Below are 72,089 nucleotides of genomic sequence, written 5' to 3'. Positions count from 1 at the left end.
AAAGATCACAAAACATTCTTGAGGGTAGCAATAAGCGGACTTCAAAGAACATGGTCTTTAAAAGTCCAAGATCCCCGTGTCCCTTGAACCACTTAAGTGGTTCAAGTTGCCTGGCAAAGACGTTCAATCCCCTGAGAGAGACAGCTGATATGGCTCTAATCAAGGTTGAAACTGTGTGCCAAGATCTGAAAAGTAAGTCTTGAAAAAGTTGTCAAACTCTTTCCCAGTAACAATCCCCTCAATGAACCTCCCCCTAACACGGATGGCACCACCATTGTCAATGCCCCATGTTTGAAGTGCACGCCTTTTACCTATCACAGCCCGTTCCTCATATTAACAACCTCGATTGCTCCTTTCTTCACATATTACCCTAGCTCATTATTATCTAACCAACTTTTCCAAAACCTAATTCCATATCATTACAAATCCATGAAGAAAAGCGGGTGATTCACTAAATAAACTTGGAATAATGGGTAAAGTATTTGGGGGAAAAACGTTTTGATCCTACCTCCTAACATACTCAAAAATAAATTCCAATGGATTAAAGAGTAAATTATTTTAAAATAATTCTTTAAATCTTAAACCAAAAATATCCCCTGAAGTCTTCTTTTTTTAATTTTTTTTTTATTTTAATGGTTTGAAGTCTTCTTGAAACCAAATAATAGTTTAGCTTAATTAGTAAAGAATGTCTGCCTTGAGCATTGTGATCTTTTAAGATCTATCTATATGGGATCAAATTGACAACAGCAACTCGAAAGATCAGATAAGAACCTTAGGGGGCAGTGAGTTTATGTTAATGGGGGAGGAACAACTCAGAAGAGGAGGGGGAGAATGGCTGTACAACTTGAGGAATGTGATCAATGTCACTGAACATGTAGAAATTGTTGAGTTGGTGTATGTTTTGCTGTGTATATTTTAAACAACATTTTTTTTTTTTTTAAGGACAGGGAATTAAATAAAAAATAAAGCCATTAACCAACCAAAAGTAAATACAGGTAAATATTTATGTGATCTTGGGGGAGGGTGGATTCCTAACCATTAACGCAATAAAAGAAAATGAAAAAAAAAATTTTGTTTATATATTTGCCCACACAAAGATGTACATTTCTATACATCATAAATGCTCACGATGGTAAAAGATGAAGGATAAACTGGGAGAAATATATACAACATATAAACCAAAAACCCAAAACCATTGCCATCGAGTCGATTCCGACTCACAGCTACCCTACCCTATAGGACAGAGCAGAACCGGCCCATAGAGTTTCCAAGGAGCACCTGGTGGATTCGAACTGCCAACCCTTTGGTTAGCAGCCGTAGCACTTAACCACTACGATAAGAAAAGGGGTTAAAGGACTGAAAAACAATCTAAAGATACTGATTTGGGGACCCAATTATTTTCTGCTCTGAGTTTTCTGTTGACACCATGCGTTTTCATTGATGGAAGCATGCTGCATCATTGAGTGTGTCTGAATTTTTGGTAGCTAATATGGATTTTTTTTTTTCTTGCCTCCTCCCACAAGCCTACCCTAAGTGTTTAGTGGTACATAAGAAGTACCACTAATTATACCCCAGAGTCCCCACCAGGGTCTATTGGTGCATATCTATAACAAATAAAAATTCTCAAAATTTCTATTTTTCCTACCAAAAATTCAGAGCCCTCATACAATACCCAGTAAAAACAGTAATTTGCGGCACACACCTGTTTCTTCAGTTTCCAGCAGTCATAAAGGCCCCTGCCTTGTGGCAGCATGCACTGTCAGTGGGACAGCAGCTTCCCAATAAACCCCAGAAGCTGAAAAAGTTCATGGCTCCTATATGTACCACTGGGCACAAAAGGGTCAATAACCCTCCAAAACAGGGCACAAATGTGTATACATCACAGGGCAGCGCTGCACAGAGCAAAAAGTGTTTTACAGGAAGACACAGAAAAGAGTAAATAGGCCCAAGCATTTTGTGAGCTAGTAGTACAAAAAGAGCTTTTCTGTTATTTCTCATACATTTTATAAACATTGGAGACGGGAGAGAAGGACATCACGCAGGCCGCAGTTGGGGGAAAAGAGGCTGGGCACCCATCCAAAATCTTCCTCTGATTTTACCCGTGACACATATATATGCATAGAAAAGGCTGCCGTGTACTAAAACATTAAAAGGATTTAATTTTTATCTGTGGATCATGGGATTATGTGGCATGTTTATTTTCTTCTTAATAGTTTTCCTCCTCTCGAAATTTTCTGAAATAAATATATTTTACTTTTATAATCAGCAAAAGCCATTATGAAAGTCTCTAAAATTTTAATTAGTTAAATAAAACACCACCTTCCTTATGTCACTTTCCTGCTTAAAAACCTCCAATGGCTTTCTGGCGGCTCTGTTCACACGCCTTCATAGATTTTCAGCCAGACTCGATGATGCCCAGAATCCTTAACACAGCAGGTGCCCCAGGCCTAACCTGCCTCCCTGATGAGCGCTACCCAAGTCACTGTCCTCCATGCATCTGTACTGTAGGCACACAGGACAGCCCCCCAATGTGCCCTGTTCCTTTACGCTCCAAGGTCTTTGATAACCTTCCTAGGCTTGCAACTCCCCTTCTGTGTCGGCCCCCACATCCCACCTATCTCTGCACAAAGTTCTCCATCTCTCCGTTCAGTCCGGGACACAGCTAACTGCTGCCTCATCCTCGTCCCCAGCCACACTGTGCTCTCATCTCAGATGGATGATTTTTAATTTTCTCTCTCGTCCGTGAGGCTGTGAGTTCTTGGGCAGACACCCCTGCCTGTTCACCCAGCAGCTAGTTCAATGCCCGGCTTACAGAGGCATGGAATAAACGTTTCTTCAACTGAGTTTTCATCTTCACCATTCCACTTATAAATCTCCAATACAGACTCATGATCTGCAGCTTAGCAAACATCTGCCTCAGCATTACCTGCCCATTTCCAATCCCAGTGACTACCTATGCCACGCTTTCCACCTGGAATTTCATGAACCCTAATAATAACCCTTAGGAGTCCCTGGGTGGTACAAACAGTTAAGTGCTTAGCTGCTAACCAACAGGCTGGAGGTTCAAATCCACCCAGAAGTGCCTCGAAAGAAAGGCCTGAAGATCCTCTTCCAAAAAATCAGCCTTTGGAAACCTTATGGAGCACAGCTCTACTGTGACACATATGGGGTCACCATGAGTCGGAACTGACTCGACAGCAACTGGTTTAATGACCTGTAACAACCTCCACCAACACTCTTTCACAGGCAGCCTTCCCTCCTGGACCACACTGTACCCGATCACCCCCATGTGCTCCTCTGTCCTTATTTTCTCTGCCGGACCCTTGTCAGTCTGTAGTTTTGTGGACTCTGTTTGTCCAACATTGTTAAGTACTGTGATACTTATTAAGGAGCCTTGGAGGCGGGAGAAAGACCTGGCGATCTGCTCCCATAAGGACTACAGCCTAGAAAACCCTAGGGGGCAGTTCTTCTCTGTTACATGGGGTCTCTATGAGTCAGAATTGACTCCACAGCACCCAACAAAAACATGCTAATTCTTGCTTACATCCTCCCCCATTAGATTGTAATCTCCTTACAGAAAGAAAATGTGACCGATTACTCGGAATTCCATTTCTCCTGAGTACCTGATACAGTAGTCCTCACAAAGAAATAATGCCAAATCCACTGGCGGCAACATTCCTTTGCTCCAAGAAAGAGTTCCAGCCAGCTGAGATGCAATCGTCTTACTAAGTCAGACAATACACAGCACTGAGCTTCCAAAGCTCCGCGTTCTCCTGAGCATCTCCTTTCTGCCAGTGAGGGGAAGAGGGGAAAAATATCCTGGACCCTTTTCTAGTCATTGGTAGCTGGAGAGGAGCTCTGGTGGCGCAGTGGTTAAGAGACACAGTGAGCTACAGCTGCTCACCAAAAGGTTGGCAGTTCAAATCCACCAGCTGCTCCTTGGAAATCCTATGGGGCAGTTCTTCTCTGTCCTATAGGGTTATATGAGTTGGAATCAACTCAACGGCCATGGGTTTTGTTTTGTTTTGTTTTAGTATTTAGAGAAATGAAAATGTCCAAGTTTTACAACATTATCAATCCCATCAGGAGGACCAACACGAATCCCCAACGAGAGGAGGGCATTGGAGGCAGCGGCTGTGACAGGCGTCTGCATCACTGAGTGTCTGTTTCATCTGTTCGGTGAAAGCACTGCAGAGCAGGGGCTGTGAGGCACCTGTTTAGTTCACCTCACACTTACAAGCTTTTTTTCCTTTAAAGAATTTTCTCATGGACCATCACAAGTGAAAGCCGGGTCAGAAAACATGCTTTCAGGGAGTGGGGAAGTGTTGTTCTGTAAGACAGGCTAGGAAGTCAGATGGAGTAGATTCCCTTGAGAGAAGAGAGTCCCGCTTGGCTGAGCCCTCCGAGGAGAACAAGAAGGTGGGACTGAACAGTGAAAACCTCAACCCACTGGGGGACAGACTTTATAACTGGCATCAGACAGACGCGTGTCCCAGTTGTTGTCTGCTGCATACTGTGGTATGTTTCTTTACCTCATTATGTTTTTCTCTTTCATTATAATTTCAAATAGAAAAAATGAGAATTTCTAGTAAAAAATAAAAAGCATAGATGTATAAGAAAACATTTAATCTCTCTTTTCCCTTTCTCTCTGTTACTACCCTGTCCAATTCAATCATTCTTCTGAACTAAATCTTATCAAACTGCAGTCTATGAATTCTAGAAAAGACCTACTTTCTCAGCACAAATAGCTCCCACTTCTAAAAAGGACCATATCATTCTTGTTCACTTTGAACTCCTAAAGAAACCAGTGGAAAAGAAATCTTAAAACATTTGCACTCGGCCGTTCGGCTGTTTGAACCCATACAGCAGTGCAACAGGAGAGACGCCTGGCAATCTGCTCCCATAGAGATTACAGTCAAGAAAACCCTATGGGGCTCAGTTCTCCTCTGTAACACATGGGGTCACTATGAGTTTGAATTGACTCGATGGCAACAGGTTTGGGGTCTTTCGGTTTTATGCCTGCACTGCAAAGTGGAAAGACTTCTGTATTTAGCGACTTCTCCCTGCCCCTTCTGAAAAGCAGTGGTTGGACAGTGGGGGAGGGACTAGGCTTAATGTCAGCACATCTCGTTTGGGGCCAGGACCCACAGCTTACTAGATGCCTACCTTAGAAAAACTGTTCATCTCTTTATATAGGGCCACTGAGTCAGAATTGACTCAACACCAACGAGGGTTAGTTTTGTTTTTTAATCTGTAAAATGAGCATAAGAATGCCTATTCTATACACATTTTTGGATTATTGAAAAGGCAAAGTAAGAAATTTCTCTTAGAAATAACAAAACAAAATTAAAATACAGGTTAAAATATAGTTTCGGTCTGGAGCTGTGAGTATCTGTCTCAACTACTAAATTTTATTACAGAGCTTCTTAAAAGTCATTATCTTTCCAAATTTCAAAAATACATACAAATTAAGCTTGAATGTGTTAGGAGTGTTCTAGCGGTGGATCTTCCTCATGGGGCTGAAATGGTCTGGATCACCAGCTGGGAATATCTGAGAGCTGACGCGCCTAGGGTTTATGTCCTTTGCTCCCTAGCGGTGAAGGAGGAGCAGACTAAAGCTCCAGCCCTTCAGGCCCAGGCTCACTGTCCCGTGGGTCAGCTGGCACTAGGCTCACCTCTCTCCTCATCAGCTTGAACATCCAGCTAACCCAGGTCCTTGAGTTTTCCCAAACAAGATCCACACAGAGCTCAAAGCCTATGCAAATGCATAACCTCATGGGGATCAATGAGACTTATGTGTAACGCGCTACAAATAACACATCGGCAGAGTTCCACGGGAGTGCGCTAAGCATTCGGTATGCTTCAGTTTCACTAACGGGGCAGACAGGTTCATACAGAAACGGGCCTAATCACAAAGGTATGGCTGCAACCCCAGCTGAATTTCAGGGAGTGGAGTGTTCTTGCAACAGAACTTGAAAAACATCTCAGGAGTAACTAAAGATGCCACCACGCGTCTGTCAGGTTATCATAGCATGGTGGCTTACACGTTGCTTTGACGCTGGAAGCTATTCCACTGGGATTTCAAGTACCAGCAGGGTCACCCTTGGTGGGCAGGTTTCAGTGGAGCTTGCAGACTAAGACAGACTAGGAAGAAAGTCCTGGTGATCTACTTCTGAGATTTAGCCAATGAAAACCTTACGGATCATGACAGAACACTGTCCGACTTGCTTGCTGTAGAGATGTCGTCAGGAGGAATCAATCGCTCCGGGCAGACATCATGGCGAAGTAGAGGGATGGCGAGGGCATGGAGAGCCTCAGGGAGATGGACTCCAACCTGCTGGCAATTGGGAGGCTGACGCAGGACCCGGCAGTGTTTTGTTCGCTATATACAAGGTTGCCATGAGAAGGAGTTGGCTGGACAGCAGCTCACAAGAAGAAGTAAGGCTTATACACGCAGGGAGGCGCGCGGCCAATGCTTATCTAAAAGACGGTGTACTGCTGAGCAAAATATTCTGTTGAAAGTAAAACAGGTATCCCGGTTTTAATTCCAGAGTGTTAAGTCATCCTCATCATCATTGTTTTTTGTTCGAATGACAGGCAGGCAGCTGAAGTTCGGGCTTAAGCCTGTCCAATTAATCCAATAACCTCCGTGCCGCTTATTCTTGGAATCGGCATTAGAAAAGCCCCCACCTGCCCCCAAATCATATAAATTCCATGGTTTCCTATTCATTAAATCCAGGTCAGCCTCTGCTGATATGTCATATTTTGACACGTAGCCACAAGGGATACACGATCAAAATTAAGAGAGGACCTTAGCTAAAATTGGCATGCCCTACTGGAATGAACAATTTATGCCCACACATGGAAAAAAAAAAAAAAACACATCTTCTCCAAATGATGAATATTAAACTGTTAGAAACACAGAGAGATATAATTCATGTATTCATTTTGCATAAGTATTTCCTTTAGCGTTCAACCAAACATATAGAAGAGATATCTGCATCATAGCAGGTACATCGGCTAGTATTATATCAAATTACATACAACCTTTTCCATACTATCACCATCGTATTTACTGAATAAACCTGCAGTGTTAATCAGATCCCTTTTTTCCCTGCTTCCAACCTGCCCCTGGCTTCCCTCTGTGTTAATAATAAACTCCAACCACTTCCTCCAGGGCTCCATGTGATACAGCTCTTTCTGGCTTTTCTGAGCCCATCTTCGCCCACCCCCACGCCATCCCCCAAATCTCCAATCTCCCGGTTCTGCCTCTCCCTCGCTCAGTAAGCCCCTGCCACGCTGGCCTTCTTCCTTTGTTCTTTGTCCCTTGCACAGGCTTGGAAAAAGTCCCTCTTCCCTGCTGTTGCCTTTGTCTGAAATGTTTTCCCCAAGACTGTTGCATAGCTAACTTCTAGGATCTCAGATCGAATGTCACCTCACCAATGGCCTTCCCCAGCCACCTAACGCGTGACGCCGGCCACGTGCAATCACTCTGTCATGTCGCTCACTGTATTTTGTCGGTAGCTCCTATATATTTCAATCTGAGATCTATTGTTCACTGATTATCTGGTCCACAGAAACATAAGCTCCAACAGGAAAGGTATTCTTCCATTCCCTTCCGCTGCAGTGTCTAGAACTGCGCCTGGCACACGGTTTAAAAAAAAACCAAGCCAGTTGCTGTCAAACCGATTCTGACTCACGGCGACTGCACATGGGCTCAGAGAACTGTGCTCCATAGGGTTTTCAATGGCTGTTATCTTTCGGAAGTAGATCACCAGGCCTTTCTTCCGAGGCACCTCTGGGAGAACTCAAACCACCAACCTTTCAGTGAGCAGCTGAGCGCTTAACCATTTGCACCACCCTGGGACTCCCTGGCACACAGTAGGCACACAATAAGTGTTTGCTACATAAATGAATATTGTGCTAGAAGTTGGGTAAAGCAAGTTATAGCCACAGCGACCTGCCCTCTTGGAACTGTCTAACGCTTGAGAAACTAATGGACACAAAATAGCCAAGAAATGCAGAAAATGACTGGAGGAGCCCCCGAGACTGTGGCCCCCGGACACCCTGCTAACTCAGAACTGAAGCCACTGCGGAAGTCCACCTTTCAGCCAAAGTTAAGACAGGCCCACAAAAGAAACAGTAACGCGCATGAGGAAGGTGCTTCCTAGTTCAATCAAGTACAAGAGAACAAATGGGCAACACCTGCCCCAAAGCAAAGCCGAGAGACAGGAAGGGACAGGAAAACTGGACGAGTGGATACAGGGGACCCCGGGGGGAAAGGGAAAGGGGGAGAGTGCTGACACATTGCGAGGACTGCAATCAACGTCACAAAACAATTTGTGTATAAATTTTTAAATGAGAAACTGATTGGCGCCGTAAACTTTCACCTAAAACACAATAAAATTTTTAAAAAATGCAGAAAACACATGTTAATTACTATTAAATAATCAAAGGTAACTGACTATACGCAATATGAATAAGGTATTTAATAAACTAAGTCAGCCTGGAAACACGAGGGCCTGGGCTGGGAAAGCTCACTGAGCTTTCATAAAGAGGCTCTCTACTGACTTTCTAACATTGGGTCCCGTGTGGACCTCCTGGCCGGCACGTCACGGGTGCTCTATAAAAGCCTGCTGAATTTTGAAATATTTAAACTAAGAAAACCCGACAACAATATTTAAGTTTTCCTTGTGAGTATTTTTAAAGACTTCTCTGTAACCCTCATTTTTCTGTCTCTCCAGATTACATCCCGTTTATGTTGATATTAAAACTGTTGTTAGTTGTTGTCAATTCCCATTCGAGGCACCCCACCGTGTGCAGAGTAGAACTGTTCCAGAGAGTTTTCAAGGCTGTGACCTTTCGGAAGCAGGTTGCCAGGCCTGTCTTCCGAGGCACCTCTGGGCGGATTCGAACCACCAACATTTCTTTCAGCAAGGAACCAAGCACTGAAGCAACTGTGCCACCCAGGAACCCGTGACACTAAAAACATGGTAGAAAAAGCATCCACGGATTTCGGTAGACGCAACTCGAAAGAGTTTTTTTAAGTCGGGAGGATCCTCTTTAACCCCACAAGTTTTGGGGAGGTTTTGTAAGTGCAAGTGGACTTCAGCTCCTTCACATTCCTCATGCCCAGAGACCGCGACATTAAAACGGCAGGAAGCCGTAAAATCTCTAAACCAGGTGAGAAATGTGGAAGAAACTCTCAGCTTCTGAGAGAGCTGCCTGCAGAGTGCCAGCAGGCCAGACGTTGCTTTCAGAAGGGTGTCGACCTGGCTTTGAAAAAACCTGTGGTGTCAGCCCCGGCCAGGGAGGGCAGGCGAGACGACGCCACGTGTGACGCGTGTTCCCGTCACCCGGAAAGCATCTTGCCCTGACGGCAAAACTGTGTTTCTGCCGGGTGAGCAGGCCTGTGCAAACCACGAGGCCCTGCCACCCACCAGGAGAGGAGCCGGACAGACTTGGTCTGGGGATATTCAAAACAAACGCTGTGCAGTTATACGCAGAGAATGCAATATTGGGGGAAAAAAAGGATGCAAATAGCTTCACTGCACGTGAAATTTTTCTTTTTAGAGAAAACAAGATAGTTGAAGAAAAAAAACCGCTGCATTTTTAGAAGCATCATGATACAGGAGACTGGAAAATAAAACCTTTTTTTTAACCAGTCCATACAACAAAGAGCAATTGTACTTCCACTACGGGCAGCCACAGAGCTATCCAGCCACAGAGCTATCCAGCCACAGAGCTATCCAGCCGAGGGTGTTTGGTGTTGTCTTCCAGGCTTTTGGTGTTTTTGTATTTTTTGAATAAGAAAGCCTAGATGCCGTTTCTACATTTGCAACTCCTCATGGGGTTCATCCGAGTTTAAATTTGCTGCCACAATTATTTTTTCTGTGTCTGTAATACCGGTAGCCTCAGGAGAGCCTCGTGTGCCCTGGGTTTTCATAATCAGGCGGCTGGCACCTGAGCTTATCTGTCTCTCGTAATTAGATCTCGAGGCGACAGTCTCCTTCCCATCTGGCCACGGGGCTGGGGGTGGGGGAGACCTAGTTAGAAATGGTCACTGTGGGCAGCATCACCTCCTCCCCCTTCCTCTCCCCGCTTACCCTGCACAGAATGGTCAGTTCTCAATGACGCCCCAAAGGCCTGAAGGGCAGACACGGCACCCTCCGTTTCTGCACTCTCAGCACCTCCAGGATCCACTCACCTGCAAGGCAGCTGATGCCCATTCATTTAGGAACAGTAGCAATACTGTCCTGTGATCTGCTGCCATGAAGATGACGGCCTGGGAAGCCCTACGGAGTTGTGCTCTGTCACATGGGGTCACCATGAGTCGGCGTCGACTCAGCGGTAACTCACAACAGCATCTATATATCCCTGGACGGTTCTATGTTTTGAGCGAAATAGCACTTTCTGTTTCATTCGCCATTGTCCACCAAGACTCAACGACGGAGATGGTACAAAGAGAGACACTCGTATGAAAATTCTGCATTTATTCATAATTAATTCCCTTCTCTTTCCTCCATGCCGCCGACCTGTATGAGCTACAGAGGACAATGAGCCTCAGTGTCTTTTTTCAGGAACTCTTTCATTCTCAACACCCAACATGACTTCACCTTCCTGAGCCAATGCAGTAGCCAACCGTTAAAAACTAAAATTCCCCAAGCAATAAAAACAAACACATAATATCTCATTTTGTTCTCCGTGGGTCGGCCTGCTCTGTGCTGGTTCACGGGCCATTGCATCTCTGGCCTGGCATTCAAGTTTGGGTTGACCTTTGAGATTTAGTTCAGAGGTAACTGATATGTTTATATCCTTTCAAAAATAATCTCTAGATATGCCTAAGAGGAAAAAGAAAACAGGACTGTCCATTTCGAGGCCAAGACAACCCTTCCTACACTGGGGTATTCCCCTGTCACCCACTGTCTAGCAGGTCAGACCAGCGCCGCGCAGCGAAGTGGAAGCAAAGAGATTGATTGGAACGAGTTGGGGGAGACGTAAACCAGACGGCAATCTGCTGTGGAAGAAAGAGCCTCGGTCCAGAGGATCATTTTCAATCTTATCAACAAGGTTACTAAGCACTGCCCCAGACCCAACCAGGCACCTTCATGAAATCGGACTGCAGATGCAATGGCCTGAAAGGAGGGAGAAAGAAAGGCAGGAAGAACAAGCCGAGGCCATGGGGAGTGGGGCAGAAGAGGTGGGCCGAAGGCAAATGGCAAGAATTGGCTGTTTTATCTTATAACATGGAGGAATCTGGAGGGCATTATGCTGAGTGAATTTAGTCAGTCGCAAAAGGACAAATATTGTATAAGACCACTATTATAAGAACTCAAGAAAAAGTTTAAACACAGAAGAAAACATTTTTTGATTGTTACAACAGTGCAGAGGGAGGGTAAGGGTTATTCACTAACTAGACAGTAGACAAGTATTATCGTAGGTGAAGGGAAGGACAGCACTCACTACAGGGGAAGTCAGTACAACTGGACTAAACCAAAGCTAAGAAGTTTCCTGAATACAATCAAACACTTTGAGGGACAGAGTATCAGGGGTAGGGGTCTGGGGACCATGGTTTCAGGAGACATCTAGGTCAACTGGCATAACAAAGTTTATTAAGAAAATGCTCTGCATCCTACTTTGGTGAGTGGCATCAGGGGTCTTAAAAGTTAGTGAGCGGCCATTTAAGATGCATCAACTGGTCCCAACCACCTGGAGTAAAGGAGAATGAAGAACACCAAAGACACAAGGAAAGTATGAGCCCAAGAGACAGAAAGGGTCACATAAACCGAGACTTCATCAGCCTGAGATCAGAAGAACTAGATGGTGCCTGGCTACCACCAATCACAGCCCTGACAGGGAACACAACAGAGAGTCCCTGACGGAGCAGGAGAAAAGTGGGGTACAGAACTCAAATTCTAGTAAAAAGACCAGACTTAATGGTCTGACTGAGACTGGAGGAATCCAGGAAAGCATGGCCCCCGGACTCCCTGTCAACCCAGAACTAAAACAATTCCTGAGACCAACTCTTCAGACAAAGACTGGACTGGACTATGGGACATAAAATGATACTCGTGTAGAGTGTGCTTCTTAGCTCAAGTAGATAGAAGAGACTAAATGGGCAGCTTTTGTCCAGAGGTGAGATGGAAGGCAGAGAGGGTCAGGAGCTGGTTGAATGGACACGGGTAATCAAGTGTGGAAAGAAGGAGTGTGCAATTAGGGAGAGCAATTAGGGTCATGTAACAACGTATGTATAAATTTTTGTATGAGAAACTAACTTGAAATGTAAACTTTCATTTAAACTACAACGTTAAACAAAAAGAAAAAAAAAAGAATTGGCTGCTTTCTTTAGTAACATGGTCGGTGGTAGCTGGAGGAGTCTGCGGAGTCACCTCTGAGGAGCAAGCCACCGATGAGCTACGGAGGAGCCGAGTTTACTGCCCACCAGCAACAGTCGTGGATCACGAGCACTTTACCGGAGTCTTGCTCTGCCTCTGGGACCATGGAGAACGGCCAGGCCACTATAGACAAACCTACCTCTTAATAATAATAACAACAGTTACCATTACTGACACCAAGAGTATGCTAAGAACTGCTTTAACTCTTCCCTGTAAGGGTATTATTCTAGGCACCTTAACGCACACACACACACACACACACGCATGCACACATATGTATGATTTTTAATAGGCCCCTGGGTGGCACAAACAGTTTGCAATCGACTACTAACCTAAAGGTTGGTGGTTTGAACCCACCCTGTGGCACCATGGAAGAAAGGCAATCTGCTTCTGTAAAGATTACAGCCAAGAAAACCCCATGAAGCAGTTTTACCTTGCAACACATGGGGTCTGCATGAGTCAAAATCAACAGCAATAGACTTGGTTTGGTTTTTTATGACTTTTCATCTACCTGCAATGCTGCTATGTTGGTATTATTGGCATAATCTCCATTTTGCAGAAAAAGCTACAGAAGATTAAGAGAGGTTAACCAACACAGCTCATAACAATTTCATGGCAGACCCAGGATTAAAATCTACGTACTTCAACTCCAAAGCCCTTTCTCTTTCTTCACTGTACCACACCACCTCAATTCACTCATTTCCCATCAAGGACATGGTTGAGAGAATAACCAGGCTTGAGGGGCCTAAACCTTATAAAGCAAGTCCCATTGGGAGGCAGTGGGCGGTATTACGCATTCAGGCTTTGAGAATGCACATACCCCGTAGGTTCAAACGCCAGCTCTACCACCTACCGACCATGTGACCTACGGCAAGTAACTCAACCCCCAAAGGCAAACCTTTCGTGATCTTTAAAATAAGCATAAAAGAATTAATAATGTATGTAAGGCACACAGCATATAGCCAATAACGATTACCGTAGCTACGTTTATATAGCTCTGATAGCTACAATACCACATAGTACTTGGTGATCCCTGGTGATGCAACAGTTAAGCTCATGGCTGCTAACCAAAAAGGTTGGCAGTTCAAACCCACACAGCAGCTCAGCAGGAGAAAGATGCGGCGATCTGCTCTGGTCAAGATTACAGCCAAGAAAACCCTATGGGGTCGCTATGAGTCGGAATCAACGACAGCACACAACAAAAACATATTAAAAAAAAAAAAAAAAAACCACTGCCATTGAGTCAATTCTGACTCACAGTAACCCTGCAGGACAGAGTAAACTCTGCCCAACTCAGTGCGATGGGTCTGGTTTCTGTTTCGTTTTGTTTTGAGGGGGGGCGTTAAAAATATAGCTCTATGCTTTGCATTATAGCACCCACCAGTCACACGTGGCTATTTTAATTTCAACTAATTAAAACTGAATTAAATTAAACACTCAGGTCCTCGGTCGTGCCAGCCACATTTCAACGGCTCGACAGTCATACGTAACTAGTGGCAACTGCACTGGATGGCACAGATCTGGAACACTTCCATCATCCCAGGAAGCTGCATTGGACAGCGCTGGTGCAGATGCACTGCGGACAAGGAAGTTTTCCCTCAAAACACGCTCAGTGTACTGTATTGAAAACATTAACTTCTTACAATATTTGTTAAACCCATTGCCACTGAGCGGATTCAGACTCATAGCAACCCTATAGGACAGAGCAGAACTGCTGCACAGGGTTTCCAAGGAGCACCTGGTGGATTTAGGGTTTCCAAGGAGCGGCTGGTGGATTCAAACTGCCTACCTTTTGATTAGCAGCCTGAGCTCTTAACCACTGTGCCACCAGGGCTCCATAATATTTGTTATTACTGAATTAATTTGAATAAAGACACCAGCGTCCAGTCTCCATCTGTGTGACCTCAAATCCCATCATTTAGACAGTCTTGTTTCTCGGCTCCTTCTTCAGCACTGACAACACAGGAACATAATCATTGATTCACTTCTTTGGTCCCCTGACAACTTAGTAGGTGCTGAGGCTTTACTTAGAAACCTCAAAGTATTATTGAGCATCTGCCAGGTGCCGTTTAACAGGGGCACAATATAGACTCTGCCTTTATAACCCTTACCATTCTTTACTTCTAGAATAAACCCTACACATCCTAAAAAACACACACACAAAATTTGAAAGTTAAAAATTACTTTCAAAAAAAAATCCACAGTATATGTATATCCTTTTCTTTAATCCAGTTAGAGCGATTAAAATCTTGAGTTAAAAAAGAAAAAATCAACTTTAACGCTCTATGTCGAGGTTTATCAATGCAATAATGCTTAAGTTCTTCATTCCATCATTCATGCATTGATGAAATTCTCTGAAGGGGTAAAACATGTCTTTTGTGATGAATTGAGCCGCAAAGCTCTTTTCCCTGTCCTCTGGTTTCTGGCTTATATTAACTAGAATCCTAAGACAGCCTTTAAGATAATATTTATTTGCAGAAACAAAGAGTGGTTCAAAGCACTTAGAAGCACATGCATGCGTTGAGGGGAACACTCGAGGGAATGCAAATATTTTATCATGTCGTACATATTATTACCATTGTACCTGCATGTCTCCATATCCAACCCACTCTCAATATTTCATGTCGAGCTGTACCCCCGACCAAAGCCACTCTGGTGGCACACCTGCATATTACCCACCATAATCACACCAGTAAATATTGCGTTTTACCCTTTGTCAGAACTGTCTAAGACACCATAAACATGACATATTGTAAGAAGGAATGCATGTCTGTTGCCTGCAAGTTAACAAAGATAAGGCCATGACAAATACCATAAGCTATAAATAAAGACATCTACCATTGTACTGCATTTATTTATCTCTGGGTTGAACAAACGTTAATTATAGAGAATTTGAAAATGGGACTTGTTAATGTCATTTTTAATTTAGCATGTTACAGCGTAAAGGTTCTCCATTGTGTTAATTTACACCTGTTATCACAAGCTTCATTATTAGGTTTATAGCGGAGCAGCTCTCTGTGACTCTGAAATTTGCTTAAAATGGCAGAGACAATTACTAATTAGAAGGGCATGTTTACTTTAATTATATTTATTTCCTACTGTAGTTTTATATGTAATGTATTATGGAAGTGTATGATTTAATTAGTCAGACCCATTTATCTCTAGCAATTTCTCAATTGAGTATTGCTTTAGAAATAAAACAGATTCTTTCAGTGTTTCATAAATTCCTTAGATGATATTTCTACATAGAGACACTTACACAGAGGATCATTCACTCATGATCCCAGAGCATTTTCCTATCTCTCTTTCAAATACTGCAATAATTATCAATAACAAGAGTTAAATTCTAAGAATTTTTAACACAAAGTTTAAGGTATAAGTATACAAAATTTAGGAATTTATAAACTCAAAATAAAAAATATCTCTATTCAAAATTAACACAGGTTTTTATTTATTGATATTGAGACTCAAACTTGTAAATTCTATATAAAAATCTATTTTAAATATATAAAAACAAATTCCTTTTTTTTAAATAAAAAGTTCATGTCTTCACTCTCTATTCAGTCATTTATCTAGCACCCAAAGTACAACTGACCTTTTTTTTCCCCTCCAAATACTGGGGCACAGTGATCACCAGTGCAATAATGGATTCAGACAAAGATCATTAACCAAAACCAAACCCATTGCCACTGAGTGGATTCCGACTCACAGCAACCCTATTGGACAAAGTAGAACTGCCCCAGGAGCGGCTGGTGGATTCAAACTGTCAGCCTTTTGGTTAGCAGCCAAACGTTTAACCACTGCACCACCAGGGCTCCAAAGATCATTAATAGATGTTAAAACTTCTAGGAAGGATTGTTGGAGAATGGGATATTTATCTTGTCTCAAAAGATCACAAACGGAATAAAATACCTTTACAATGGAGAGATCCGGTAGACACTTCTTTAACCAACTGACCATCAGCATGAAAGGGACGGACTGCTTACTAGATAAAATGATTATATCAAGGTTAAACTTCCCCAGTATTTTAACGGTATTAGATTATGTAAGAGAATTATGTAAGAAAACTAATCTTTAGGAGCTACGCCTGCAGTGCTCAGGGGCAGGTTATCATGACCCACAACAATCTCTCAAAGGTTCATAAAACAGAGAGCAACAGTGTAGCAAGATGGTTGGCGAATCGGGGTGAATCGATTTCCAGGGTTCACTGCACCATTTCTTCAACTTTTCTATAAGCTTAAAAAAAATTTTTTTAAATCAAAGTTGGAACAAAAAATAAGTAATCCAGTGGGTGGGGTGGGAAGCCAAATTAGGAGACTCTTCCTACAACTTGTTACGTACAGATTTTCAAGAAACCCTCCTGTACTACTGTAAATCTAAACTATGTTTGCACTAAATATTAAACCCACTAAAATGGCAGTTATACTTGCAAATGGCCTCACAGTTGTTTCAAAATATTTACTTACAATGTTCTCATGCAGCACATTCTAACAGCCTTACATTTCAGTCCCCAGAAAGAAATCAGGCCCTAGACCAGCCATTTCCTCACCAAGATACACGCACCACCCGATCAGCCCGGAGGAGTCCCTGAGTGATGCGAATGGTTAAGCCCTCGGTTACTGACTGAAAGTTAGAAAGAGTTCACCCAGAGGCACCTCGGAAGAAAGTCCCGGCAATCTACTTCAGAAAAATCAGCCATTGAAAACCCTCTGGAGCACAGTTCTACTCTGACACACGTGGCGTCACCACGAGTCAAGGCTGACTTGATGACAACTCCTTTACCAGCCTGGATGAGCGATCCAGTCCATGTCTTTTAGAAGAGATCCATAGAGTGTTTAATTTTAAAATGCTTACTGTGACTTCCATGGCACAATTATTCTATACTTGCAAAAACACATTTTTTTTAAAAGAAAAGCGAGCTTCAGTCAACTCTGTCCCTATGTGATATTCTTGAATGGATTCTGCTGGACCAATAGAAATTCCTGAGAACCCTCAAGCGCAGAGCATGCCACCCTCCTCCCCAGCGGTCCTGGGTTTGTATTTCCCCGCTGCTTTCACCAATGCAGAGCAGCTGGACTGCGCTCGCTAATTTACCTACAGAAGCTGATGCTGACAGTCTCTTCTGGGGGGATGCCCACTGCAGTTTGACGGATGTGGATTAGCAGTCATCGAGAGGACGGTCCCACTGAAGGACAGCCTGCACACCTAGTGCCTTGTCTCTCTAACCCTCCCGCTACCCAGACCAGAGCTGCGCCGCGTGCTCTCTATTACGCCTCTGTGTTGGACACCCAGGTTTCCTGTAACTTGTGTCATTTTTAAGAATGCTGGGAAAGCTTTTGTTTTTAAATTAGATTTCTATTTTCTCTCCAGGACACAGCCTTATTCTTCCAACGCCAGCAGTCATCCTGATAGTCTTATTTAAATAAGGTCATCTTGATGGTTAGGGTCGCTATCCAGCTAGTTTGTTTGGCATCCATCCACTCCCAGCCTAGCCCTGGATTTTAACCTGCAGGGGGGAAAAAAGAACAGTTGCCGTCGAGCTGATTCCGACTCATACACCTCCATGTGTGTCAGAATACACTGTGCTCCACAGGGCTTTCAATGGCTGAGTTGTCAGAAGTCGATCACCAGGTCTTTCTTCTGAGGCTCCTCTGGGTAGACTCGAACTGCCAACCTTTCAGTGAGCAGTTGAGTATGTTAACATTTGCGCCACCTAGGGACCCCAACCTGCAGGGTAGACAACGTTTAACTAAGGAAGTACAAAGCTGTTTCAAAAAGATCTGGAAAATCCAAGCTGAGCCCATTCAATGCCCTCTCAGGAAGACAGACGGGACTGCTAATTAATACCAGGGAAGCCTGACCTGAGCATCAGATCCACAGGTCAATCTGTAGCCCAGCCGTTTTCAACTACAGTCCCCCAACAGTACCACACCTGCCGTGTTCCAACACTGAAAATAGATCTATCTGCAGAAAATGAGAGCATACCATGAGGCAAGCTTGTTATGAGAAACGAGAGAGGCTGATATTGAACCTGATATTGAACAAGTAGCATCTTTCTACTCTCCCTGACCAATCAGCAAAACACTGAAAACAAACATGTCTCACATTTCTTATCCACTGTTTATTTAGAGTCAAAATCAAAAGCCAGGGAGCTTTCCAGAGCAAGATTATTTGTATGTGTCTGCCTGCGTGTGCACCTCTAATTTTATGTATGTGCAACATACACCATACGAGTGTGTTTCAAGAGAGGAAAACAAGGATAAGAAAAGGTTGTCTAAAGCAGGGTTTAAGTTTCAGCAAAATGTAACTATCACCTTAGAAACCAGGAACCAGAGTAATTAGATTACAATCTATCCAACACTGTGGGAGAGATTTGATCAATTAGAGCCAAGATCAGTTACATTATTTGGTTTACCTAAGTAATGGACCCTTAACTGCAATCAATACTTCTCCAGGCAGCCAGACCTCAAGATCTGAGATACATTCAACAAAAAAAGGCAAATGGATTTTCAGATGGCCTTAGAATTTTTATTCACAGACGGAGGAAAGGGATTGGAGAGGGTGGGGAAAATAACGAAACCACAGACTTCTAAGCTTGCTGTCTGGACTCTTCACTTCCCACCCTCATCTGTGCGCTGTTTCCACGGTTTCTGTGTTACGTTTCAGGTTGCTCTGTTGTTGTTATTGTTGTTGTTTTGGGGGGCGGGCAGTTCCCATATGAATTAATTTTTTTTTTCCAAAGGGCCTTAATCCAGGGGTGAGCACTGACATCATTCGACTTCTTTTTAAAGTTTCAATTCATAGGGGAAAGAATGTAAGATTAAGATTTCTATTTGTACATCTTTCTAAACACACAAACTTAAATTGGGAGGTCATGAAAAAGAACGGCAGAAGCAGCTCCAGATCGATCTTCTCCCTCGTTCCCACATCACGGATTTACAGAAGGACGGTGGCGGGGGGAGCGGATTTAGACACAGTTTGTTTTGAGACTGCCTAGAGCTGACCTTGGAGTCCCTGGGAGGTGTAAGTGGTCAACACCTTTGGCTGCTGACCAAAAGGTTGGAGGTTCGAGTCCACCCAGAGGCACCTCGAAAGAAAGACCTGATGATCTACTTCTGCAAAATCATCCATTGAAAACCCTGTGGCGCACAGTTCTACTTTGACACACCGTGAGTTGGAATGGACCTGATGGCAACCGGTTTGGTTTAAGAGCTGATCTTATCTGCCTTCTAGGACTTCCCTCGCTTAGAATGGATCCTTGTTAACATCAAACATTCAGATACTCAGACTGCCCCAACTCCCCCCCCTCCTCCTCCCACTCCAGGGCTGGCTCTAGAGACTGTCATTCAACTTGGTAGGTCAATTTATCAATTCAAACAGTTTAAAGCCTAAAAATAACGTATATATACATCTAGGTGGAACGCCCCCCAAGGCGCTTTTTCTGAACTCATTCACTATCCTACTAAATTAAGTTTCTTGGAGGGGCAGGCCTAGGATGGGACACCCTGCCAACATCTCCGTCAGCAGCCTCCATGTGCGTTTGCTCAGGCACGCACACCTGTGACACGCAAGACTCTTATCAGTGATTTGTTTAACACACTTGTAATAATTAGAAAGTCAAGCAACTAATTCCCGCCTTCCTCAAGAGTAGGGCTCCGGCTGAAAGGTATTGGAAGTGTGACAAGAGGGGACGTGGAGGAGGGAAATTCATACTCAGAGTTTATTCCACAGAGCTGTTCAGTCTCTGTGGTGATGACAAAGAGAAGCTGAGGTCATCCAAAACAACAGGTAATCAAAAAGCCATTTATATTTACCATTTATCATCAGTTATCTTCCTCTTGGCAGCAGCTGAAAAGTTATGTTTTACTTAAAAGTCAGCCTGATGACTCTGTTTACACAGCACCTGACCTGTGTTGGGTGGCAGCGCGCTAGCCACCTAGGAATTTCAAAGTTTGCTGATTAACAGTAACTGAGAGTTGATGAAAGTGATCTTCCGAGTCACTTTATTCTGGTCCTCTAAAGTGAGATGTGCTCGCTGCCAACCATGTGGATGCATGAGAGGGTATTACACTGGAAACTGGAGTCGAGGCTGCCAATTCAAATCATTTTCCCCCAAAATGGACGATATGCTTATTGAGCGCCATCTTCTCATCTACGAAGTAGGGATAATAATGTGTAATTTGAAGAGCTCTTCAAAAAAAAAGTTGCTGTGGGGTCGACGCTGACTCATGGCAACCCCATGTGTGGCACATTAGAAATGTGCTCCACAGGGTTTCCAACGGCTGATTTTTTCTGAAGTAGATCGCCAGGTCTTTCTTCTGAAGCACCTCTGAGAGGACTCGAACAGCCAACCTTTCAGTTATTGGTCGAGCACGTTAACCATCCGCACCACCCAGGGATGCCCAGCTGTTTTAGGGCCACAAGAAAAAAACGTAGCGGAAACACCTAGAATAGTCCTTGACACATGCTAGGTGCTTAGCCTATTATGATTGTTTTCAGAAACAGTATTCTAGAGAAGAGCTTCCCTTTGAGTGTCTAGCACGTTTCTGGCCAATTTATCTGCTGTTTCAGCAAGAAGCAGCCACATGCTGAGAAGAGAAAGAGAACTCCTGTGCAGCTCCTGAGGGTGGCCTTCCACTCAACTCCTTATGCATGCCAACACGGAATCCCGCCTAAAGATCCTGCTTTCTCATCCTCTTGACAGCATTAAAGGATTAACTAGGATTTGGGGCTCCCTGAAAGGGCCTGAATGATGTTTATGTATAAAATGAAGAGCTTGAATTTCAAGCACAGAAGCCTACGGCTGTCACCTGGGTTTATTCTGACCACCTCTGTGTCTAGATGGTGAATCACCTCCTCAAAACCAAGCACCCCACTTTCCAGTGGCTGCAGGTCTTTGTCCTGGGCAAGGTTCCTTACTCCTAGGCATTACTTCTTCCATTCCTTTTAACAGGGTCAGTCTCACCCCGAGAGCTGGAGAGGACCCAGTAAGTCATTAACATGGTCTCCACATCTGCGGAACCCCAGGCCATGGAGTGAGGAGACCTGAACCTTAGACCCATCACGTTAGCCACTGTCATGGATTGAAATGTGTCCCCAAAAAATATCTGTCAACTTGGGTGACTGTCCACCATTCTGTCATCTGATATGATTTTCCTATGTGTTGTAAATCCTATCTCTATGATGTTGATGAGATGGGATTAGTGACAGTTACATAAACTCAACCTACAAGATTAATCTGCAACTTCAGGCAATCTCCCTTGAGATATAAAAGAGAGAAGGGAGCAGAGAGACCGGGAGACCTCATACCAGCAAGAAAGCAGTGCCGGGAGCAGAGCGCATCCATTGGACCCGGGATCCCTGTGCCCAAGAAGCTCCTAGTCCAGGTGAAGACTGAAGACAAGGACTTTCCTCCAGAGCCAGCAGAGAAAGGCTTCCCCTGGAGCTGACACCCTAAATTCAGACTTCTAGCCTCCTAGACTGTGAGAGAATAAACTTCTGTTTGTTGAAGCCATCCACTTGTGGTGTTTCTGTTATAGCAACGCTAGATAATTAAGACAGCCACCAACCACACCGCAGCATGTAGGCAACTTACATCCTCTGAGACGCTGTCCTCTCATCCAGCAAATGAGCAAGTTGGGCTAGATGATCACCAAGGACCTTTCCAATTCTAACCTTACCGAAAGGTCAGTGGTTTGAATCCACCGAATGGCCATGCTGGAGAAAGACGTGGCAATCTGTTTCCATAAAGATTACAACCTAGAAAACCCTATGCGGCAGTTCTACTCTGTCACATGGGGTCGCTATGAGTTGGAATCAACTTGATGGCACCCAACAACAACACCCTCTGCCTAATAGTCATCCAATCTCTGCTTAACCATCTCCTAGAAACGAGAGCTCACCACCTCACAAGGTAGCCCATCCAGCTTTAGGACAAGTGGAAGTCAGCACCTCACTAAGTAGCACACCCCAGGTGAGAATCAGACATACTCCTGGGCTCAAGCAGTTTACAATCTAAAAGGTGTCATCTGACCTGAGCATAGTGAAACTGATGTCCTTGTTTTTCATTCTGATCATGTTGATGTAGGTTAACACTGCCGTGGCTGGTGTTATTGTTTTGTTGTTTGCTTGTTTCATTTTGGTTTTCCTGGTTATATCATAATGTTGGAGCCCTGGTGGCGCAGTGGTTAAAAGCTCGGCTGCTAACCAAAAGGTCGGCAGTTCGAATCCACCAGCCGTTCCTTGGAAACCTATGGGGCAGTTCTATAGGGTTGCTATGGGTCGGAATCAACGAGGTTTTGTTTTTTGTATCATAAAGCTGGCTAATACTGAGTCTGCAACGAACTAAACCCTTAACTCATTTTTACATGAATTGCAGTGAAGTCACATTGTAACCCAATACTTCTGTTGTGTATGTTGGGTTGTAAGTGCAGGACTTTGTATTTATTACTAACCGCAACATCATCTTGTTGGCCTGGGGCCAGAAATTTTGTAATTCTTATCCTGTCATCCAGAGGCCCATCTCTTCCTCTCACCTCTGCGTCATCCAGAGATTGGATTATGTATCATTAACTCTAATAAAAAGCCTTAGATGGCAGCTGGGCCAGTGCAGAGCCCCTATTGACACCCTCCCTCCAGGTCCTCGGTCTCCAGCCCTGACTGCATATGACAGTCACCTAGGGGCTTTTTAAAAATACCTGTGCTAGGCCCAACCTCAGAGATTCTGATTAAATTTGGGATGGTGCGGGGGGAGAGGAGCTAAGTCATTAGTAAGAACTTCCCACATGATTCTAAAGAGCAGCCAGGCTGAGAATCAATGTTCTGTTGTCTAGGCCAGGGGTTGGCAAACTTTTTCTATAAAGATCAGATCGCAAATATTTTAGGCTTTGAGTGCCATGTGGCTTCTGCACCACTACCCCACTCTGCTGCTGTAGCATGAAAATAACCATAGACAATATGTAAATGGATGGGCTTGACCGTGCGCCAATAAAACTTTATTTATAAGAACAGACTGTGGGCTGTATTTGGCCCGAGGACCGTAGTCTGCTGATTAGTCCATTCATCAGTCCAGTTTTAAAATGTTTGCTGCACCAGATACAGACTCACCTAACTGTATTATCACCCAGCTGGCATTACTCCATCTTGTCCATGTGACAGACTCTTAAGCGGCTTCTTAAAATCAATAGTCTCTCTCTGGCATTGCCTTCATGGATCAAAGAATCCCATCCAGACGAGGAACAAACTTGCTCTTAGAGAATCCATTTTGTCTCCCAGTAATCACTGCTTCCTTTTCGGATGTTCACAAACATCCGCTTAATGTTATTTCTAAAATTGCATCAGAAACTGACTTAAGCTCACCCATCCATAGTTTCTAAATGATGCCCTCCCCCCTTGGAAACTGGCACATGTTCGCTGAAATCATGTACAATATTCTGGCATCCTATTCTCCTGAAGTCACATAATATTCTGCAAAGGGATTCTACAATCACACCTGCTAGTTCCTGCAGGCCCAGGAGCCCTAAATGCTATTTTTGGCAGCTTTTGTTCTCTCTTCTACCTTGGGGCTTTAATTTCTCCTAACCATATTTATTCTACTCTTTCCAATTCAAAGGTCATTCTTCCTGATAAGGATGATAAATCAAACCAGGAATCAGGCCGTTCTGTTTTCCCCACGTCATCTCCTTACACTCCACCATTGGTTCTAAATAAGACTATAGATTCTTTTTTCCCTCCTTTTTGGGCTCCTACTATAATTGTTTTACCACCCCTATATTCAAGTGTCTTAGTTATCTAGTGTTGCTATAACAGAAATACCACAAGAGGAGGGCTTTAACAAACAGAAATTTATTTTCTCACAGTTTAGGAGGCTGGAAGTCTGAATTCAGGGTGCCAGCTCTAGGGGAAGGCTTTCTCTCCCTGTTGGCTCTGGAGGAAGGTCTTTGTTCTTTATCTTCTGCCTCCTGGTTCCCTGGAGATCTCCGTGTGTCTTGGCATCTATTTTACCCCATCTCTGCTCCCTGGCTTGCTTGTTTAATCTGTTTTATATCTCAAAGAGATTGACTCAAAATACACTCTACACTAATCCTGTCTCATTAACACAACAAAGACAATCCATTCCCAAATGGGATTATAACCACAGGCATAGAGGTTAGGATTTACAAGCTATATTTCTGGGGGACACAATTCAATCCATAACAACAGGTGACTATATGTTCTGGCTTACTTGGAACAGTCTGTGTCATGGATTGAATTGTGTCCCCCAAAAATATCTGTCAACTTGGCTAGGCTATGACTCCCAGTATTGTGTGATTGTCGACCATTTTGTTATCTGATGGAATTTTCCTATGTGTTGTAAATCCTATCTCTATAATGTTAATGTGATGGGATTAGGGGCAGTTATGTTAATGAGGCAGGACTCAATCTACAAGATTAGGTTGTGTTTTAAGTCAATCTCTTTCAAGATATAAAAGAGAGAAGCCAGCAGAGGGACATGGGGACCTCATACCACCAAGAAAGTAGCGCCAGGAGCAGAGTGTGTCCTTTGGGCCTGAAGTTCCTGTGCAGAGAAGCTCCTAGACCAGGGGAAGACTGATGACAAGGACCTTCCCCCAGAGCTGACACAGAGAGAAAGCCTTCCCCTGGAGCTGGCACCCCAAATTCAGACTTGTAGCCTCCTCGACTGTGAGAGAATAAATTTCTCTTTGTTAAAGCCATCCACTTATGGTATTTGTGTTACAGCAGCACTAAATAACTAAGACAGTCTTGTATACGTTTGCTGCCCTGAGGTGAATGTTAACAGAGCCCCTTCACTCTGAAAAGTATCCAGTTTGAACAGCTGGTTTCACAGATAAAGCTGGAGAAATGGAGGTAGATAGTGTTCCATAGATTTGATACGTTCTCAGGGCTCTCACACACTCCAGAAAAAGAAGAATATCTCGACTGAAGTCTCTAAGCACAACGGGCTCATTTCCTGGATCTGTCACATACTGGTGTGCCATTAGAATGACTTACTTCACCTCTTTAACTCTCAGTTCCCCTCTACAGAATTCTTCTGCTTAATGAATAATAATGCGTAATTAAAGCACTTAGCACAGTACATGCACCTATTGCTATCGAGTTGATTCCGACTCATAGTGACCCTACAGGACACAGGAGAACTGCCCATAGGGTTTCCAAGGAGTGGCTGGTGGATTCGAACTGCTGACCTTTTGGTTAGCAGCCGAGCTTTTAACCACTGCGCCACCAGGGCTCCTACAGTACACATCAATAGTAAATGCTCAATAAATGTGACCTGTTATTATTACTAGTATTATTATCAATGTCCTCAATTCCCTCAATCCCCTCCACAGCTTCTTAGCATACGTAACTCTCCAGGGGCGCGGTTCATCCTTCTCCTTCTATTGGTGCACGTTCTTTTTTTTTTACCCATCTCTTGCTACTACTTTAAACTGAACTCTGTTGTTGCTGTTAGGTGCCATCAAGTCAATTCTCGACTCGCAGTGACCCAGTGTGACAGAGTATAACTGCCCTAAAGGGTTTTCTAGGCTGTGATCTTTATGGGAGCAGACTCTCGGGTCTTTCTCCTGCACAGCCACTGGGTGGGTTTGAGCAAACAACCTTTCGGTTAGCAGCCAAGCTCTTCACTGTTGAACCACCAGCGCTCCTTACCGCCCCACAATCCTATAAAATCTCCCTCATCTTGTTGAAGAAATCTGCATCTTCACTAAAAAGCTAGAATACTCAGAACCTTCCCCTTTGGCAAAGAAGCAACTTGCATTTATAACCTACGTAATTTGTGAGTTGCTTTGGCAGGAATGCAAACATATAATCCATGAATCTCTCAGCATCTATATTTCCTGGAATCAAGATAAACTACTTTCCTTCATCGTTCCCTCGGGAAAACACCCTGAAAACTTGAGAGATTTCTCTTCTCAAACAGCTCCAGTAAATCACACTAGCTAGAAAATAAAACGACTACGTTCACTTTCTCAGAAAAGGACTGACCTAAGGCATATTCAAATAGGGCATCAGAAAGGAGACCTCACAGCACAAAACGAGTGCTAGTTGGGGTTTAAGTGTCAACTACAAAAATAGCAGCCATTTATTGAGTGGCTACTATACGCCAAGAAATGACAAACTAAGCACTGTGTAAAGCGAGCACATGTATTCTCTCACCGATTCTGCTGGAAACGGAGGCTCAGCAGAACTAAGGAAATTGCCCGAGATACATAACTGGCGATCGGCAGGGACGGGATTTGCCACAGGTCTTCTGTAACCCAAGTTCACACTCTTTCAGATATGCCACACTGTTTCTTATGCAGAAGACCCAAGTCTATTTTTAAACACAGTTACACAGTAAAAAGCCTCCATTTATTAAGATACAGATAAACCCCAAAACCAAACCCACTGCCATCGAGTCAATTCCAACTCATAGTGGCCCAACAGGACAGAGTAGAACTGCCCCATGGGGTTTCCAAGGAGCGCCTGGTGGATTCGAACTGCCAACCTTTTGGTTAGCAGCTGAGCTCTTAACCACTGCGCCACCAGGGCTCTGCAAACACTCCACAAATAACATTTCACTGAGCTCTAGGGACAGTTTTTTCAATGTATTTATTTACTTATTTTTATTTTATTTTGTTTAATTTAAATAAACCTGTTATTTTATAATAGCTTTATATTCACAGAAAGATTGCAAAGTTGTACAGGCACAGACAGTCCCTTGTACAGCCCTCACCCAGTTCACCCTTCTGTTAACATCGTACATCACCACAGTACCTTGTTCACAGCTAAGAACCAATATTGGAACACCGTTAACTAAAGTCCACACTTCACTGGAATTTCACTACTTCTTCCCTTAAGATCCTTTTTCTCTTCCCAGATCTCATCACGTCACATTTAGTCAACATGGCCCCTTAGCCCCGTCTGGTGACAGTGTTGGGCTCTTCTTTGAGTTTTATAACCCTAACAGTTTTGGGGAGTACCAGTCAGGCACTCTGTGGAATGCTCCTCAGTTTGGGTTCATCTGATGTTTTTCTCATGATTAGGCTGAGATGATGGGCTTTGCAGAGAGAGACCACAGAAGTGAAATGCCATTCCTATCACATCACAGCAAGTCAACACACTATCAACGTGACTTATCACTGTTGATGTTAACCTAATTACCTGACCGAGAAAGGTTACTTTCTCCCCCTCGCCATACTCTACTCTTTGGAAGTAAGCAAAAAAAGGCTGCCCACAATGAACTCAAATACTCGTAAAAAGACCAGACTCAATGGTCTGACAGAGACTGGAGGAACCCCCGAAGCTATGGCCTCTGGATGCACTGTTAACCCAGAACTGAAACCATTCCCGAAGCCCACTCTTCAGACAAAGATTAGACAGGACTATAAAACACGTAATACACGGGAGGAGTTCAATCAGATACACGAGACCAAATGGGCGGCTCCTGCCCAGAGGCAGGATGAGAAGACAGGAAGGGACAGGAACTGGTCAAATGGACACAGGGAACCTGGAGTGGACAGGGAGGTGTGCTGTCACATTGTGGGGACTGCAACTAATATCACAAAACAATATGTGTATAAATTTTTGTATGAGAAATTAACTTGAGCTGTAAACTTTCACCTAAAGCACAATAAAAACAAAAATAAAAAATGCTGCCCACCCTCAAGGGACAGGGAGCTAAGCTTCACCTCCTTGAGGGAGGGAGTATCTACATAAATATATTTATTAAAATATTTTATAGTTATTAATACAAATGCTGTTGTTGTTAGGTGCCATGGAGTCAGCTCCCGGCTCACGGTGACCCCAGGCACAATGGCGCAATCACACTGCCTGGTCCTACGCCATCCCCATGATTGGCTGTGGCTAGGACCACTGTGACCCCTAGGTTTTCACTGGCTGATTTTCAGAGGTAGATCTCCACGTCTTTCTTCCTAGTCCTTCCTTGTCTGGGAGCTCGGCTGAAACCTGATCACCGGATGAGCATCACAGCAACACTCAAGCCTCCACAGACAGACGAGCTGGTGGCTACGCAGAGGTACACATTGGCTGGGAATCGAACCTAGGTCTCCAACATGGAAAGCAAGAATTCTCCAATGAGCCACCAATGCCTCAGTACAAATACACTGGATTAAAAACATAAATTTTTAGCATATTATTGATGATAGATTTTAATGAAGCTAAGCTGGAATAACTTTTAAAAAAATAATACAACATGCCAACTAATAAGGTACTATATGTCCCTGCCTGCCTTGTTTTTAGTGACCCTGTAGTGGCTCTCATGGCTCACTTTTCCTTATTATTATGTCTCAGAATTATGGGGGTAGGGTGTGTAAGATGTACATTCTGCAAGGTAACATAAAAGTAAACTAACTGGCTAGAATAGAAAGTGGGAGATCCATTCCGTTCTAGAAGAGGTTTAACAAACAATTAGAGGCCAGGAAAAAAAAAAAATGTTGCCGTTGAGTCAATTCCAACTCATAGCGACCCTATAGGACATAGTAGAACTGCCCCGTAGGGTTTCCAAGGAGCGGCTGGTGGATTCAAACTGCCCACCTTTTGGTTAGCAGTCGAGCTCTTAACCACTGCGCCACCAGGGCTCCCACCAGAGGCCAGATGAGGGAGAAGAATTATCCCGTGCTAGAAGAGCCACCATATGTGCATATGTTTATATGGGCAAATACCACACTGGAAGTTTCAAATGAGGTGCCAAGTTACAATAGAGATAAAATTCAGGTTTCAGACTTTTCAAAGGGAATACGTCATAACTTATTTCATAACTCCTTCCACTCTTCACTCCGTCCAGGTCGGAACAAAAAAAAAGGAGGTCGAGAGAGAATTTTGTACTTTTTTGAGGAAAAAACAAAAAAGCTGTGTTGCAATTACCCCTACCACTGCTAGCGGGGTTGCAGGCAGGATGATGGGGTTGGGATGTCTACCCGCATTTCCAGTCTAGCGAGAGAAGCTTCCAAGCAGAACAGCCCTTGGGGTGGGTCCCCTAGAATGTGGGAGGAATACCAGACCGGCAACTGTCACATGCCTAGAGAGTGGGAGACGAGCTAAAACTGCATTAGGAAAGTACCTGCACCCCATCCCCCCTTCCGAAGTGGAACAAAACCAAAAAGAACCAAACCCGTTGTCGTCAAGTCAATTCCGATTCCTAGCAACCCTACAGGACAGAGTAGAACTGCCCCATGGGGTTTCCAAGGAGCAGCTCGTGGATTTGAGCCACTGACCTTCTGGTTAGCAGCTGAGCTCTTAACCACTGTGCCACCAGAGCTCCTTTGAACACAGAAAAACAGACAGGGTTCTATAAGAGCAAGTGCTGATTTCAATGCGGCCTTTAGGAGACTGGGCTTTGTGGTCAGGTGGGAGAACTGAACTGAAACTCTTGGACAACACGGGGGTGCCTGGAAGGGAGGTGGAAAGGTCTCAGGACCCAGCACCCCATGAATACTAGCAGAAGCAAAACCAAATGTTCTCTGACGGAAAGCTTCCATGCTTTAGCCCCTAAGGTATTATTTACAGAATAAACTCAATCAAACATGAGCTGACAACCAATGTTTACAAAATACACAAGGAAATAAAACACCAAGAGTGAGAGCAAAACAAACGACAAACAGCAGGTTTAGATTACCGTAAGCCAGACGCACTCCTGTCCCGCCCATCGCAACTCACAGTGACCGCACAGGACAGAGAGAACTGCCCCAAAGGGTTTCTAAGGCTGCGATCTTCATGAAAGCAGACTGCCACATCTGTCTCCCACAGATTGCTAGTGGGTTCAAACCACCAACCTTTCGGTGAGCAGCTGAGTGCTTAATCTCTGCACCACTAGGGATCCTTTAGATTGCCATGGTTCTCAGATATTTCCATTATCAGATACAGAATACAGTTTAACTACATGTGAAATATAAAAGAAGTAAAAGATAGAAAATAAATAAATAAGCAAGTAACTATCAAAATGATCAAAAAAACCAAACCATACCCATTGCCGTCAAGTGGATTCCAACTCATAGCAACCCTACAGGACAGAGTAGAACTGCCCTACAGGATTTCCAAAGAGCAGCTGGTGGATTCGAACTGCTAGCCTTTTGGTTAGCAGCTGAGCACTTAACCACTGCACCATCAAAATGACCAGGCAGATTTAAAAAGAGCCAAATGTAACTTATAAAAATTAAAAACTAAAAAAAAAAAAAAATTAAAAACTATAATTACTAAAATAAAAAACTCACTAACAAGATTATACAGCATATTAGCAAAACCGGAAAGAAAATTAATAAACTGGGGGGAGAGCTAAAGAAATAACCTAAAAGGCAATACAGAGCGACAACGTAACGAAAAATATAAAAAAGATGTTAACCAAGATGGAGCATACAACGAGAAGGTCTAAAGCACATCTCATCAGAGTCCTAGAAGAAAGGAATAGGAAGAATGGAGGAAACGAACATTTAAGGAGATAATAATTAAGGATTTTCCATAAATTCACAGATAATCAGGGTAAATAAAAAGTAACCTAACCTAGACATAATGTAGCAGAAATGGAAAACACCAAAGATAAAGAGATGCTAAACAGCACCTCGACCAGAAAACACAAAGCCAGCTTATGACCGCACCAGTCAAGTAATTCTCTCTACCTCTTACAATTAAGTTCTTTCTTCAATTCCTTTCCCCTACAAGACACAGTGTATACTGGACTGCTAACCTAAAGGCTGGCAGTTTGAACACACCCAGCGGTAGGTACCTCAGAAGAAAAGGCCTGGCTGTCTGCTTTCATTAAGATGGTTGTTGTTGTTGTCAGGTGCTGTCGAGCCAATTTCAACTCATACCAATCCCATGTCACAGAGCAGAACTGTCCCAGAGGGTTTTCTAGGCTGTAATCTTTACAGGGACAGGAGCCCTAGCGATAACAGTGGTTAAGCGCTCAGCTGCTAACCAATAGGTCAGCGGTTCGAACCCATCAGCTTTTCCACAGGAGAAAGATGTGGTGGCCTGCTTCCGTAAATATTACAGCCTTGGAAATCCTATAGGGCAGTTCTATTCTGTCCTGTAGGGTCGCCATGAGTCAGAATTGACTCAACAGCACTGGGTTTTTTGGAATCTTTTCAGGAGCAGACTGCCACCCGCAGAGCCGCTGGGTGGGTTCTGAGTGGGTCCGAAGCGCCAACCTTTTGGTTAGCAGCCGAGCACCACCAGGGCTCCTTCTATACAGCAGTTCTTCTCTGTAACACGTGGGGTCGCCATAAGTCAGAACTGATTAGAGAGCAGCTAGCAACAACCCAATGAGATAGAGCTAAAGTGGGGGGTAGGGGACGTCACACACACCTGCTCCCCCACAGACAGGCTGGATGCTTACAGCCACGCCTCAGAGGGGGGCCAAAAGCCTTCCCTTTGAATGAGTGAAGTTTCTACAGTTTTCATTAACACATTCATAGAACTGACTGCACATCCTAACAGCTACTAAACTGAGACTGTGTGTTTTCAATGGAACACAACTGTCCAGTGTAGAAAGCGAGGGCCTGTGAGCAGCCTTCCTAAACAAAAAGTTTGTGGAAAATTCCTATTACGTATATATTGCAAGCTGTAGAAGAAACCAAGAATATCACCCACCATTTACTTTTCCAGGGTCAGAAACCACACTCGGCGTAATAAACTTGGCTTCTGCAAATACAAAAAGATATCATTGTGCAGTGCTAATTTTGATGCCTACGCTAATCTCCACCCCCCATTTCTAATGTGCAAAGTATTAATCTGCCAAGTCGTCACGAAAAGCATCTACACTGTGCTCGCTTGTATAAATCCTATAGATGCGTTATGATTAGACACTCTCCTTATACATCAGCCAGCCAGAAAAGAGGATGATATAATGAATAACACCCAAGGGAAGGAAAATCCCTTTTTCAGGCGGTTTAAGTCATGCCCATAATGTGCACACAGCATTTTGCATTTACCATAAAGGGCTTCAATTAGTTCATAGACAAGTTAACCTCCTAACTCCCAGAAAATATAATTCATGCACATTTTATACCCTGCAGCATTCTACTAGCTATTAGCCATCATTTACAAGTGTTATTTGTCTATAAAAATGACACTAAATTTTTGAAAAATGAGACTGCTCTGCCTGCTTCTGGCTGTGTTTTAAGAATGGCACCAAGGCAAAAGGCTTGAAGTCACCAAAGGAGCAATTAGTCAAAGAAGTCATAAATATTTTTTAAAAAGATATAAACGATTGCTTGTCCAGATAGCAAAATGTCTAAAGGCTCATACATGATAAGGGTGAACGTAAAAGGGTACACTTCATTATTAATTGTTAATAAGGTTAATCAAATTCAGTGCTCCTTCTTCATGCATGCATTTAAACAGAGTAGGATATGCATATTTATGGAAAACAGCCCAAAAGATCATTATCTCTAAAAGAAAATCCAGCAAAGTAGGCATAAAATGCAGTTGTTCTCCTCTTCCAACATAAACTGTTTTGCTTAAAACACAAATATTTAGTTTAATTAAAACTATTAAGCTAAATAATATTTCCCACAATTGACAGCCATGACTAAAACATGAATTCCAGGATTCATGTTACAATAATTCGGGGTGGGGGGGGGCAAGACAGCCACATAGTCAGAACCCTTCAATTTTCCTTTTTCTGGGATCTTATCCACCTATCCTAGAGTATTTTTGTTCTTCCACTCAAAAATCTATTCTCAAAAGATAGATGAGAATCTTTTTAAAACAAAATTAGATAAGCAGAAGCTCATCAATTGGCATTATCTTCAAGTGGCTTGGTCTTTTCTGTCAATTATCTGCTTAAAATTAAGTGTAAAAGAGTTTCCAAAAAAAGAAGATATAAAATTAACTTCATTTCATAATAAGTTCTCCAATCACACCAGCAGACAGCTGACATTATTACAGCTCACACTTATAAATCAGTCATTACATACACTAGTTAAGCCAGAAAAGAAATGAAGAAGGCAATTTACATTGTGGTGTCATTCCCAGGAAGCACATTTGTAGTCAATGTTGCTAAACAGGAGTTCACTTGTGATTAAAATAAAAGACCCCCCAGAAGTCTGGGGGGTAGTGATTTCTCAGGAGAAGAAGAAAGTCTATGCAACTTGTCTTACCAGCTAAAAAAAAAAAAAAAAAGCCAGCAAGACATCACGGAATTGTGACTTTAACTCATTTTATTGTTTATTTTGAAGTTGAATTCTAAAGCTTATATATGTCATTCAGCAATAAAATAACTGAATCAAACTGAGACTAGAATACTTTGGGCAAAGGAGCGAAATCTAAGATACCTGCAGACAGTAACGATGGATCGGTGGAGACAGGAGACACAGAAGGTGAGCCGAGCTTGGTTTCCACACCCCCATCTGCTCCATGCCGCTTGAAGAGGGGCCAAAATGCCACTTCTAATCTTATTTTCCGTTTCTTAGATGGGTTTTATTATCTCCTCTTTTATTGCACAGTTAAATATTCTAATTGGCACACTGTAGACATACAGCTCCTAGATGTCGATTATACTTTAATGTGTTTGTAATGGTCTGCAATACCGAGGTTCTGGCAGACCCAGTGTGGCCCCATTTATCTCTTCATTTATAATGACTGCAGGATAATACAACCTAAGTGGGGCCTCAGAATAAAGTAGTATCCCTGCACGGACAGGAACATTCTCTCTTCCATCTTCTTTAAATTGCTTTGAAGAAATGAGATAACCTTACTACTCATTCCAAACGGGAAAGAGCCCAACAACGCTTACCATTTCTGACGCACCTTTCGATTTTCAAAGCATTTCACGTTTTTGTTGTGGCGAGCGGCCATCAAGTCAGCCCCGCTTTGCGGAGGCCCCACGCACAATGGAGCAAAAAGCTGCCCTGCCCTGCACCATCCCCATGATCAGCTGCTGATGTGCTCCAGACGGTTTTCAGTGGCTGATTTTAAGCAGATCACCAGGCCTTTCTTCCAAGGTGCCTTAGAGGTGCATTAACCATTTACACCACTCCCATACCCACTGCTGTCGAGTTGGCTGCGACTCATAGCAACCCTACAGGGCAGAGTAGAACTGCCCCATAGGATTTCCAAGGAGCAGCTGGTGGATTCGAACTGCCGACCTTTTGGTGAGCAGCCGAGCTCTTACCCACTGCACCGCCAGGGCTCCTAACCAATCCCACCCCAGTGAGATGTAGAAAGTTGATTTCGTTCAGCAATCTACAGCCCAAGACAGAGCTGGATAATCTGCAGGGGAAGCACCTCTTACCTGTCTCCTTCCTGAGAACAAATGGAACAAGCACACAAATCTGAGTGCACATGTGTGCACACACGCCCCTCTCAAGACACACCTGAAGTCAATTAAGAGAATCGTTTCTGATTGTTCTGTTCCTTGAAAAGTCAGAATTCTCTGGCAAATATTTTTGATAACTCCACTGCACTGATGGTGACAACAAAAGAAAAGACCAAACCAAAATGGCACGTTACAAACAGAGCCTGAGGTCCACTCACTGCTGAGCCCACGGTGACGTTAACAATGGCAATAAAGAATTCACAACTGCGTCACACTGTTTCATGAATCACGTTTCTCAGGTTCTCTCACGGCAGTGGGTGGCCGATATTTTTGGCAGCCTTCTGCACGAGGTAAGGCGAGAGTATTTATTAACCCTAATTCACAAAAGAACTTTGGCCTAGAAAATTAAGAGACTTGTCTAAGCTCTAAATTGGTGACAAGGCAGAGACATGAACTCATGTCTCCAAACTCTCTGTTAACTAAATAATGGCCCAGAAGAGACACAGAAAAGTCAACACAAACAGAGTGTCAGCTGTTATTTACACTGCCCACAATACATGTTTGTTCCAGAAAAAATAGTTCAAACAAGATGGGAAACAGTTTAAACACAAAAGGCTGAAGGGTTCAATATAGGAGAAAAATCTGTTTGCTTTTAATACAGTGGAGGAACTGTTCAAGAACAGTTTGTTCTTCCCCTGTAAAGGTTGCCCTTGCTGTACTGCCGAGATCACAAACTATGTGGAATTGAGAGAGAACGCCTGGCTGGTTCAGCACATCTGAACTTCTCTCTTAATATCCGAAGTTCCTGTTCTTTTAAACTCTTTGTATCTTTGACCTGGAACTTGAATTATCTTTTCCAACAAACAAAATTTAAATGTGTGTAATAAGGAATGACCCAGTGCTCTAATTCTGACACAGAGTTCAATGGTAACAAAGCAAAAAGAAAATGAGCTGACGATGAAGGGAGGCTAAGACGTGAGACACTGGGGAGAAGCAGAAATGACACACGCCTCCTGACGAGCTGGGGAGCTTCTGTGGTTGACATAAGGGTCATTTGTAGAGGCTGTGGTGGGATTTCTTCGGGGAAAGATCCTTTAAGTGATTCACACTTGCACCTGACACAGTTAGCCTAGAATTAAAAAACCTCCATGGGAAGAAGCTAGGAGCCCTGGTGGCGCAGTGGCTAAAGTGCTGGGCGGCTAACCACAAGGTCTGTAGTTCAAAATCACCATCGGCTCCGTGGGAGAAAGATGTGGTAGTCTGCCTCCGTAGAGACTTATCCCCTTGGAAATCCTATGGGGTCACTATGAGTCGGGATCGACTTGAGGGCAGTGGGGTTTTTTGTTTTTTAGGAAGAAGCTAGGTTTCTCCAAATAGCACAAAGGCTGTCATGCAAAAGAAGGACGGGGCCTATTCTGAATAGCTCCAAAGTGGTGGGCAGGAATACCTGTGCCCAGACTAAAGAAGAACTTGCCAGTAATAAGAACGGCTCAGCAACAGAAAGCGCTTCCTGGGAAAGCTAGAAGCTCGTCTTCTCTGAACTACCTCCAGCAGAGGCTCAGATGGCTGCTGTCAAGGACGCTAGCAGGGAAATCCCACCCTGAGAAAGACATCAGAGAAGGTTAATGCTAGGATTCCATGATGATTTTTAAACATCTATGCCCAGGCCCCCATGATGGTCACTGACAGACCATACGAGCTCTGAGTCCCAATCTCAGCTCTATCATTTGGGAAGGCTGTGAAAATGGGTGGCTCTTCTAACCAAGTACTGGAATCAACTGGGTAAACTACATAACCATAAAGAGCTCAAGTCTACACCCCAGAACTTCTAGATCTCAATCTCCAGAGGTGGGTCCAGAAACCTCTGTCTTTAGAAAGTGTTCTACATGACTTGTTCACAGGCCAATTTGGAGAACCATTGATAAGACTTTTTTAGCTTACGTCTTCATTTGTGATACGGTTTCTGCCTAAATGAGCCATGGAGATGTTTCAATAAGATACCATATGTAAAATACTTAGCATGATGTCTGTATCTAGTAAACGGTACATTCCCTTAAAAAAAAAAAAGTGTTCCCTGCAGCAGATGATGAGGCCTAAGAGCATCCATTGGTTAAACATGAGTAGAGCGTGACTTATGTTGACTTCATGTTCTACCGCCTCCTATTTTCCTGTTTTCTTATCCTACGTTCTTCAGGTAACATGGACAAAACCTGATGCGACATAATCTGCATCAGTTGAATAAAATGTGTCATCTGTGTGAACATTACCTTAAAATTAATTTAACATAGAGATGCATTTACAAATTGAACGCACTACTATATAATGCTTGTGAACTTTCCCTCTTTTATGATCGTTAGAAGCTCCAGATACATTTCCTCACTCGACAGACTCTAACATCCATACGTATTCGCGCATACTCAGGTAAAGATGAAAGCCTGTTTCTTTCTCTGCATCAAAGCCGCACACTCACCCATTTAAAATCCTGCCAGGCATTGAAATGGAAGGATCATCGTGTTCTGACATTTATATCCCAGCAAATGGCTTCAGTTCTTTAATTATGAAGTTGCTTCTAGACACACGGGTGAGTGTTAAAATACCCCCAGACAGAAAGGAAGAATGGAGGTAACTAGAGCAATTTCTATCAAATGAAGAAAAAAAAATGTCTCCAGGATTTCTGTATTCCTACCTGCAAGTTATTAGACTGCTTCTGTTTGGGTGGTTCTATTAAAAAAAAAAAAAAAAAACAACTGCAAAGTGTGGTTGCTTAAGCACATCTAAAGGTTAAACCCCAAGCAGCTAATCTGTATGTGAGAACAAGTAACTGTCAAACACTTCACCTTCTGCAGATTAAAACCGTCTGACGAACAGATGTGAAATCATCGTTGCTGTAATTGTTATAAGTAGGAATCCGAGCATTTTTGGAAGATACATCGCTTTTCGGAGCAGTTACTTTACTCCTCAGGTCAACCTTCCTGCTCATGACCGAGATAAAATGACTGCCTTTCATTTCTGCTCAATTCTGGTTCCCTGGGATGACTACACAGTGTTCGTCAGTTTATTCTGCCAGCAGGTTCCCGACAAGCTGTAAGCTGAGTTCTAATCACCGGTTATATTTTTACATTGTTCTATGCATTACGGTTTTAGAAGTGCTATATCTTCATTTCTGACTGATCCTCATTGGCCAAGGCTCCTAAGATTCTCTGCTCCCTCCTGCCTCTTGAGGCCCATTTCTGTCCATTTCTGTCTCGTAATCAGACATGCCAGCTCCTGGTAGCTGCTCAACGAAGATTTGTTAAATGAAGACATTATCTTTACCACCTAAAAGAGCTACTTCCTGAAGGCTGTTTTCAGTAAAGGATCACGTCACCTGTATTATAAATCACCATCTTTAATGAACTTGTTTGACAATTTTTAATTTTAATAAATGAGATTGTCTTACAAGGGAATATATTATTTCTGCTTTTCAGTATGCCTGACTGGAATGAACATTTTCTAACATGATAGAATAAAATTGTAGTTTACATTCTCATCCAACACAGTGCAGACACTCAAATATTTGTTCAAAATGACTACGTTTTAGAAGCTATCGCATAAAACATCTGACTTCAAACATACTGTCATTTAATAATATAAATATCTTCTTACCAATAATGGTTTAATAGTATATGACTCATTTCTAGAAAGAGAAGATAATATGAGTACAAGCTTTTACTTTAATTCTGGAACTGCCATCATACAAAAGAGGGAACATTTCATAAAATACAAAGAGCTGACGTGAAAAAAGTCTGAGGTAGCTTTGAATGAAAGTATGAAAGAGATAGGAGGGATTCAAATATCCAAATTCTGAGTTTTTATGTGAAGAGTATACAAAACATGAATTGTGAAGTCTACCCGAGACTGGCAATGAAGTAACTCCATAATGCCACACTTTACAGACATGTACTTAGGCGTGAAGAAAACAAAGTGTAATAAAGCACACATCCCACCGTATCTACTCCCGAAACACATCTGGAGGGAGGAAGTATGGTTTAGCGAGACCTCAGGTCAAAGAAAGAACATCCAACCTCCGGCTCCTGCCTGAAGCTGGACAAATGCGGTGACTCTTGGTATCTTCCTTCACAGGTGCTGGTGCTGGCATGGGTAGTAGAAGGAACCAGGAAGAGTATTCCTTGAAAAAACGCTTTCAGCAAAACCCTGGATAAATACCAAACGATGAAGTAAATGGGCTGGCACTTTCTTTACCGTTGTGTGCCGTCGAGGTGATCCCGACTCATCACTACCCTGTGACAGAGTAGATCTGCCCCACAGGGTCTTCTAGGCTGTAATCTTTAAATCTTTACGGGAGCAGATCGCCAGGTGTTTTCTCCCCTGGAGCAGCTTGGTGGGTTCAAACTACCGACCTTTGAGTGAGTAGCTGAGTGCTTAACCACTGCGCCACGAGGGCTCCTTGCCATTTTCTTTGAAACCCTACAGTCGTGGCTTGTTTTTCCTTCTTCTGTCTGCAAATCATCTGAATCCCTCCTGTGAAGATACTCTACCAATTCTAGAGTCTTAGGAATATATACATTCAATGCACAGCAGATGTGGTTATCTGCACGTAGTACAGTCTGCAAATCCAGCCTTGCTCAACTAAACGGCATTTATCATGTATTTTTACGCCTTCCGATACCTGTTGCTAAATAGAAACAAGGGAAGAGTTACTGAAAACTCGGGGTTTCTACTCCGTGAGAGGATGGTGACCAAAATCGCCACCGTTTTAATCACGGAATGAACTGTGCTGGCCTCCTGGTGTCCATGTTCGCTGACTGTCCTGTAAGCGACCCCTTGACCTTCAAGGGAAGATGCTGGAGTCCCTGGGTGGTGCAAATGGTTAATGTGCTCAGCTGTTAATTGAAAAATTGGAGGTCCAAGTCCACCCAGAGACACCTTGAAAGAAATGCCTAGCAATCTAGTTCCGAAAAATCAGCCACAGAGAACCCTACGGAGCACAGTTCTACTCTGACACAATGGGGTCAACTGCACGGCAAGCAGGAGGGGGGTTCTGTGGACTCAGACCAGGCCCTGCAGAGGGCCAACTGCACGAACATCGCATTGCCCTGGAGAGGTGCGGCCTGAGCGGGATGGGGACAGGCCTGTGAAGGGTCTGTCCTACTGGTAAAGTCTGTCACAGGCAGGAAGGTGCCAGTCCTGACTAGGCAGGCAGTTATTAACCACGAACTGAAACATCTCCAAAGTAATAGTGAGAGCTGCACCTTTGTTCTTCTTGTTTGTTAAGTATGGGAGTGACGCCATGAACGTGCGGAACCCACGGTAGCACAAACATTGACCTGTCGAGTATTACTACAGTGAAGTGTGTTTGGAATACTTCATAAATTTTCTGCACTGAGAAAATTCCATCTGAAGCACACCCCAAAATAATGATCATTGCTGTTTTTTATTTGTGTTTTCTTTATCTTTGCCATTTTATCTTCATTTGTCCACTTTCATGCCAGCCAATGGCCTTCACTGAGTTCTTTTGTTCCCTATCTCTGTACCCCCATTAACTGACTTGGATAATTAATTTATAGATTTAAAGAGGAAGAAATTATCGTTGGACTTCACTGAAATGTCATTTTCAATGAAGTGCAAACTAAAGTGTTGCAACTTTAGGTCAAAATGTAGAGAACAAAATTCCCTAACTTCAGTCTCGGTGAATCGGAACTTAAAAGATTTGTCTAAAATCTGTCTAAATGTCTAAATGTCTAAAATGCCATGTATTTTCTCTACTCACCCAGAAGCTCAACAAAGTATCCTGTTTGATAAAATAAAATGAAAGAGAGTCAAATAAATAAGCCTCAAGCTGCAAAATAAGGACAAGTTCCTATATTATGGTCAGAAGTTAAACATGAAAAGACTAATCGTTGCTTCTATAATTCACAGGTTGCTGTCAAGAGCTTTCAGATGGCCACTTCATGGAAATCAGATTTATTTTTTGCATTTAAACTTTAGGTGTTAGACCCAGATTTGAAATTGTAAATCAGAAGCTTAATGTGAAAAAAGCAACACTTCATATGTGATATGTTTCTAGTAAGGAGACCAGTGAAATGAAAAAAAATTTAATGATGAAGAATTAGAATATTTGGCTTCTAGAACGGGTTGGCACAAGCTGCTTCCGACTGGCTGCTAAGCTAAAGTTTAGAGTTTCGAACTCATCCTGCGGCACCTCTGAAGAAAGGCCTAGCAATCTGCTTAAGTAAAGATTATAGCCAAGAAAACCCTATGGGGCATTCTACCCCGTAACACTTGGGGTTGCCATGAATCGTAATCAACTCGATGGCAAAATGGGTTAGAACAGCTACTAGAAACAAGTCCTGTCTGACGAGCTACTCTCTCACCAACAAGATGGAGATGCTGGGTAGTAAGTAAGCTCCAGCAGGAAGATCACTCCCAGAACTGGTAGACTCAGCCATGGATCAGACACTTGATCTGAGCCTTGGTTTCCTTGCATGTGTCTGTCCAGTGCCTCGGGCACCACTCCCAATCCAAGGAACGCTTTCAGGTGTGATTTAGCGGAATTCTGCTGTATTTTGCTGTGTTGACTCCTCACTCCTTGAAATTTCCCACTTACTGGGTGTTATGGATTGAATTGTGTCCCCCGAAAAATGTGCATCAACTTGGCTAGGCCATGATTCTGAGTATTGTGTGGCTGTCCATCATTTTGTGATCTGATGTAATTACCTATGTGCTGTAAATCCTAACCTCTGTGATGTTCATGAGACAGGATTAGAGGCAGTTATGTTCATGAGGCAGGACATGTCTACAGGATTAGGTTGTATCTTGAGTTAATCTCTTCTGAGATATAAAAGAGAATCAAGCAGAGAGGAGAAGAACCTCATACTACCATGAAAGAAGTGCCGGGAGCAGAGCACATCCTTTGGACCTAGGGTCCCTGTGCTGAGAAGCTCCTAGATCAGGGGAAGATTGATGCCAAGGACCTTCCCCCAGAGCCAACACAGACAGAAAGCCTTCCCTGGAGCTGGCACCCTGTATTCGGAGTTCTAGCCTCCTAGACTATGAGAGAATAAATTTCTCTTTGTTAAAGCCATCCAGTTGTGGTATTTCTGTTATAGCAGCACTAGATAACTAAGACACTGGGCTTCTGGGACTTTTCTCCCTCCTGCCTCTCTGTCTGGTCCTCCTCCATCTCAAAGGCATTCTTTAGTCTGCTCTCCTTCCAGTCACTCTCTGTGCTCTCCCCAAGGGAGCTGGCCCGCTATTTCCAAACCTGTATTCCCTTCTCTAACCCCTCATCTAACAAGCAGAAATCTCTAGAAAACAACTATTTTAATAATCATAATATGCCTTGCGTTTATATGTATATTTATATTTTGCTGGTGCAAACAGTTAACACACCTGGCTGCTAACCAAAGATTGGATGTTCAAGTCCGCCCACAGGAGCCTTGGAAGAAAGGCCTGGTGATCTATTTCTGAGAATTCAGCCACTGAAAACCCCATGAAGCACAGTTCTACTCTGACACACATGGGATCTCCATGAGTCAGCACTGACGACAACTGGTTTTGCTAAACACTACGTAATTACGTTGATCCATGCAGCCTAAACACATAGATGGCCTGAACTCAGTTTATCAACAACTGTTTGTTAATAGTTTAGTCTCTTAAGGAGGGTTAATATATCCTACCATCTTGTTTACCATAATATGTGGCTTGGCAGCTGCTTTTATCTCATTGTATCTGGTGAAAAGTTCAAGGTGCAGCCCAGTTTCGCTCTGAATTCTGAATAAAGAGGGATACAAAATAAGCAAAGCGTTACTAGCAATTCAACATGAGGATATGCAGGTGCCTCTCAAGACTGAACAGCTGGGAAGAACTAAAGGGCAGAGGCCCAGCAGAGTCCTTCTCACTTTGTTTATCCTCATCATACAAACTCTGATGTCAGAGCATTAAGGAATATTTTGGAAACAGTCACTGCCACTTAGAGGTAAAGTCGAGTCTACCTCCGAGTGCCGGCAGAGGGGAAACTAAGCAGAGGCAGCAGGAAGCCAAGGTAAGTACAAGTTTTCTAATTTAAATGTTCAAAAGGACCATTACAGGATCTCGATTCCATCCAGTAAACAGAGCATTTAATCACATGACGATAAGCTGTAAACATAAGCCCTCCATAAAGGAAACACGGGTTAGAACTCTCTGCTCCAGGAAGTATCCCTTAGCTTTCACAAGCATAACCTGAGCGAACGAACTCCTCGTGTTCCTTGCTGGTTGTGATACGTTTGGAGAAGACCCACTTAGAGGGACAGCAGGCAAACAAAAGCTGGCCGTGGACTGAGTTCAAATCCAAGGCCCCCAGGGAAAATATCGCAAACTTCCCCACCTTCCCAGCCACCTCTTCTAAAACTCTCTTAAAAAACACCCCGATCAATGTTTTCACTTAGTAAACGAGTCCTCCAGAACCACACAACTAATGTTTGGGGTAATCACTGTGCCCCTCACTAAGGGGACACGTCTTCTCTATTAGCGTCCTAAGGACAAAAGGAAAACAGTGTACTGTAAGACAAATAAGGAGCCCTGGTGGTGCGGTGGTTAAGAGCTCGGCTGCTAACCAAAAGGTTGGCAGTTCGAATCCACCAGCCGCTCCTTGGAAACTGTACAGGGCAGTTCTACCCTGTCCTATAGGGCTGCTACGAGTCGGAATCAACTCGACAGCAACAGGTTTATTTATTTATTTTTTAAGAGGAATAAATTCTTGTCCATGCTGGTTGCTATTTGCTTCCCCTTTTCAAAATATCTGATCAAGATTCTTCACTCAAAACGCCCTTCTATGCAAACAACCAGGGAGAGCCGGGAGAACAAGCACTTAGGGGTCCTAGAGATTGTCAGACCAGATTAATCGTATTTCTAGACATGGCAACAACAGTGGCAAAAACTGCTAATTAGAGAAATAATTAAGGAAATTTACTATAATTAGGGAAAATCTCAAATTCTATATTTTATAAATATTTCCAGCTTTCACTTTTCCCTATAGGTTTTGGCCAAATTCCCAGCAAGCATTTATGTGATCATGTCTCAAAAGACGACAAACACGGAACGTTATACTCTAACCGTTCTCTCTGCTTCTTTCTATGTGGCCCTCTCCTCTGTAAGGCCGTCTGTGCCTCTGGGGACTCCAGCACTGTCAGAATGCTTGGGGGCCCGGACTATGGAGCACCATACTGCCTGGCTAACTGGGAACACCAACGCCCGAACCCAGCTGGGATTCTTTTTTAAAGACGTAAGTCAGTGCTTCTTTACCACTCACCAAGTACCATTCTATCTGGTCTGAAGGCAGGTTAGCACGCATCTATCAAAGCAAATTAGGTCCCTGGGTGGCGCACACAGTTTGCACCTAGCTGATAACCGAAAGGTTGGCAGTTCGGACCCACCCAGCGGCACCACGGAAGAAAAAGCCTAACAGTCTGCTTCTGTAAAGATTACAGCCAAAAAACTCCACGAAGCACAGTTATACTCTGTAACACGTGGGGCCGCCATGAGTGAGAACGGAATCAACTCTGGCACAAGACAACAACATTACCATCCAAGCAAATTAGAAAGTGAAAGTGGACAGGAGAACTGGAGATTTCATCGGGAACCAGGTGAAGGCCTCCGTGAAACTGGGTATGGACGCGAAGCTCCCGGAGTCTGTGGCGAAAGAGATGTGACTTTAGTGTCACTGGCTGGTTCTCCAGGCCTCTGCTTGGCTCTTAGTCAATTATGTCTCGAAACACAGCCAGAGACACCTTCACCCAGTGCAAAGGCAATGAAAGCAGCCCCCTTCTTCCTGGCTTCTGCTGCAGAGAACTATAAACAATGTCAGTGTCACATTCAAGCTACACAAGGAATTTCTTTCCCATAAGAGGATTTGATAACTTCCCAGCGCTTTAAAAAAAAAGCCTTCTGACTTGAAAGTAAATAAATGTTACCTCTGCATCGAATGCAATATGCCCACCGCAGCTGAACTCTCATAGAATTTAAAACCTCATATTGTACCACATTTCCTAAGAGACAGCGCTCCAAATACCTGTGACTTCTGGCCCTGGGAACCTGGCTGCCTTGTCCTCTGCGCATACTCTCCTTCCGAAGGCCTTGACGCCGACTCTGCTGAGTTGATAAAACTGCCTCCCAACTGAGAAGTTCTTTTCCCATTTTCTCCCCTTTTTCTTTTTAATAAACTCCCTGCTGAGGCCCAAGAGACCTAAGCAGTGAGGCTGAAGGTCCCTCACGAATGGGAAAAATGACTTACTCTGAAAGCAATATTTCTTTCAAGAGAGGAAAGGGTGGTCTCCTGGGCCAATACAACGCTACCAACATTAAGTATGTGTGGTGGATGGAAAAATGGCCCCCCAAAGACATCCATGTCCTAATCCCTGGATCGTGTGAATACGCTACCTTACATGGCAAAAGGGGCTTTGCAGCTGTGATTAAGTTAAGGATCTTTTGATGAGAAGATTATCCTGGATTATCCCCCAGGCCCGATGTAATCACAAGGATCTGTATAAGGGAAAGAGAGGCAGAAGAGTCAGAGAACGAAACGTGACCACGGAAGTAAAGGTCAGAATAACGCAGCGTGAGAAAGACTTTAACGGCCATTGCTCGCTTTGAAGATGGAAGAAGGGGCCCGTGGGTCACGAAAGGTGGGCAGCCTCTGGCAGCTGAGAAAAGCAAGTAAACAGATTCTCCCCTGGAGCCTCCAGAAGGAATGTTATCCTGCCAACACCTTGATTTTAGCTCAGGGAAACCCACTGCAGACTTCTGACCTCCAGAACTGGAGAATCAATTTGTTTTGTTTTAAGCCGCTAAGTGTAGAGCACTTTGTTCCAGCAGCAGGTAACTGATACAGTATGTTATTTCCTTGCTCTTGGTCTAATCCAATCTAGGAGCTTTGGGAAGTAGGGGAGTGGGAAGTGGTGGGAACCTTGCTAATTCCTGGACTAAAAACACCTCTATTTCTTCTACCACCTCAACTCCCAATTATCAGTTCCACATACAGAAATTAACCAGGTGAAGCTTCTTTTATTTGATGAACACCCAGCGTTGTAGAATTCTTAAAGCTGGATGGACTAGAGGTCATTTAAGCAAAGGCTCTCATTTTATCCAAGAGAAGAATAAGAACTCAGAGAGGTTCAAGGAATGCCCGTGGTTACCCCGCTAACTAGTGATGCTGGCTGGCATTCTAACCCAAAACAAACAAACAAAAAAACCCACTGCCATCGAGTCGATTCACAGCAACCCCACAGGACAGAGCAGAACTGCCCCATCCCCATGTTTCCAAGGAGCAGCTGGTGGATTCGAACTGCCGACCGTTTGGTTAGCAGGTAAGCTCTTAATCACTGAGACCCTAGGGCATTCTAACCCAGTTCTCTAAATCTCTCATCTGGTGCTTGTACTGCTAATAACTCTTCCCCTCAGGAGCATATTCTTCCTTCCCTCTCGAAGCTAGTTTGCTCTGGCAAATTTACCTTTGAAATAAATAACTCAATTAGTAAAATGTGCATATTTAGGATATCCTAACTAAGAAGGAGTGTAGACTGGCCAGCCGGTCCATGTCAACCCAGGCTAGCTCAAAAAGCTTCAGTTCTTCTCCCAACTTCAGTTCATGGGCTACAACAGAGTACTGGGGTGCCAAAGACTGAAAACGTGAAGCCGGCTGAATTCAGCTTCCGTTGAAATGCAGAAGACATTAGAAATCAATGTACAGGTTTGTCAAGTTGTAGATTCTGTGAACCACCATCCAAAAGCTAGGAGAGTTTTTAACCAGCCCAGACTCAAGCTGGAGGAGAACTTAGAGAACATTGCTAGTTCAATCCTTCATTTAGTAAGAGAATTCTCTCTACAAGAGTAGCCATATATGACTTGATGTTGACCCAGAAGCACATACCATACAGTTATCCACACCATCAAGCATTGTTTTTAATCAGTGACCTGAATGACGCAGAGAACAGACTCATTTGGCTGCAGACTGAACTGAGTTCAATGGACTTGCAAAAACATCTCCAAATGAAGGAATAGAAAACCAAATTAAGAAAAATATTGTATCAGATGGAATTAAGTTTTATTTAAGTCGTTATAAGGGTGTATACTTAATCAAAAAAAAAAAAAAAGCAAACTAGAAAACTGATTTCAAGATTCTCAACTACGCTACGAACTCCTTGAGGGCAGGCATTGTCTGAATATGCTTCTCCTTCTTGCTTGCTACCCCTTATTGAGGGAATCGACTCGAAGGCAATGGGTTTGTTTGTTTTTTGGTGGTTCAATGGTAGAATTCTCACCTTCCATGCAGGAGACTCAGGTCCAATTCCTGGCCAATGCATCTCATGCAACAGCTACCATCTGTCAGTCAGTAGAGTCTTACGGGTTGCTACGATGCTGAACAGGTTTCAGCAGAGCTTCTAGACTAAGAAGGACTAGGAAGAAAGTCCTGACAATCTACGTCTGAAAATCAGCCGGTGAAAACCCAATGGATCACAACAGGCTGATCCCATTGCGCATGGGGTCTCCATGAGTTGGGGGTCGACTCAATGGCAGTTCACAATAACAACAACACGCTTTATTTAGTAAGGTGTTAGATTCAACTGGAATATACAGTCCCTGCTTAGTTCTCAGAAACGGCGAGATCGTCTAGAAAAAGTTGACAAGATGAAGTGTATTTTGTTCTAGCCCTTAAATGGAGCTCACACACTTCTGCAGCTTCGTAAATACTTGTGGATGCAGTGTCAGCCCTTCCCGATTGCCTAGGTTCCTGTACCAGTATCTGCTCCTAGTCTGAAGTTCACTTTCCTCCAGGTCTGATGCAGCTCTGAAGGCTGCACGTGCTGTGTCTGAGCCCTGGGTGAGTGGTGTGCTACCAGACTCACTGTAAGAAAAGACAGGAAGTTGGCTTCCCTACTGTTTGGTGTTCCTCGACCTCCCGGCAATGAAGACAGAACATCCTGGTCTTATTTCTCCTTGCTTTTGACTAAGCACACATTCATTCTGACTGCTGTCACTATGATTTACATCAAGTACAACATACTGTGGCACCCCAGTCTTCTAGCACTTAGACCCAGCAAGCTGACCAAGAATAAGGACCATCCTTTACAAGACAGGGAGAACGTGCTTTGCTTTAAAATCAAAATGGCATGGTAGAAGACATTAGATGTAATTGGGCTTAAACTCAGCTGTGTCTTGGTTTCCTCATCTGTTTAATGGTGGCAATAATGCCTGCTGTGGTGTAGGGCTGTGAGGACTAGAGAGAAAGTATACAAAATAGTGTTAATTATTAGTAGCTCTGAACTAGGATTCCATGGATGGTTACTGAGATTTTGTTTAGTTCTATCAAATTATTTCTAATTGAAAAATTAACATCGTTCATCTTGAAGATTTTCTTTTCCTTTACATTTTTATCCAGGGCCTTAGCTGAAGCCCAAAATCCCTGTGCAAAAATCCCTTTTCACCCTTCTTATACAGTAAAACCTGCAAGAGCCAGAACCTGTGTATGGCAAAACCCTGTCAGAGAAGGAAAACTCAAATATTTTCCATTTTCCACCAACAGAGAGCAATAGAAAACTGGTCAGACTGCACCCTGTCAAAGGCGGAAAACTTCTGAGATCCAGAAAAAAAAGACAGCCCCATCAAGTTTCAGCTCTCACAGGTTTCACTGTAAATCATTTTCCCGAAACCTAGAGGCAAGAGGCAAAAGTACAACCTACCATCTCAGCTACATAAGGAAGGAAGGGAGGGAGGAAGGGAGGGAGAGCAGAGGGAGGAAGGGAGGAAGGAAGGAAGGAAGGAAGGAAAGAAGGAAGGAAGGAAGGGACAGGGGCCAACGACAGGACAAGAAAAGCCCAGAGTCTGCAAGGAGAAACAGGTAAACTATCCCCAGGAAGTAGGATGATTAGGGTTTGTCTTAGTTATCTGGTGCTGCCATAACAGAAATACCACAAGTGCATGGCTTAACAAAGAGAAATTTATTCTCTCACAGTCTAGGAGGCTAGATGTCCGAATTCAGGGTGCCAGCTCCAGGGGAAGGCTTACTCTCTCTGTTGGCTCTGGGGGAAGGTCCTTGTCATCAATCTTCCTCTGGTCTAGGAGATTCTCTGCTCAGGGACTCCAGGTCCAAAGGACACGCTCTGCTCCCGGTGCTGCTTTCTTGGTGGAATGAGGTCCCCCGTCTCTCTGCTCATTTCTCTTTTATCTCAAAAGAGACTGACTCAAGATATAATATAATCTTGTAGATTGAGTCCTGCCTCATGAACATAACTGCCTCTAATCCTGCCTCATTACCACCATAGAGGTAGGATTTACAACACACAGGAAAATCACATCTGATGACAAAATGGTGGACAAGCACACAATACTGGGAATCATGGCCTAGACAGGCTGGCAGACATTTTGAGGGGGACACAATTCAATTCATAACAGGGTTAAATATAGGAAATATCTTGATACAGATGCCCATTTTTTCCTCTATCCATGAAGTAATTTTCAAACTACAGCAAGTGGATTCTTCCTAAAAGCAACTCCTTCCCCTTTATGGAGATCTGGAGACAGGTAAGAAAGTCTCCGGGCACAAAACAGGGCAAGCGAGAAACTCCCCACAACTTCAGTGACCGCCACCCGCTGACGCTTGAGTTCCTCCATTGGACAGGCCTTGCTGAGTGTGCATTCTGCCCTCCCAAATGTCCACCAGCCTGTACTCCTCTCTCTCACCTGGCTTAGGAACTGCTTGGCCCCTGTTCCGCCCACATTTGAGACCCAGGGATAAAAGAGAACAGGGAGAACCCAAAATTGCCTTTGCTGTATCTGTAGCTCCTTCTGATGCACAGAATCACTGGGGAAAACAGCTATGATTCATTGAGTGCTGAGCGTAAGACACTGTCCTGGGTATTTGCACGGATTAATTTAATTCTCCCATAATCCTAGGAGGCAGATAGTATCAGCATCCCCATTTTACAGATGTGGAAATAAAATATCAGATTCTAATGAGTAGTACTGGAGCCCTGGTGGTGCAGCGGTTAAGGACTTGGCTGCTAACCAAAAGGTAGGCAGTTCAAATCCACCAGCCGCTCCTTGAAAACCCCATAGGGCAGCTCTGCTCTGTACTGTAGGATCACTAGGAGTCAGCATCGACTCGGTGGCAGCGGGTTTCCAACGAGTGGTACAGCCAGAGGGAAGACTGCCCTTGGCCTCCACTGGTTAAAGGCTCTCTCATAACGTAACAGTCAGCAGACAAGCTTCTAGAGAGGAAGTAAATTGTTAAGAAAAAAGTGAAAAGTAACCTCACAGGAAGCTGTTTTTTTTTTTTTTTTTTTTAATACATATTTTAAAGAAATAAATTCTTACTGACAATGTCTGGTTTCTTAAAAAACCTTTTAAGAAGGTTTTACCAAAGTACATAAACCCTTCTAATTTTTTTTTAACTTTAATTTTTCATTATGAGTTTTTCTTGTCAAAAATAATCCAGCTCCTTCCAAAAATGTTGTCTAAAATGTCATGAGAATGTGAGTGGATCTGTTGAACACATGAATAAATGAATGAATGAACAAATGAACACACCCACTTCAGAACAGACAGCGCACCACTGTCCTATGTAATTAGATTATCCAACTTCAGCAGGAACTGTGAGTGGAAATTCTTACCAATGACAGCCGCACAGTGGTTTCTGGATGCTAAATATAGCCCAGGTCCAAATTCCCAAGGTCTAACTCTGGCTTTATCATACATACTTGGCAAAAGAATGTTATCCTGATAAAGCCCTCCTATCTAGCCATGCTTAACTGAATGCCCCCAACATGTACTATCTTCCACCTAACTTTCAGGGGAGAAATGAATCACTTCTGTACTCCTGATGTCTAGCCAGGCAGAGTATATTAAAAAGCCCTTGATCCTGCCATTGCAACAAAAAGCGCGTTGCCATAGGTTATGTGAAAGCTGTTGTGAGGTTCATCTGAATACCGCATAATGAAGAAAAAAAATCAAGGGCCGCGTTACAGCTATAAAAGGGACATGTGAAGCTAGCTGGTCACGATGCTATCACTAAGTAGTGGCCTTCGGGATAACTCAAACTACAATTAATTCCTGAAAAAGCCTTTGGGGATAGAGTGCGTCATGCATTTTTATAAAACGGCTCTTGTAAGAATGCATTTGGATCCCGACATCATCATACACAACATTGGTCCTCTTCATTTTATTTTAAGCAAAACAACGACAGCAGTTTCAGCAGTTACACTTCACTGTAAGAAAATCTGTCAATCGGCTCACTTGCAATCAAGATAAATCTAAGCCACCTGACTCCCACCATGCCAGAAGGAAATGACAGAAGCAGAGAGAACCCTGCAGGCCCTGGATGGACTGGCTCACTTTCCAAACCATGGCCTGCGCTGTGTTGTGCCCTCATACTGCGCCGGCCGAATAACGCCCGGCCTCCTGTTCATTTAGGCAGTCAAGAAGGGATTCAACAATGTCTTCATGATAAAATCACTTTTCCCAGGCGGAATGGCTTTGCCCAGCATCCCTATTAGTGCCCGTCTCTTCCTCTCCAGTGGTGACACTAACAAAGAAATACAGTTCTTACAATTCTCTGCGCTCCACCTCAGCACCTGTTCATAATGAAAAACTGCTGCTGCCGGGGGGCTGCAACCCTCACGGAACAGGGGTCATGGATGCCTTTGGGAGTCTGATGAAAGCTGTGGGCTCGCTCCTCAGAAAAAGATGGATGGAAGGGAGGGAGGGAGGAAGGAAGGAAGAAGGACAGACAACACATATGATGTAAGGGAACCCTCTGGACTAAGGATCCCAGCTTTGCAGGGCTAAAAGAAGAAGAATGGGATTGCTGAGGCACACAGAGAGAGAGAGAGAGAGAGAGAGAGAGCAACGTGAGTTTCTCCTCTTCTCGCCTAGCCTGGGAATCAGGTAGTCTGGATTCCGGCCCAGCTTCTCTTACTCACCGCCTGGGTAATTGTGAGCCAGTTCTTAGAATAAGCCCCAGATTCCTCAGGATGTACAATGAGGGGCATTGACTGGATGATCTCAAAGTTTCTCCTAATCTTAGATCCATGAGTCTATTATTTCCAGGGTTCTAAAGCTACTAACAAAGTTATGTAACTTCACCCAAAATGCTCGCTTGCCCAGATGCCATTAGCTATTCCATGTGACCACATAAGTCACTTTGAACGAATTTTCATTCTCGTTGATGAAACTATTCTACTACAAATCACTACCACCTGTTAGGCATATATATACCGGAAAGAGCTTCGGGGAGAAAAGGAAAATATTTAACAAAACTTTACAGCAATTGGTTCATTCACTCATTTAGTCAATAAACACTCGAGGACCACATGTTATGTGCCAGGTAATATGCCAGATACAGTTAATGACAACTACTACTACAACAAAAATAATCTCTAAATGTTTACGGCTCACGTACTACGTGCCAGGCACGGTCCTGAGCGCTTTACACATATTACATCATTTCATCCTCACAGCAAGTAACCGAGTGGGGATTAGAACTCAGACCTTCTGGTTCAGAGCCCGTGTTCTCAGTCACTGCTGTGTGGTTCCTGCCTTCAACCAACTCACAAACCAGGAAGAACTGTTACACTGGGAAAAAAAAAACTTGTGTTTGACAGGGAGATGAACAGACATAACTACAAAATATACATAATTATAAAATGGACAGATTTTTAACAAAAAAAAATCTGTTGGTGTCTGATTCTACACACTGATTAAATACATTTATTTACTTGTTACAAAGGATTTGTATGGATAGTATCAAGTTTCACATATCTTAATGACATTTAAGGAGCCCTGGTGGTGCAGTGGTTAAGAGCTCGGCTGCTAACCAAAAGATCGGCAGTTCGAATCCACCAGCCAGTCCTTGGAAACCCTATGGGGCAATTCTACTCTGTCCTACCTATAGGGTCGCTGTGAGTCGGAATCATCTCGACAGCAACCGGTTTGGTTTTTTTGTTTTCGTTTAATGACATTTAAACTACCATTAAGATAACTTGCTTCCTTGAAAGAATGAAATTATTTTCAACAAAGAATAGTTGATAAATGTTAATGGTTTCTCTGGCTTCTCAGAGTACACGTCTTTATCCAGACATATTTATTAGCATGCTGCACATCGATTACTTTATTACCCAGAAATACAGTAACTGAGTACACAAAATTATCAGTTTCTATTGCAGAACAGTGTGGGGAAGACACTGAAGGTACTCAGCATCCTATGGACAGATTAAACTAGAAATAAAAATCAGGTCTAGTCAAATACAATGAACTTGAGATTGCAGAATTCTAGTAATAAAATCAAATACGTTTCCTAAAATCCTGGAAAAAAAAAAAAGTCAAGGTGATTATCAGGATGTGTTCAGCAGTCGCATACGCGATCGTTTTTCCCAAAGCAAATGTACGAGATCCTCTGCCGCTCCTTGCTACCCGAGAGCGTCAGGGGACGTCATGCAACTTTCACATACCTCGGCCATGCTGGCTCTCTCCCTCAAAGGTCCCAGTGCTCCATCTTACCCACCCTTGGTTGCCACGTGCACGTCCTCCATCAGGCCCTCTCGCTGAGTCCCCTCCACCCTAAACTCCAAAATCACTCAGGGCCTGACTGTCACCATTACCAAATCCAAAAAGCAAACTGGCTACACCAGAATTACCCAGGATTATACATTTCCTCTATCACAACAGAAATTCCTGGGCCCCCATCCCAGAAAACTCGACCTCCAGGTGATTCTGATAAGCAGTCAGATTTGAGAACCCCTGAAGACACCCTAGAAATTAGTGTTTTGTTACAAGTATCAGTCTTCTCTGCTGTGACGTAAAATGAGGGAGCTGGGCTGAAAAAAATGATCTCCAAGTTCCCTTCCAGATAAAGCTAACATTCTGTGGGTCCAGATTCTACCGTTATTTCATGGATACTGGTTTCTCTCCAGCCAGACTTCAGGCTTCTTCAGAGCGAGGGGCCACCTACCTCGTTCTGTGTTTCCAAGCCAGCACAGGGGTTCCAGCATAGCTGCTGTGGTTGTTAGTTGCCATTGCAACTCACGGAGGCCCCATGTGTGCAGAGTAGAACTGCTCCATAGGGTTCCCAAGGCTGTGACCTTTTGGAAGCGCCTCTGGGTGGGTGTGAAGCGCCAACCATCCAGCTGGTAGTTGAGGGCTTAACAATTTGCACCACCTAGACTGCCTATCGTAAGATCGGCATAGTAGGGGCTCAATAAATCCTCACATCAACCCTTTCTAGTGCACAGAAGGAGCTCAACAAGCTTCTGATTCTTGAGTTTCCATGACTATGCCTTGCCGACTGAAGAGATCTCCACAAACCGTGCCAGACACTGCTGTGGAGACGACGTGGCACATCTTGTGTAGACGCTGGGTTCTGTCCTACTCTCAAAGACTCGCCTAGAGAGGCTTCCAGATGTCAGCACTTGATTTATTGCTGTCATAAAACTGCAAAAATTCAAGCTCTTTCGAAGAGTAGGGTGCCAAGAAAGTAGAAGTTCTGACCTTCTGTTTATTAAGGAAACCATATATAGATAACATATCTGGTTTGTGAGAATTCTGAAACATGCTGTTGTATTGTCAACAATTCACATATCTACTACAGCCTAAGGGTTAGAAGAGCAAGACAATGGTTCTGTTTACAGGACTGACACTGAGATGATCCAAGTAACAATTCAAATCCTGGAAGTAAATTAAATGGGTTTGTGTCTGTTACCAAGTTTATTCTATTGAAAGGAGATTTTTTTCCAGCTGGTGCTTTGGAGGTTTCTAATATCTGGCTATTGAACCTTCTCAATGATAAAAAACATCTTTGTTGGAAAATTAACACTCATTGAAACACAGAAACAACACTATTTCTTACATTTATGTAGGACTTGATAGTCCTCAAATCATTTTCACATGCCATTTAAGCCTCTCATCGCAGCCCTTGGAGGTAGGCAAGGAGTTTATTATCTGCATTTTACAAATGAGAAAATGAAGGCTCGGAGAGGTTAGGGATCTCTTCCGTGTTGGAGCTAGAACTGGACCCCAGGGCTTTACACAGTATCACTGACTTCCTGAATCAAGGACCCACAGAGCAGGCAGATGGGTGGGGTTTGGCCAAGAAATGAGGGTTCGGGTTTATTTTGTTTTTTTTATTGTTTTATTTTATTTTACTTTGCATTTGAACGTTGAGGCAAGGCTGTGCAGCTTCTTACTGGCTACAGGCCCCATGACACCCAACTGTGTTAATGCTTCAGATATTTACTGGGTAAGAGCTTGGCTGCAAACCAAAAGGTCAGCAGTTCGAATCTACCAGGCGCTACTTGGAAACCCTATGAGGCAGTTCTACTCTGTCCTACAGGGTCGCTATGAGTCAGAATCAACTCAATGGCAACGAGTTTTTAATGGGTTACTTGGCCCCTGAAGGTATTTCAGTTTGTGATTCCAATGCTATCTGCTTATGTAAATATAAATAATTACATCATCTCACCACCATGGAATATCTCATGAGTATTTCACAGATCGAATTTCATTCGTCCTCATATTTCTCATTTACGGATGAGGAATATCTCATGAGCATTGCACATACCGCATTTCATTTGCTCCTTATACTTCTCATTTACGGATAAGGAAACCAAACTAAAGGAAACCAAGTGACTTGCATAAGGTGAGGTCCTAAGATCTGAACGTGTGATAGATATAAAAAAAAAAACTTAGGTAGACACTTCCTAAGCCTGTACCAAATAAAACTCTTCAGGTAATCATTACATAAAAGTTTCTGAACTTGAATACTGAGGCAGGTATATTTTGAACCTTGATCTTCCTTATTGAAAGGACAGTCATGGAGTTCTCCTTTATATTATGTGCTGAAATGAAGCTTTCATATTTCCAAGGGGAAGCCCTAGGAAAGCCATACTCCTTTATTTTCTTTTTAAGTGTTCGCAAGTTTCCAAAACAGCACATTATATCAAAGAAGAAACTGAAAAGCATACAATAGAGCACAGGCAGGGACCCTATCAGTCTGCTGTCTGAGCAGGCTCCACAGACGGGTGAATATTCCGGTAATTGTTCTGCATTTCAAAAAAAAGGAAGTCACTCAGCAAAATACTAATAAACTGAATCTAGCCACATATAAAAGGATTATATACCGTGACCAAGTGAGATTTATCCCAGGAATGCAAAACTGGTTCAATACATGAAAATGAGTCAGTGTAATAGACCATATTAGTAGAATAAAGGACAAAAACCACACGATAACCTAAATAGATGCAGAAACGGCATTTGATAAACTTCAACACTCTTCCACGATAAATAGCACTAAACAAACTAGGAACAGAAGGAAACGTCTTCACTTGATGAAAGGCATCTATGAAAAGCCCACACCTAACATCATACTTAGTGGTGGAAAACTGACTGCTCTTCCCTGAAGGTCAGGAACAAAACAAGGATGTCTGCTCTTGCCTCTTCTACTCAACATCGTACTGGAGGTTCTGGCTGGGCAATTAGGTAAGAAGAAGAGATAAAAGGAATCCAGATTGGAAAGGAAAGCGTAAATCTCTCTCTGTTCTCGGATGACACTATCATATACACATAAAACACAAAGGAATCCATAAAAAGACGTGTTAAAACCAAAACCAAAACCAAGCCCATTACTGTCAAGTCAATTCCGACTCCCAGTAACCCTGTAAGACAGAGGAGAACTCCCCCGTAGGGTTTCCAAGGTGGATTCGAACTGCCGACCTTTTGGTTGGCAGCCAAGCTCTTAATCACTGCGCCACCAGGGCTCCAAAAAAAAAAAAAAGACTTATTAGGATTAATGAATACGTTCAACAAGGTTGCAGGATACAAGATCAATATACAAGAAGGGAAGTAAAAGTGTCAGTGATCCATGCTTCCATCCCTAAATAACGAAAAGCACCTAAAAAAAAAAATTGCTCTTAGAATTTCGTTAATATAAAATTCAGAATGTACTGAATATTTTTAGCTTTTAAAAAATCTATAATATTTGGTAAAGAGAAATGCTTCCTGGTGTACACAGAGCTCTGGAAAATATGGTGGGAAAGACCTTTTTGTTTATATAGCCCAGAAGGTTAAGTGATGAGAATTAGAAAAGATTCTCAAGCATCAAACCCGCTTCTGCTGGATCCATTAAAGAAAGCTTATCTGTTCAAGTTTTCATTCTCTTCTAATGGGTTTTCTTCAAAGGGCTTTACAGCAGTTGTAATCAGTTCAAAATACTGCATCTTGATGCTCATACAAACTAGAAAGTAATGACTATATTTTCACTTACTCACTTTATATGTTTTACTTTGGCCAAATCTCCAGGAGATTTTAAATACCATTAAGTTCTTCACTATATTAGTGTGGACTGTTTCCTTCTTCAGTTTCATCAGATTTAACACAGAAGTGGTATCTTATTCCAGTAATAATGAACATGCCGCATAGGTAATATAAACCAAACATTCATAGAAAGGAAAAATTGTTCTATGTTTCAGAAAAGCACTATGTATCTTTCTTTTCTGAAGACTTGAATACAGACCCTAATTACCCTAAAATTCGTGAGGCATAAAGTGAGTCAATGGTAAGCTTAGGCTCAGAGGAATCCTGCTACCTTCCAGGAAAATCTTTTCATAACCTTTTATCTCAGGACCTCACTTACTCGCGTCAATGGTTGCTTATTATTCCCTACTTATTTGTAGGTTTACCTATATTCCTTTGTTGTTTAACTTTTTTCAAAAATCAGAAAGTCTCAAGTTACAAGTAAACCTTTGGTTAAAGAAAGCATTACTAAAAATTATGTTTGATGTAAATCATATATGGATTTTATTCTTCATTCACAGTTTGATTCTAATCTGTCAACAGCAAGCAAAGTTGTTATTAATTCAATGTAAGAATCAGGACATAATTGAATATCTATACTCTTCTTTACATGGTAAAGGCAAATTTTTAGAGATGAAATATTAAGTAAACACATACGTTTTAAAACAATCCCCCTAATGTTTTAGGCCTATAACATGGAAACTTTGGCTTTTTGGCTGAAAACGTTTCACCAGCTTTTTTTATCAGTCGCCTTTTTTTGCCATGCAAACTCAAAAGAGGTGATACATTTCAGTGAGAAGAAAACTAGAGGTCAAAAGGCATATAAAAGAGCATGCGACCAGATGGCACCATAAGCTCTTTTTGAATCTTGCTATTTCCCATTAAGAAGACTTGGTAAGTGTGCAGTAGATTGTGTTATTCTTCCCAATTTTTCACCGCCTTCCCTATAAAAGGCTATGCATCCCTGTTTTTCAACATGTGACTTGTAGGACTGCTTCATTAAGCAAGGGTATTTCCCACCCTACTGATGACAAGCTTGGCTGATGACTTATGAGGCCAAAGACATGGGGACAGTATGACATAGACTCTTTTCCTTCCACCAAGGGAATCACTTGTTCCAAAAAGGGGCACTCTTTCAGCCTGGCTCTGGAGTGTTAAAGGCAGCAGAGCAGAGCTGACCCTCAAAGGCCACATAATACACCACATAATATGCATTATATGTAATTGTAAGCCCCCGAGATTTGGGGCTGTTGCTGACAACAGCATCACCTGGCAGAAGCTAACACAAACTGCAGTCCTGATTTTTAGCTCACTTTGTCATTTTAATTTCTCTATAAGTAGACAAACCTGATAGATGTCATAAACAATCCTTAGGGGATGTTGATTTCCCGAGTCGGTATGAAACAAGGACATAATGACTTATTTCCAGGTTTGGCAGAAGACAGCAATTGGATGTAAAGCTCTCCTATGGTCTACATCAGCAATTAACACGGTGATGAATGAAGAAAGGAATCAACAGACCAGAAAGCACCCAAATCTGAAGTCTACAGAAACACAAAATACATGATTCAGGTTCACTGTACCTAGACCACAACATGCTGTAATCCATCTGGAGAATATGGGGTCAGACTAAGTCCAGAAACTGGGAAGCAAGCATATGGGTATGAATCAAAGCAGAGATATGAAGTAAAGGTATAGTCATCCATCTGAAACAGTAGAAAGACCTCAGCTCGGTAATGACAGAAAAGAATTACTAGAAACTACATCATTTTGGTAATCAGAAGCCATTGTCCCTTAAGTTCACCTAAACTACAGGAAACACTTTAATAATATAATTGTTTCCCCAGTTTCCAAGGTCTGTGTTTAGGTTGCCTTTTGATTTTAATTAAAAATATATAATTAAAACAATCAGATATTTCTAAGCACCAATTATGCCTACGGCTCCTTATATTAACTGAGAAGGATTATGAAGTCATAAGAAAGAATCCTTGCTCTGAATAAAAGAAAGCTATTACACTGTCTTCTATACGTGCCTGCTAGAGCCATCAAATTAGCACAGGCCCAGAACCTAGAAAAAAAGATGCCAATTGAAAAAAAAAAAAAAGAAAGATACAAATTGAAAAAGTGACCCACATAAGCGCTTCTAAATATCTTTAAGCAACAGAATGAATATTGAGTGAAATTGTTAATTAAGATATTTAGTAACCATAAGGACTTACTATGGGCCAGCCTATTCATGTATGATATCTCATTTAATTCTTGTAACAAATCAACGGCCTAGGCATTATTACCTCCATTTTAAAGATGAGGAAACTGAGGCTCAGAGAGATGAAGTAGTTTTCCTAAGACAATACAGCTGGTAAAATGGCACAGTCAGAATTTGAACCCTATACATTCTGGCTCCCAACCTTTGCCCTTCCCATTATCAAATAGTGCCTTTCTGGAATCTTGTCAGCCAAGTAGATTTTTTTTTTTTAAACCTAACTTAAAATTTTGTTTGTTTTATTCTCAAATATTTTTAAAGGGACAATTAAAGCCCCTTTCGTCATCTGTTTCAATATGTCACAATCTCTTAAACCAAGGATCTATTAATTTTATTTAACAGATTATCTGTTATCTCCTGATATAAATTAAGCCTACTGACCCTCATTCCATGTCATCAAATCAACATTCTTTATGAAATCTGAGCCACACAGCTAGAAGGGACAGTCTGCATTTAGGTAGAACCTAGGAAAACAACTGCAAGATGACGTACAGGAAAAAAATCACCTTACATCCAATTTCAGATTACCTTCATATGGCAGTTTTACTAATTTTATTGCTACACTGTCATTATTGTTATTAATAAAGTTACAATTAGGTGTTGTGGGAGATTTAACCAGCTGTGGTGAACAGTTGTTACCATTTTCTTCGTCCATAAAACTTGTCAAATTAGTGGTTTTATGGGTATGTAAAAAATTAAGAGGAACTATGTAGACGGTGTATTTTTTATACATTTTAAATACTGACAAAAAAGCAGTACCTAAAATGACAATCCACCACCCACCAAGCAGTTGGTTGTACTGTGGTGGCTTGCATGTTGCTGTGATGCTGGGAGCTATAACATGGGTATTTCAATGGTATTTAAATACCAGCAGGGTCACCCATGGTGGACAGGTTTCAGACGAGCTTCTAGACTAAGACTAGGAATAAAGGCCTGGTGATCCCCTTCTGAAAATTAAGTGAAAACCCTATGGATCACAACAAAATATTGTCCAATATGGTGCTAGAAGATAAGCCTACTAGATTGGAAGGCCCTCGAAATACACAGTGGCCACACAATGGCCTCAAGCCTACCAAAGATCATGAAGATGGTGCAGGACCAGGCAACATTTCGTTCTGTTGTGTATGGGGTCATCGTGAGTCGGAGCCAACTCCACAGCAACTAACAACAAAATGCCGATGAATTACAGACAACCCATGCACAGTAAAGCCCGTTTAAATTAAAAAAAAAACAAAACAGACCTGTTGCCATCAAGTCTATTCCAACTCATAGCAACCCTACAGGACAGAGTAGAGCTGCCCCATAGGGTTTCTAAGGAGCAGCTGGTGGATTCAAACTGCCAATCTTTTAGTTAGTAGTCATGTACACCACCAGGGCTCCCCTCTTTAAAACAGAATCCCAAAATACACAACATTCCAAAATACACTATAACTTGGACACAGAATATCATTCATTCTGAGTTAAAAAATTCAAAGTAAATCTCAAGATGTTTTTCCATACATAGCTCACTCACTGTACCTGCTGGAGACCATTTATATGAAAGTTGTTTGTATATACATCAAATCACAGATACATTAAGGTTGGAACCGACCTCAGAACTCATTTCTGCTTTTCTACCTCCATTCATTCTTTCACCCCTACTGCCAACTCCAAAAACCACTTCAATGTTTTCATCCTCCGTGACCCCTCTAAAGCATTTGACCGTGAACCGCTCCTTCTTCTGGCAACAGTCTTTTCCCTCCGCTCCCACCATCCCACCCTCTCATCATCTCCTACTTCCCCGACCGTTTCTTTTCAATCTCCTTCACGTGGTGTTTCCCCTCCCCGCTACTGCACCTCAGGGTCCCCAGCCTACCTCTCACTCTCTCCTCCTCTTCTTGAACAATATCGCCCAACATCTTGGCTTTAACCAGCACCCATATGCTGATAACTCCCAATCTTTATTTCTGGCGGAAACTTCAGGATCATACAGCATTGCCTCTCCAGGCAATTCTACCTGATGGCCCACAGGCATTTCAAGGGCAACATACTAGCAGAAATGGGAAAACCATGGAGACCAGGTAGCGCAGACCAAGTAGTTCCTCCTAGACGGTGAAGCAGCTAGAGTCATATGGTATACCATGGCCAAATACCAAACAGCTTGATTTTATATCCAAGAGGAAAGGCTATTACATATGGATATTAATTGGGAGTATGATTTTCCCGTTTCTGCTGATGCTGCAGTCTGCTTCCTCAGGATCACTGACAGCTTGTGTCATTTTGCTCTCTTTGTAAAGCTTAACCCTACCACCCGCTGAGTCCTCATTTCCACCACCACTACAGAACAGGTGAGGAGCTAGGCAAACCATTTCAGAAAGTAGAAGGGCCAAAACATTAGGGATCGTGAGGGACGTGCGAAGGCCTGATAGATAGGGTTTACTTGCTCTGCTCTAGGAAACTCAAAGCTTCTATTTCAGAACACTACAGAGTTCTTGGACGGTGAAGACACCTGCCTCTCAGCCGGAGGTAAAGTCCTCAACCTCAAACAGCAATTTCCACCTCAGCAGTTCCGAGAAATGACACCACCAGGCTCCCTGCCATGAAGCATGGCTGGTAGAAAAGGAGCAAGCAGGGCCATGCTGACTGCCTAGCTTCTCGGCCAAGGCATAGGCCCCACGCCAAACATCTGACTAATGACACCAAGTGCAGAATGTAGCTGACCGCCTTCAGTTGCTTTTTGGTTCTTAAGGAACTCCTGGGAGCTTCTTCTTAGCACCCAACATTGCAAATTATGAGTCTGAGGACTGTTTTCTTTTCTACCAAGAGATGTCTAAATTACCTATCCTATTATTTGCACCATATATTGATAGCCAATAAATCGTCTTTTCTCTAATGTGAATGAAAACGCATCAATTGAATGCCACTAGTACAAACTGAGAAGCCCTGGTGGCGCAGCGGTTAAGAGCTATGGCTGTTAACCAAAAGGTCGGCGATTCAAATCCAACAGCCACTCCTTGGAAACCCTATGGGGCAGTTTGACTCTGTCCTACACGGTCACTCTGAGTTGGAATCGACTCGACGGCAACAGGTTTGGGTTTAGAAGCATAAATAAGAAATGTTGTTGCTGCTGGTTGCTGTCGAGTCCATTCCGACTCATGGTGACCCCATGTGTGCATATTAGAACTGCTCCATGGGGTATTCCAGGCTGTGTCTTTCCAGAAGCAGGTAGCCAGGCTCGTCTTCTGAGGTACCTCTAGGTGGACTCGAGCTGCCAACCTTTCAGCCAGTAGTTGGAAGCTCAACCTTTTGTGCCACCCAGGGACTCCAAATAAAAATACCAAAAACCAAACCAAACCCATTGCCAGGGAGTCGAATTCCGACTCATAGCAACTCTACAGGACAGAGAAGAACTGCCCCATAGGGTTTCCAAGGCTGTAATCTCCACGGAAGCAGAGTGCCACATCTTCCTCCTGAAATAAGAAATACCTCCCCCACAAAACAGGGTAAACGTTGTTGCAAGCACTACTATCATTTCACTGGTGCCCCAAGGCTGTCAGATCTAAGTTTACACTATTCCTACAAACTCGGCTCTCTTTTCCATATCTGAAACAGTCACAGAGTTTTTTTTAAATCTGCGATGTGACTGATTACTGATTACTTTTGTATGATCTTTCTAGCCATGGGCTTGTAACTCCCACCCAGGTGATTGGGCGGGACAGTGTGATAGGGTAATCCAAAGGGACTGGTCAGTTTGCCTTAAAAGACAGCCAATCCCAGAGCAGAGGAGAGAAGCCCACACCACCAAGGGAGGCGGGACCAATAAGAGGGGGCCGGCAGCGGGAGATGGCGCGGTGGGCTTCCTGACAAATGGAGAGGGAAAGCCCAGGGCCTTTGGGCAGAGACTCAGGGCCAGGGAGAGGCATGCCTGTGAGCACAGCTGGGGAGAGGCTGTCCTGGTGGAAGAACTGTATCCTGAGTGTTCCTGAGCCTGAACTGTAACTGATATTTCCCTGATAGACTCTATAATCGTTGAGTATGGTCTGTGAGCTCTGAGTGGCCACTGCAACGAATTATTGAACCCAGTAGAGAGTGTTGTGGGAGGGACAGTTGGTGTCAGAATTAGTAAAGATGGCGGAGTGAGGAGGCGTGTCTGACCGCCACCTCATGGGAGTCACCTTTGTGCTGTTGATCTGGGTTCTCTTTCGCCTTTGTGGGGTTGGAGGAGGTCAGACACTGCCCCCGCGCCGTCTTTACAAAACCCAATCCGGCTTTCTCTTCTCAGCAAGAAGTTTCTGTGCCTATCTCTCCCCATCAGTTGATGTCGTTCAGAGGATGGAAATTAGTGTGTGTGTGCGTGCACGTGTTTGTGTTTGTTTGTGCAAACCCTCATTGGGAAGATAACCTTCCCCCCAATCTCACAATGCACTCAAAATGAACTGTGCTCCATTCACACAGTGCCACCTGCACGTATTTTTCTAACAAATTAGGATTATAACTTAAACAAACTGCAGGTAAACTGACCACCTCAGGGACTCAGGGCTCTCCGGGATGACAGCTGAGGGACAGAGTGGCTAGGAGTACCGGGACAGATGGTTCACAGCAGAGGTGTCTGAGCTGTGACTCCTTCTAGGACACAAGGGAGCTATGGCCGCAGGGTAGTGCAGAAATTCTGCAGACAGCTGCCCCTCACCACTAAGTAACTAACCCTTGCTGTCCAGTCGATTCCAGCTCACAGCAACCCCGAAGGACAGAAGAGAACTGCCCCGTAGGATTTCCAAGGCTGTAATCTTCACAGAGCAAGAGAAATCCTGGTGGTGCAGTGGTTAAGTGCTATGGCTGTTAATCAAAAGGTCAGTAGTTTGAATCCACCAGGTGCTCCTTGGAAACTCTATGGGACAGTTCTACTCTGTCCTGTAGGCTCGCTATGAGCAACAGGTTTTGTTTTGTTTTTCTCTGGAATCTTTACAAAAGCAGACTGCCACATCTTTCTCCCACGGAGCCACTGGTGGGTTTGAATCACTGATCTTTCGGTTACCAGTTGAGCACTTAACCACTGAGCCACCAGGTCTCCTCCTCCCTCCCCACCATCCCTACCACCCCCTAGTCCCCTCCTAAAGGGAACTATCATGGCTAGGAGAGAAAGGGGACGCTTCCTGGCTGGGCACCTACAGGAGATACTGCAAATCCCGAAGAACTCAGAAGTACCTGTAAGTCTATCCAGTACTCTCAGCATTCACTCCTGCAGCAGCAGAAGGACTCATCCTCTGAAGGGCTGACAAGAATTGAAAAGCTGTAAAAACTGACTAGCCTATTTATTACAAAATGTGTTTACTTAGGTTTTTATGTTTACTTCCCACTATATCCCCACTTCCCACTATATCCCCACTAGGATACAATTAACCACCCCCTCATTCATCAGAATTGTATTTGAAAGACTCACAAAAATAAAATAAATGCCGCATCTAAATGTAACCTTCCGGCATTGTGGAATGTTAATGTTATTATACAAAGCTTCCCCAAAATAAAGAGAAGAAAATATAGTATTTTGACAGAGCTTCTTTTCAAAGGAATTTTTATCCTTTTTTAGTCCGTGCTACTCAGAGCTTGGCCTCTGGATGAGCCACAGTATTATCTGGAAGCTGGCTGGAAATGCAGAATCATGCCTCCACCCTGGACCTAGTAAATCGGAATCTGCAGTTTAACAAGATCCCCAGGTGATTTGAATGAGCGTTAAAGCTTGAGATACACTGGCCTCGGTGATAGTTAAGTATGCTGACCTACGTTTCCAAAACAATTTCCTAAGCGCTGCCCCTCCCGCCCCGAGACAGTGGCACAGTGGTTAAGAGTTGGCCTGCTCACCAAAAGGTCGGTAGTTCGAATCCACCAGCCGCTCCTTGGAAACCCTTTGGGGCAGTTCTACTCTGTCCTAGCGGGTCACTAGGGGTCGGGTTCAGAATCGACTTGACAACAAGAGGTTTGGTTTCTCCCTCTAGATACATCCTATACAAAAATAAACATGTTTTGAAATTTCAAAAACAAAAACTGATTATTTCCCAGAACTGGTGTTGATCTAGCAGAGTGAAGCATTTTTCTATCAAAACTGCAGGTGAACTAATTAACACGTCAGCGAACATTGGCAGCAAATGTGTCCGTCACTTCGTAACTCAGGCAAACAGGACAGGTATGCCAAGAAAACATTTAACTAACAGACTCCCGTTACAGCCCTCTAGAGGATTTTTGAAAACTAATTTCCTGTCCATAAAAAAAGGAAAAATAAAATCATTTTTGGTATCAAGTTATACAAGCATCAAGTTAAGCACATAACTTGTAAGCTGAGTAGCTGTGCTGGAGTGGTCTCCACATTATGGTCACTTCTGTTCACCTCCGCTAACAATGAGCCTCCTGGGGAGAAATTACGTGAAGAAGTTGAAGTACCCTCTATTCCTTTCTCCATGTGTGAGTGGAGAAATTGCAGCGGGGAAAATACACAGGTGAATACAATTAATGGCTCCTGCACTCGTGACTCCTGCTGCCTCTAAGGAGAACAATCCTGGATGGAATTGTGGAGTTGGAAGGAGTCTCAGAGATAAGCAACTGCTGCTGGCCTGGGAATCTCTTTCTACAAAGTATCTGACAGGGGTTTTACAGCCTTCTAAACCATAAACCAAACCCCCAAAAAAAGAAACAAAAAAAAAAAAACCTGTTGCCATCGAGTCCATTCCGACTCATAGCAACCCTATGTGACAGAGTAGATCTGTCCATGCGTTTTCCAGGAGTGGCTGGTGGATTCAAACTGCCAACCTTTTGGTAAGCAGCCGAGCTCTTAACTACTGCATCTCCAGAGCCAAACCAGTTACCATCAACTCGATTTCCGACTTGTGGCGACCCCATGTGTGTCAGGGTAGAGCTACACCCCATAGTGTTCTCCCCTTTCTTCTGAGTGAGCTCCAACTGCCAGCCTTTTGGTCAGCAGCCCGGCACTCAACCCTATGTGCCACCCAGGGGCTCCTCCACAGCCGTCTGTTGTTGTCATTAGGTACCATCAAGTCGATCTTCGACTTACTGCAACCCCATGTGACAGAGGAGAACTGCCCCATAGGATTTCCTAGGACCGAAGAACTGGCGCCTTTGAATTGTGGTGTTGGCGAAGAATGCTGAATATACCATGGACTGCCAGACTAACATACAAATCTGTCTTGAAAGGAGTACAGCCAGAATGTTCCTTAGAAACATACTGTGGACACATTATCCCAAGGGACCAGTCCCAAGAGAAGGACATCATGCTTGCTAAAGTAGAGGGTCACAGAAAAAGAGGAAGACCCTCAACCAGATGGACTGACACAGTGGCTGCGACAATGGGCTCAAGCATAACAACAATTGTGAGGATGGGGCGGGAGCGGGCAGTGTTTCCTTCTGTTGCACACAGGCTCACTATGAGTCAGAACCGACTCAACGGCACCTAACAACGACAACAATCTTTAAGGGAGAAGATCACCAGGTCTTTCTCCCTCGGACAGGGCTGGGTGGGTTTAAGCTGCCAACCTTTCAGTTAGCAGCCGAACCCTTAACTGGAGCCAGCAGGGATCCTTATAACCTCCTCCAAAACCAAACCCATTGCTGTTGAGTCGATTCTGACTCACAGCCTTCTAGAGATGGGTAATTGCTACCTTCCGAGGCAGCCCACATCACTGTTGGATACACTCATAAGCACTGACTGCGCTCGTTCCCTTGAGCAACCCAGAACAACTCTATTCCCTCTTCTCGATGAAAATCCTTCACACGCCTGAGGGCCACTATCATGTCCCCAGGGTTAATGTCCTAGACTAAATCCATGTGGTTCCTTGGCTGCTGTGGTTTCAGTTTACCCTGGTCTAATTGTGTATTTTTGTTTCTCTTGAAACTACATTATGATTAGCCTGACATAATTTAATGAGACCCACAGTGCCAAATGAAGTCATTGGATGTAACAGTTGGTAATGCAATAAGTTCTGAGTGAAACTTCAAAGATTATGTAATGATTACTGTATCTACATATGTTAGGAGTACAACTCTAAGAGTACGTTTATCCACTAGACTATGATGTAGATGAAAACTACCAAGATGTACTGAGAACGTCCCCGGGTCCCACAGCCAGAGGCAGAACTCTGCACTGGATCACTGAACTGACCCAACGTGGCCTTTCTGTAGCCTTCCTTGTTTATGAAGAGAAGTTTTTAAGGAAGCAAAGGGTATGTAAAAAACAAAAAACAACGACAGTTGACATCCACAGAGCAACTGACACTTTTATGACTTAACATCACAACCTCCTGAGGCAGGCCAGTGTAAGTGCTGTCATCTCATAAATGATTAAACCAAGGCTGAGAATGGGAAATGAGGGGAACTGAACGCGGCCCAGGGCCCAACAGAAGGCAAGGCTGCAGCCAGCTGAATTCAAGAACCTCAACTAAACTCCCAGACGAAAGGGACTAGCCAACACTGAAAACAAATTTTACAGATTTCACTCTGGAATAAAACAAGGAAACATATGCTACCAGGAAATGATACCAAAATCATCTACTATGGCCTTGGTTTTGCCACCAAGGTTTTATTCCCAAGATAACGAAAATTTAAACAGACAAATTTATTCCAGGTAAAAAAAAATTCCATTCGGAGAGATCCATTTTTTTTTTCTGATGAGGCTTCATTTGACTGTTATTTCCACCCATGTTATGCTTCCTTCAAGTTGCTAACTCTCAAGTGTCTTTGATTGGACCCATTCTGGTTCACAGGGGCATTCTCCCAAAATAGATTCTTAATATTTTGTAACCCTCCTACATTGTCACAAGAACCTGGAGCACGGGACACAAGGGTGGATTATTCAATAAGCAAGATAATCACGAGCTTACCTGTGCTTAGTCACTAATCTGCAGTGAACAACTCCATGTGAAATTGTTCACCGCCGATTAGCAAGTAAGCACAAGTAAGCTCATGCTTACCTTGCTTCCTGGGTCATCCACCCCTGCCAGGGATTGTAACTTTAAAAAGAGCCTTTGATTCTGCAGGAAGGTGCTGTGGGGTTGGGAGAGAGAGAGGGGCCAGCCATACCTAGACGCATATCTAGAATCTTTGATGTGGTAAGAACAAAAAAGTTTAATTGTTCTCTACAAATGATCTGGTAAGCAAGGTAAGCAATGTGCTTACCTTGCCTACTGGATAATCCGTCCCTGCCCTAAACTAAGCAGTCTCCCCACTGACTTTCTCCGCAACACTGCACACACTGCTCCAGGGTGACACTGCTCATGCGTGGATTCATCACGCAGCTCCCTGCTCTCAGCATTCTTCCACTAACCCCTCCCTTCCTCCTCCAGGCTGGCCACCGGCCCCTTCACCGCTGCAGCCCAGTCGCTAGCTTTGGAAGCCACTCTTCTCTGAAATACTTTGATCTCTGCATCTCCTGAGCTATTTTCCCACGTTTTAGGCGCCCTCTGGGGCTCTCAGCCAATGAGAGCTGCCGCAGCTAACCGTCCAGCTTAGCCAATGAGAGTGAGCACAGTCAACACCAGGGCGACTCTCCACCAATCAGATCCAGACCTCAGGCTCACAGCACCCTAATGTGAACAAACGTGAGGGCCCAGCTTTGGGCCTCTCCTTCTGCCCTTGGTGTTTTGATGAAAGAACCGTTTGACCCATTATCAGTTGCCATTGTGTTGATTCCCACTCATGGCGACCGTGGGTGTGTCTGAACAGAACTGTGCTCCAAAGGGTTTTTAATGGCTGATTTTTCGGAAGTAGAGTTCGAGGCGTTTCTTTTGAGGTGCTCTGTATGGACTTCAACCTTTCTGTTAGCAACCAAGCACAGTAACCAATAGCACCACCCAGGGGCTCTGTTTTGACCCCATAAGGGCTGACAAAAGGGACAGTGCTAGGCCCCAAAAATGTCCGCTTCACTGGGGCTGGAAAAAAATTGGTCAAGGCACTTGCGGTCAAGATGAGGATCTGCACAAGTTTCTAACACTATGAAGGGCCTCTACTCGACTTGGAAGAAGCCCTGGCCTGAGCCATGCCCCAGTGGCAGTTAAAGAGAACCAAGTGTGCCCGTGGGCACTTCTGGAACGCATCCACATGGAGGCTCAGCGGTCACTGGCTCCGCTTCACTCGCCCTCCCACCTCGAGGAGCGCAGTCCGTCCCTACCCTCCCTTAGTTAATAACTTTATCTGCACCAAACAAGCTCCAAACTTGACTCCCGCCATATTTCTATTCATAGTCTTCCCTCCGCGTTGACTGTGCTCCCTCTTATTTTCCTCCTTTTAAAACTCCCCTTGTCCAGGATCCATTTCAGGTGCCACCCCGCGATGAAGATCTCAACCTCCCACCAGGACGTGCCCGTGCTCCCCTGGAGGAGGCTTTGTGCGGCGGCTATTCACGTGCACGGCTTCTTCTCCCAGAGTTCCCTGCGGAGACTCTCTCTCCTCAGCATCCCCTACAGTAGGGTTTTTTTTTAAACTTAAGGTTTTAACCCATGGATGGGAAAATAAAAACAAAAGAAGGAAAAAATTGCATCAGATGTAGTAAAGTTGTCTTATCTAACTTTCGTTTCAGTTGTGTGTGTGTGTGTGTGTGTGTGTGTGTGTGTGTACCTGCACGCCCACAAATGTAGTAGACTGAAAAGTTAAATATATTTGTTACTGTGGGTCATGGTCTCAAAAGTTTGAAAGCCACCGTCCTACTGCACCTATCCTCTAAGAATGCCTAATGCTCACGAGCGCTTGCTGAATCGAACCAATTGATGAGTATAAAACAATCTACTGATTGCAGCTTCTAAGGTCCCAATTTGAAAGAACACACAGTATAACACCCATTTTAACAAAAGTCCATGGAATCTGGCTTATGTGCAACTATGGGGGGCAGTGTGGGGGATTTGAATATTTACTACTGTGTATTGTATTTCAGCAGACTCTCCTCAATCACTAAAATGTGTTCATATTTAAAGAAGATTAAATACAATTTCGATTAAACGCATATTGGAAAACTTTGATTGTTCACTGAAACTACTTCATGATTAGAAAGTTCTGAATCTTTAAAATCCTCGGTATATAGGTAATTCCACCATGATTCATAAAAGGATCTTTCAGAGACACCAGGAAGCCTTTGTTCAAGTTCTTTCTTCGCCCAAGATGCCTCTACATCCTCTCAATACCCCCACCCCCACTGTCTGTAAAAACCCCATTCATCTGCCAAGGCTTAGTTCAAAGGCCACCTTTCCATGGAAGTCTTTTTTTTTTTTTAAAGCTCAATTTTTCCTCTTCCCCCACCACCCACCCAATCTCAAACATGGTCTTTCTCTCTTCTGAACCACCAGTGCTGAAAACTTCCTTTTTATTCGCGTACTTGTCTCGCCCCCCTGCTAGACAAGAACGGGCACAATCCATGTTTTACTCATCTTTGTATCCCCTACGGCAACCAGATGTATAATCATCTTGTACTTAATAGATTATCAGTAAGTATTTAAGTGAATGAATGATACCAGCGGTTAACCTGTTGAAAGGAGCTGGTCAGTATTTTCAAGGCCCCAACGAACCACGTGCATGTCCAGTAGCTGATCAAAGGCTGGTGGAGATCAGAAGGGCAGGTGAGTGGGGTGGGAAGTTTCAAAGAGCCGCTGCTCCTCATGATATCTGCCCCAATCTGCTTACTGAACCCCCAGCTCTGCAGGGATTCAACTCTACAGAATGCAGCTGGGTGCAGAAGGAGCACCTTCACTGTGTTCCAAAACACAAACGGGAAGTGGGATTAGAGGTGGAAATGTGGACTGCCCTTCTCAACTGTAAGGTATGGCCTAAAAGAAAAGCTGAAAACAGCAATATGGATAATTCAGGCTCAGAATACCCATCTCGAGAATTAACTATGGGTGTTTTTAAGTGGGGGGGGGGTAAGTGGGGAGGGGGACTGGCGTGCAAGGAGGTGGAGGAGGTGGTTCCTTGAATTATCATTTGATTGTCCACATTGATTATGTCCAACATTACTGAGTTTTTCCTTTAATATTGTCCATACAGTCATTTGGGGACATTTCCTGCTACCACCAGAATAAGTTCACTCAGTTTCAAAGCCACATCACAACTAACAAACTGCAATTTGTTTTATTAGAAAAGAAGGCCCACCAATCAGAAAAAGTTTTTAGGGATTAAAATATCATTCTCTTTTGCCATTAATCTGTAACCCCCCCCCCCCAAAGAAAAGGATTTCCTAAAATGAATTAAAGGGAAAAGTTTTTAATAGTCTTTATTTAAAGTTTATGTTTTTAGTTAATGCATACAGGGCAGGCACTGTTTCCTGAATCATGATATTTTGTTTCCATATTTTAAACTTTTGATCAATGTAAGTTTAGGCCTCTGACCTTTACTTTCTTTGATATTTTAACAGAACCTTAACTTCTAGTCCATGGAAGTTTTGCTCAGTAATTTCAAAGCTGCCCTCATGAAGTGAGAGGGCTCTGCAGTTCTCTACAAAATGTACTGGATTGGAAGCCAGACCAGAAACTGGAGCTTGGAAGCTCACCTTAGCTGGAATATGGCTCCTCCACTTCCGGATGCCTGACCTTGGGCAGGTTACCTGACTTCTCTGACCCTTGATTTCCCTATGTCTCAATGAGAACAATAATAATTCTTGCTACATAGGGCTGTTGAGAGGGTTAAATGAGCTAAAACATATAATGTACTTAGAACAACAACAACAAAAAAAAAACAAACCCATTACTGTTGAGTCAATTTCACAGCGACTCATAGTGACCCTACAGGACCAGAGTAGAACTGCCCCATAGGGTTTCCAAGCAGCGGCTGGCGATTCACACTGCCAACCTTTTGGTTAGCAGCCGAGCTCTTAAAC

Source organism: Trichechus manatus, unplaced genomic scaffold (genome assembly GCF_000243295.1).
Source record: "Trichechus manatus latirostris isolate Lorelei unplaced genomic scaffold, TriManLat1.0 scaffold00004, whole genome shotgun sequence".
NCBI classification, from domain to species: domain Eukaryota; kingdom Metazoa; phylum Chordata; class Mammalia; order Sirenia; family Trichechidae; genus Trichechus; species Trichechus manatus.
This window is presented reverse-complemented; position numbering follows the sequence as displayed.